General features: G+C 34.2%; 2 protein-coding genes across 2 annotated transcripts in view; one reads left to right on the top strand and one right to left on the bottom strand.

The window, feature by feature from the left end:
* Nucleotides 1-3,794: 3,794 nt before the first annotated feature.
* Nucleotides 3,795-52,842, top strand: LOC136025102 (ER membrane protein complex subunit 10-like). The gene is made up of 6 exons (XM_065700827.1): nucleotides 3,795-3,948; nucleotides 15,825-15,998; nucleotides 17,308-17,397; nucleotides 28,756-28,928; nucleotides 47,047-47,143; nucleotides 52,592-52,842. The coding sequence occupies exons 1-6, from the start codon at nucleotides 3,904-3,906 to the stop codon at nucleotides 52,667-52,669; spliced, it is 657 nt and encodes a 218-aa protein (XP_065556899.1). The 5' UTR covers nucleotides 3,795-3,903; the 3' UTR covers nucleotides 52,670-52,842.
* A 4,993-nt stretch (nucleotides 52,843-57,835) lies between these two features.
* Nucleotides 57,836-60,905, bottom strand: part of LOC136025101 (insulin-like peptide) — a 62,767-nt gene continuing 59,697 nt past the window's right edge. Inside the window, exons 3-4 of the mRNA XM_065700826.1 lie at nucleotides 59,834-60,042; nucleotides 57,836-58,114 (exon numbers count right to left, since the gene is read on the bottom strand). Of these exons, the coding sequence (XP_065556898.1) occupies nucleotides 57,962-58,114; nucleotides 59,834-60,042 (362 nt within the window). The 3' untranslated portion in view covers nucleotides 57,836-57,961. The remainder of the gene's footprint in view (nucleotides 58,115-59,833; nucleotides 60,043-60,905) is intronic.

Raw genomic sequence — 60,905 nt, 5'->3', positions numbered from 1 at the left:
TGAGTCAGGACCTGTTTCTGTTTCGGACTGAGTTAGGAGTTTGCTCGTTTTCAATTACTGATACATCGAGTCATGACTAAGTCTTTTTTCCACCCAATCCAGGCATACCTACCTGGATTTTACACCGAGTCAGGATGTGGCTCGTTTTTTTTCGCCGAGTCACCTTGAACGTATTCATTTTTTACCCTGTTAAGACTTAATTCGTTTTATACTAAGTAAATAGCAGATTTGCTTGTGTGTACATTCTGAGTCAGGACTTAGATTAAATTTAAAAAAAAACTATTTTTTTAAATGAAAGTAAGGAGCAACATTAAAACTTAAAAGGAACAGAAATTACTCCGTATATGAAAGGGGCTTTTCCTCCTCAACGGCCCGCTCTTTACACTAAAGTTTGACTCTTTCTCTTAACTCTATTTTTAAAACAGTAAGAAACTTTAGCGTAAAGAGCTGGCCGTTGAGGAGGAAAAGCCCCTTTCATATATGGAGTAATTTCTGTTCCTTTTAAGTTTTAATGTTGCTCCTTACTTTCATTTAAAAAAACTTGTTTTTTTATTTAATTTCTGGACGTTTTTAAATTAATTCATGTTTTGATCTTGGCTCTCCGCACATAAATAATTAAAACGAAATTTGCATATTAATTAATTGCAATTAATCGGAAGATTTTGAGAAAAAGGAGGGAGGGAGGAGTCCTAGTTGCCCTCCAATTTTTTGATTACTCAAAAAAGCAACTAGAATTTTTAATTTTTACAAACGTTTTCATTTGTAAAATATATACGTAACTTACGAATTAATTTACGTACCGAACTTCTATATTCGTATGTTTTTATTGCGTGCATGAGGGGGTTCAACCCTCGTCGATACCTCGCTCTTTACCCTAAAGCTTAAATTTTGTCCCAATTCCTTTAGAATGACCTCTGAATCACAAAGGCCGTAGAATAAATAATTGAAATTACTAAAAATACTTTAGCGTAAAGAGTGAGGTATAACGAGGAGGTAAACCCCTCATATGTGTAATAATTTTTTTTCGTTTTAAGTTTTAATGCTGCTCAAAAACTTTTATATTTATTTTTTCATTGTTTTTTTCAAATAATGCTAGAAAAACCTGCGCCCCTTCATTGAAATTCTCTTCCCCCATGACAAGTTTCTCCATGGAAATATCCTCCCACGTACCCCCCCCCCCCAAATCTCCCCCCTAAACAAAAAATTCCCCCTGAAACCGTCTGTACACTTCCCAGTAACCATTACTATATGTAAACACAGGTCAAAGTTTGTAACTTGCAGCCCCTCCCACGGGGACTGCGGGGGAGTAAGTCGTCCCTAAAGACATAGTTATTAGGTTTTTCAACTATGGTGAATAAAATGGCTATCTCAGAATTTTGATCTGGTGACTTTTGAGAAAAAATGAGCGTGGGAGGGGGCCTAGGTGCCCTCCAATTTTTTCGGTCACTTAAAAAGGGCACTAGAACTTTTAATTTCCGTTAAAATGAGCCCTCTTGTGACGTTCTAGGACCACTCAGTCGATACGATCACCCCTGGGAAAAAAAAAAATGAATAAACACGCAGCCGTGATCTGTCTTCTTGCAAAAAATGTGAAATTCCACATTTTTGTAGATAGGAGCTTGAAACTTCTACAATAAGGTTCTCTGATACGCTGAATCTGATGGTGTTATTTTCGTTAAAATTGTATGACTTTTAGGGGGTGTTTCCCCCTATTTTCTGAAATGAGGCAAATTTTCTCAGGCTCGTAACTTTTGATGGGTATAACTGATCTTGATGAAACTTATATGTTTAAAATCAGCATTAAAATGCGATTCTTTTGATGTAACTATTGGTATCAAAATTTCATGTTTTAGAGTTTCGGTTACTATTGAGCCGGGTCGTTCCTTACTACAGTTCGTTACCACGAACTGTTTGATTGTGGTTGTACCGATGCAATCTGTAGTTTAGTTTCTTTTTATTTTTGTGCCGGGTCAGAAACCTGGCTTTACACGGAGTCAAGACGGAGCTTGTATTTGCCTGAGCCAGGACTTAGCTCACATTTGCACTGAATGAATGCGTGATTCTTTTTTCTCCGAGTTGCTTTTTTTTAGGTTGCTTGATACCTAGCCAGCGTCCAGCTTGACTTAACTCCTTTTCTTACAAAGTTAGGACTTGGCTTGTTCCTGCGCCAGTAAGCAGTTTGGAATTTCTTTTATTTACTCTGAGTCAGGACTCAGCGTGTTTTTCTACCAAGCCATGACTTATCTTGTTTATGCACCGAGTAAGTCCGTAGCTCTCGATTAGCTTGTTTTACACGCATTGAGAAATATCTGTATTTTTAAACTAAGGCATAAATTAGATCGTCTTTGCTCTAGATTACGCCTTTGGTCGTTTTGTAACAAGTCAGTCCACAGCTCAAACTTAACCGATTTTTTACGGAGACTGCAAATTCTTTCTTAACCTTAGTTTCAACTAAATGAATATGTTGTTTTGTGAAAAATTGGCTTTTTACTAAAGCGTTTGCTGCTAAAATAAGGCTATCTGAGGGAGTAATTGGCCCAATATGCATATTCGATCATACTTATTGAAATTGGTTGTATGGCTTTGGTTTGAAAAAGTAATATATTTCTCACTGGTTCTTTTAAAAACACGTGTATGAATAACAGGCCATTTTTATCGTTCGCGGCCTTTGCCCTGGGACTCTGGTATTCATCCCCTACGCGGAGACGTCCTTTTGAACATTGAGATGCCCATTGAGTGAAATAACTATTTTAAAATTAGTGTTAAATACACTTTTGGGTTATATTGGTGCACAGTGACAAAAACAAAACGAGGATAGGCTATCCTCCGATCACTACCAACTAAGCTTAACGACAAACTAAGTTAACATTACTCTGATTGCTGATGTTTGATGATTATTGGAATTTAGTCCCATGGCTACTATTAATAACGGTGACAAATATTCTTCGTTTTTGGGCGCTAGCATGAGATATGCTAATAACTCCATTATTGAAAAATGTTCAAGTTTAACCCATTTTTTCCACTCACCGTCGCGTTTTTTTTGTCTCATAGATTAAAAAAAATCGACCATTTTTCATCCATTTACAAATGCTCAATAGCTTCCAAATTTGGTCAGTATATGTACTTCCGATGATAGTGTGAATATATAATATCACAATTCCCCCCTCTTGTATGCCCCACTTTCCAGTCCCCTTAAAATTTCTTATAGATCGTCTGCTGACTATAATTAGAGAATCTTGAGGGTTGAAAGCCTTGAGGATAGATAGAAGGGGTTTTAAAATGCACAATTAAACTTTTTTCAGACATGGTAATGAACCACAAATTGGAAACAGAAAAAATTGTGTAAAATAAAAACCACTATACAAGACCTAAAACACTGTAATTGGAAACTTGCCTGTACTTGTTTTAACTTAAGTTCGAATCTTAGATAAGATAAATTTTTGTCTTAGTGAAAAATAATAACTTTTGAATCTTGGAATCTTTAAAGTGATTGATTGGAATCTCAAATTTAGCTAGTGAGCTGGCTTTTGGGCAGAGGCGGTTTTTAATGGAGGGATGGAGGGAGCCCTTGCCCTAGGTGCTGGATTTTAGGGCGAAAGGTTTCAAATCAATAATTTAACATTTATAACCATTTCTGATTTTTTAAATACTATTTTTATTAAAAGAAATAAGCAGGCGCGGTTGACCGTAGTTATAAGTATATTAAAGCTGAAATTTTTTTAATGTTTCCCTTATCTTTTCCTTTATAAAGTGAGAACTGTCAGACAAATTTTGTTAAATTTGGCCTGGAAATTTTAGGAAGACAAAGAGAGGCGCTAATCAAGATTTTGTCACGGGCGCAAAAGAGGCCATGCGGCTTCGGACAACTGTGTTTTATGGCAAAATCTTTGAAAATTTTGAAACATGACTAACCTTGGATATCTGCTTCTAAGTTTGGTGGTAGTTAAAGTAAGTTGTAGCAACCACTGGATAAGTACAGAAGTAAATTAGACACAATTGTGACCTTTCTAAAGTTGATTGTTAATAATTATGGGGTCTAATCTCTCTTTGAGAGATTGGAGGATGTCATATAGAGAGATTAAAAGGAAATGGGATCTTTTTGGGAGAGGGAGGCTTTGAATAGATTAGGATGGAAGAAAAACGGGCGTAGCGGTGTTGGCCTCAGGTGGCTTGGTGCTTTGATGAGTTGTTAGTAGTTGTAGTAATCTATCTTTGATGAGTGACATAATCCTTGTAGGCTAGGCTACATTGTGCAAAATCTATTTAACCAGTTGAAAAAACCTTTCAAGAATAAATGTCCATCCCAAATTAGAAGAATCTTGCCAAATATCTCCCTTTTTAAATGGGTTAGCTAGGCCTACAGCAAAAAGAAAAATCCTGAGATAAAGTTCTTATTGGGATGCTTTGGTCTACCTAGGAAACTAATTGAAAGAGGGCATATCCACCATACAGCTAATATAAAATAGTCTAGTATAGTTTATATAAAGAACAAATCTTTAGCCAATCACTAGGCCCTACATAGCCTACAGATTTTTTTTGCCAACTAGGTGGCTTATATTTGATGAAACTGTATAGGAATCTTTAAATGTCCCAACTGCTTGCCTATTAGATCTCATCTCTGTATAAATTTCAGGCTGAATGAAGCAACTAGTCAGCTAATAATAGAATTATAAAGGTTATGCACTATTAAATTAGGCCTAGCTAACTAGTTGGCTTTGAATATCCAGGTAACTATTATAAATTGTAGTTTCAAATTGCCAACTAGTCAGCTATCAATAAAGTTTCTAATACACTTGTGAAGTTATCTAACTAGTTGGCTATTAAAATCCCAGGTATATATAAGCTTTAGTTTAAAATAGCAAAATAGCTATCTATGATGTTTTTACCACACAGTAGAACATTCAGCTCTCAATAAAATTTCCAATACACTTAGGGAATCAGCTAACCAGTTGGCTGTTAAGATCTCACCTATATATGCCTTTCATTCTGAAGTAACCAAATAGTTAGTTATCAATACAGTTTATAATAGCAAATTACAGCAAAATTAGCTAACAAGCTGGCTATCTCACTATTTATTCTTTGAGTTTTTGATAGTCCCACCAAATTATTACATATCTAAGATTTATTAGCTAACATTGTTTTTTGGCAATGTTTTGTTCAATAATTCTATTTCTACTATACTAGCAAAAACTATTACCTGGCTTTCTTAGCTTTAAAGTGGATGGCAGAAAAAAAGCAATGCCACTTTGAAGACCTAATGTAAGAGAAAGAAACTTTACCAATAATAAATTCATTTTGCTAAATGGGAGAAGACCAGCACAATATTTACTTCATTGCTCCCAAATGTGCTCTTTGTTTACAAGAATTTCAAGATATTGTTCATTCTTGTTTTGTTTGAGTAAAAAATGCATTATCTTTTTTCATTGAATTTTCTCTTTAAATTTTTCAGAGTATATATCTCAGCATGATGGATTTGAAGATGAATTATTGCTGAATTTATTGATTTAAGTTCTGGAAGGGGCTTATCAATGGGGATGCCACCAGATGCCCCCTTCTCTTCAAATTGAAAACTATTTCTAATTATACTTTCCCTTTATGGCAGGCGATCCTGGCTTGCTAATGCCCTTTAACAGCTTTCTTTCCCAAAACTAAATTCTGCTTCCTTGTTGACCCCCCATAAAGAAGACAGTTCAATTTTAATGGCACATGGTATTAACCAAGTGACATATAGCAATCACAAAGTCTGTCAGTCTGTCTGTCCTGGTTTTGCTACTTTAGGTACTTCCAGGTAAGCTAGGACAATGAAATTTGGTAGGCGTATAGGGACCAGACCAGATTAAATTAGAAATAGTCATTTTCGCGATTTGACCATCTGGGGAGGGGAGTGGAGGGTTGGTTAATTTGGAAAAAATAGAAAAAATGAAGTATTTTTAACTTACGAATGGGTGATGGGATCTTAAAGAAATTTGATGTTTGGAAGGATATTGTGTCTCAGAGCTCTTATTTTAAATCCCGACCAGATCCAGTGACATTTGGCAGAGTTGAGGAGAAGGAACCTAAAATTTTGGAAAACACTTAGAATGGAGGGATTGGGATGAAACTTGGTGGGAAAAATAAGCAGAAGTCCTAGATACATGATTGACATAACTGGAACGGATCTGCTCTGTTTGAGGGAGTTGGGGGGGGGGGTAATTTTGAAAATTAGAAAAAATGAGGTATTTTTAACTTACAAAGGAGTGATTGGATCTTAATGAAATTTGAAGTTTGGAAGAATATTGTGTCTCAGAGCTCTTATTTAAAATTCCGACTGGATCCGGTTACATTGGGGGGAATTGAGGGCAGGAACCTAAAATCTCAGAAAACACTTAGAGTTGAGGGATTGGGATGAAACTTGTTGGGAAAAATAAGCAAAAGTCCTTGATACGTGATTGATATAACCAGAAAAGATCCGCTCTTTTTGGGGAAGGGGAGGGTTAATTCTGAAAAATTAGAAAAAATGAGGTATTTTTAACTTACAAAGGAGTGATCAGATCTTAATGAAATTTGATTTTTGGAAGGATATCATGCCTCAGAACTCATATTTTAAATCCCGACCAGATCCAGTGACATTGGAGGGAGTTCAGGGAGGGGACCTAAAATCTTGGGAAATGCTTAGAGTGGAGGGATGGGGATGAAACTTGGTGGTAAAAATAATCATAAGTCCTCGATACCTGATTGAAATAACCAGAATGGATCCACTCTCTTTGGGGGGGGGGGGATGGTTAATTCTGAAAAATTAAAATAAATGAGGTATTATTAACTTACAAAGGAGTTATTGGATCTTAATGAAATTTGATGTTTAGAAGAATATCATGTCTCAGATTTCTTATCTTAAATCCTGATTGGACCTGGTGAAGGGGAAGTTGGGGGGGGGGGCAATACCCAAAATATTAGAAAACACTTAGAGACAAGGGGTCAGGATGAAACTTGGTGGGGAAAATGAGCACAAGTCCTAGGTACAGGATTGACATAACCGGAATGGAATATGATCTCTTTTTTTGGGGGGGGGGGGGTTAATTCTAAAATTTTAAAAAAATGATGTATTTTTGACTTACAAAAGAGTGATCATCTTAATGAAATCTCATATTTAGAAGGACCTTGAAACTCAGATCTCTTATTTTAAATCCTGACCAGATCCAGTGTCATTAGGAGGGGGGTGGAAATCTTGGAAAATGCTTAAAGCAGAGAGATCAGGATGAAACTTGGTGGAAAGAATAAGCCCAAGTCCAAGATAGGTGACTGACATAACCGGACCAGATCCACTCTCTTTGGTGGAGTTGGGGGGGGGGGAGTAATTCAGAAAAATTAGAAAAAATGAGGTATTTGTAACTTACAAATGGGTAATCAGATCTTAATGAAATTTGATATCTAGAAGGATCCTGTGCTTTAGAACTCTCATTTTAAATCTCGACCAGATCCAGTGACATTGAAGGGAGTTTGAGGGGGAAAGCAGAATTCTTGGAAAACTTGAAAATCGAGGTGTCTTATGAATGGGTGATTGGATCATAATGAAATTTGATATATAGAAGAATCTTATGTCTCAGATGCTCCATTTTCAATCCAAATCGGATCCAAGGACATAGAGGGTTGGAGGGGGGAAACAGACATCTTGGAAACCAGAAATCTTGGAAAACCCTTAGAGGGGAGAGATCAGGATTAAACATGATGGGAAGAATAAGCACAAGTTATAGATACAAGATTGACATAATTAGTATGGATCTGTTCTCTTTGAGGGAGCTGGGGGTTGTTAATTTGGAAAAATCAGAAAAATTGAGGTATTTTTAACTTAAGAATGGGTGACCAGATCTTAATGAAATTTGATATTTAGAAGGAACTTCTGTCTCAGAGCTCTTATTTCAAACACTGACCAGATCTTTTGACATTGGGGGAAGTTGGAGGGGGAAACCGGAAATCTTGGAAAACGCTTGTAAATTTCGTAGATACATGATTGACATAACCAGACTGGATCTGTGCTCTTTGGTGGGGTTCAGTGCTTTTGCGAGTTTGGTGCTTCTGGACGTGCTAGGATGATGAAAATTGGTAGGCTTGTCAGGGAGCTGCACAAATTGACTTGATAAAGTCGTTTTCCCCAAATTCGACCATCTGGGGGGCTGAAGGGAGAGGAAAAATTGAGGTATTTTTAACTTACAAGTGGGTGATTGGATCTCAATGAATTTTAATGTTTAGAAGGACCTTGTGACTCAGAGCTCTTATTTTACATCCTGACCGGCATTAAGCCTCTGATTTTCCTTTTAAAGCAACTATTGATTCTTAGAATTTTGCTAGAGCTCATACCATATGAGCTCTTGACTCTTCCAACCTTGTCACAAGTGCCATATGAGCTCTTAGCTCTTGTTTCTTTATTCATAAACTGCATTTTTTTTATACAGCTCTGTGGTGGATGTCTGTCATGATGTTAGCTGAATACTGTAAGTGTTATCTGGAGATGATAAAAAGAAATCAAGATATTCCATATCCCTGACCCCTCCTGCTCAATCATAGTAAAATGATGGAAAAGAGAAAATCTAATTTAATGGGTACTTCAAATCAATTATAATTTGCACTTTGCTGAAATAATCACATATTTTCTTAATCCTGGCCACCGCTTTTCTAATCCCCCTTTCCTTAACCCTTCTCTTACCCCTTTTCCCTGAATAAATCCTGTCAGCACTCTTGTTCCTACCCCTACCCCCTCTATATGAAAGAATATTAGTTCTAGGTGGTAGACAATCATACTTCACTAATTTATTTTTCTAAATATACATAGTCAATTCAGTTGTCAACTGATTCACAATTTTATATTCTTGTGTGTACTTCAACTGTTTTTCAATTGCTGACTGGTTGGCTGTCTTTGGGATGTTTATACATAAAGTGGTTTGATATAGGCCTAAGCCAAGTAGTCTAAATATCTTCTTGCAATAGTGGGAGGAAAGCAAAATATTCCATAATGACTGATGGTTTGCTATATTTAGGATGTTTATAGATAAAGTGGTTGGACATTAGCCAAGTAGTCTAAATATTATGTAGAGATGATTAACAGAAAGCAAGATATTACACATTCCCATCCCAATCCTTCCAGACCAGTTATAGTAAAGTGATGGGAAAGAAAAAAATCTAAATTAATTAGTACTGCAAATCAATTGTAATTTGTACTCTGCTAAAATGATAATATTTTTTGTTAATCCTTGTAGTCTCTTTTCTAAAGCCTATTTCCCTAACCCTATTCTTACCCCTTTTTTCCTCAGTAAAGTCAAGTCAAAACCGTTGTCCCTACCCCCTCCCCAATAAAAAATTGTATCCACTTATTGGCAGACAATCCTAGTTTGCTAATTACACAGACTTAATTCAGTAGCCAACTGCTTCCCTATTTTATATTTTTGTGCAAATTTAAATTGTTTTTCAATAGCCAACTGATTGGCTATATTCAGGACATAAAGTGCATAAAATGCATAAAGCAGTTTGATATTAGCCAAGTAGTCTAAATATCATGTAGAGATGATGAACAGAAAGCAAGATATTCCACATTCTCACCTCAGACCCCCCTCAGCTACTCATAGCAAAATGATGGGGAAGAGAAATTCCAAAATAATTGGCACTTCAAATCATATTGACTGTTGACTAGTATGCTATTTTAAACTAAAGTTCATATAATACATGGGATATTAATAGCCAACTAGTTAGCTAATTCTATGAATTATGTACAATTTTTTTAATGGCTAATTCATGCTGAAGTGTATATATATATATATATATATATATATATATATATATATATATATATATATATATATATATATATATATATATATATATATATATATATATATATATATATATGTGAGATCTAATAGCCAACTGGTTGGCTGATCTAAAAATGTGTATAGAGCTGAGACTTTAATAGCAAACTAGTTAGCTAATTCTGCTGTGTATTATAAACTTAATTGATTGCTGACTAGTTGGCTATTTTAACTAAAGTTTATATATACACAAGCATATTAATTGCCAACTAGTCAGTTAATTCTATAAAGTGTATACAGTTCTCTGATTAGCTGACTAATTGGCTAATCCTGGCTGAAGTGTATATATGGGTGAGATATAATAACCAACTGTTGGCTAATCTAAACATTTGTATATAGCTGAGACTTCAATAGCAAACTAGTTAGCTAGTTCCACTGTGTGTTAAAAACTTGATTGATAGCTGACTGGTTGGCTGTTTTAAAACTAAACCTTATATACACCTGGGATCTTAATAGCCAACTAGTTTCATTCAACAGTGTATATACAATATTAATATTAGCTTACTAGTTGGCTAATTAAGGCAGAAATGTATATATAGGTAAGATCTAATAGCCCACTGTTTGGCTAACTTAAAGATTGCATGTGTATACACTGGAATTCATATTAGCCACCTAATTGGCTTAAATTTTTCTTTCCATATATAATATTTGGCTAAGACTTAAGATTTTTTTCCATGTATAATATTTGGCTAAGGTTGTTTTTTTCTATATATAAACTGTACTATTTTCATTTAGCCACCTGGTGGTATCCCAGTTAAGACCATGGGTCCGTTTGAATGACTTAGCACAAGATCTAGGTTTTTCTTATGGGGGGCGTTGTAATTATACATTTTGCTCTCCCCCTCCCCCTTGCCATTCTGTCAATACTGTAAAAATTGCAATTGTCATTTAGAGTGAAAATTAAACGTATTTTTTGGAAAATAATGAGGCAACTTATAAGTCAGCTGTTTTCTTCAACCATTGAACTTCGCCATCAGTTCTGATCATTTTTGATTGTATCAAAACAGACAGTAGTAGACTTGAGGAAAGTGATCTTTGATTTGTGGTTGAGTTGCCCCAGGTATGATTTCAAGTTTAGGAAATTACTAAGTTTAGACTTTTATTGATCATTTAAGCTTAAGTGTCCCAGTCTTCATTTTTTTAAGGATCAGATTTAAAACCATTTGTTCAATTCACCAGGAGTGAACCATTGAATGTTTCTCTTGTGTAAAAATTCTTTGGCCATCAGTGCTTTGAAGGATATATTACTTTGGCTGTGATGTGAAAGGTTGCTAACAAAGATATTGACCATGGCTCTGTTTTTCTCTATTATTGTCTCTTATGGAAATTTTAATAAATTGTGGGGTATCAGGAATGAAAACCTGTCATTGATGTAATAAAATACTCCAGTTTTCATTTGTAGCTAAGCTATTACAATATCCAGTGTTGTACATGGGCACCCATAAGGGGAGGGGCAGGGGATACCAGCCCCTCCCAGGCTGGATTACACTGCCTTATATTTTTATATTTTTGTTTTAAGATTTCTATTATACAGCATTGGAAGTGTTGACTAGACCAGGTAAGCCCCCCCCCTAAAATTCAGCCTATAGACGCCCATGGTGCTACCTTAAATTGCAGCTTGGAGCAATCTAAGGATTTCTCCTTGTACTCCAGAGTTGACAATTTGAGTTGTATTCAGGATTCTTTAGTGACAAGGTGCACCAATGCTGATCCACGGCACCCCAGTTTGAGTTTACTCTCCCTGGAGGACCACTCATCATCCAGTATTTTTTGAAGATGTACACAGATTCAGCAGTTACAGTTTCTTCAGAGAGTTTAATTCCAACCATTGACATTTTTGAGGAAAAGAATTGGGTGTGGAGTTTGGATAGGATAGGCTGCTTAACAAGTTTCATCTGATGACCTCTAATTCTTGAGTTAGGACCAACAGTGGGTAATATTGCTGGGAGTGTATTAGCCCTCATTAACTTATAGGTTAAAATGGCATCACCTCTATTCCTTCTGTATACAAGAGTTGGGAGTTTCAGCTTTTCTAGTCTTGCTAGGTAAGAAAGTTCCCACGTGCTGGAGATCACTTTAGTGGCACATCTTCCAACAATTTTGTGTCTTTTTAAAATAAGGAGAGGCTAGAGACATTCTGACTTAAAGTTTAGGACACATGAATCCTGTGTACAGAAGACTGATGACTTTAGGGGAACAAGTGAAAAGAGTGTGCTAAATCAGCCCCATGATTGAACTAGCACCACCAGCAGATTTCTTAGCATGAGTGTTGAATTTTAGTGATTCCAAGATCTTGCTCAGTATTTACAGAGGTAAGTGGGTATCCTGATAGAAATAAGAGCAACAAGGGTTCATTTTGCCAAAGTGGATGACATGACACTTGACAACATTAAATTTAAGAAGCCAGGCTTCAGCCCATTGATCAAGCAGTCCAATATTATGTTGTAGAAGGACGTGATCTTCACAGGACAAGGCTGGTCCAATGAGCTTTAGGTCATCAGCATATAGCATTATTTTGCTGCTGATAGTGGATGGGGTATTGTTCATGGATATATTAAAAAGTGTAGGGTCCAAAACACTTCCCTGAGGAACTCTACTCAAAACATGCTTGGATGAAGAAAGAGTATGGCTACCAGAATCATGAAATAACTGAACACATTGAGATTGCATAAAAAAAAAAAAAAAAAAAAAAAAAAAAAAATCAAGGATCCAGAGCAGGGACTTCTTTTAAAGCTTGACAGCACATAATTTGATTGCAAGTCACTTGTGAAAAACTTTGTCAAAACCTTTAGAAAAGCCAAGCAGAATCATTTCAGTAGGCACCCCTGTATAAAGTAACTTAGTGATATGGTCATATGATTCAAGGAAACAGGTGTTATCAGATATTCCAGAGTGAAAACCATGCCATGAGCTGTGTAAGAGATTATTTGCTGCAAGTCATCTAATAACTGCAGAATGGATTATTCTTTCAAGAACCTTAACAACTGCTGATGTTATGCTAATAGGTCAGTAATTTTCAGCAAGTTCCTTTTTACCTTTCTTAAATATTTGAATGATATGGGTTGTTTTCTATTCCAGTAGTAGTCTGGAAAGATTTAATGATAACTTGAACACTAAGGAAAGAGGTTGAGACAAGGCTGTTTGACATTCATGGAGGATACAAGGATGAATGTAGTCTGAAATAGTAGATTTATTCATTTTGAGGTTCATAAGTTCCTTTAGAACTATTTTATCATTAATCAGAATATGTTCATATTATGCAGTACATCAATTTTTCTTGTTGCATTGACAATTTTTACTTCAAATGATTTTAATGGATTGTCTATTCTTTAATCAACTGATAACTCATCACAGAAGTGTCTGACAACTCACTTATGCTTATTCTCCATGTTACAAGTTATGTCCCATGATTAAGCCAAATGTTTAGAATCAGCAAGAAAGCTGGTAAAGTCCTCTCTTAAAACTTTTAACTCATCACAACCATGGCTTACAAACTGCCATGCTCTGCCAAGGTCTACAGTTGGCCTCTGTTGCGCATATGAAACTGTATTTATATACGGTAAAATCTTAGTTTCGAGGGACTGCAAAAATACATTCAAAACATTTCAGATTATTTCCAATTGCTAATACTCTTTCTATTAGGTCTCATATTTGAACATTTTTCTTTTTCAGTTCATAACATTTTAGATTCTTTGCAGAGCTGTCAAAGTTAGATTCTTTGCAGAGCTGTCTTCTTCAACAGCAGTGTTAAGTTCTTGTCATGTGGATAATCTTTAAAAAAAAAACACATACGTTTTCTGAATGCAAGTTTTCCATATTCTCTGAACTTTTTATTTCAGAAATATTTTTATACCAAATTATTATACGAAATTATACGCGAAATAAGATTGTAAATGAACATTGCCACTTTCAGGAACCTTAGTTTTTCAATATGTAATAATGGAAAAAAAATTAATATCAATATTGCCTTCACACCAGTTTTGGGCCTCAGCCATTTGGCTAAAAACCCAACATATAAACAATAGTTTATATCTAGATTACAAGAGTAACAGTGTTAAAACCTTTTACAAGGTTGGCCTATTGTAGTTTTCAAAGAACAATATCCCACGCTTAAAGATCACTTGGAAATGGGAACCTTTGGCTCACTTAACATTAATCACTTTTTACCTTGTTTGTCCTGTTTGCTTGGTTTTATAGAATGGAATATCTATCTGAAATTTTTACAGTTTGGACTGGAAGGGCCTGTTAAAATCATTCAATTTTAAGATTGTTCACAACTGCAATTGGTCCAAATTGAACTGAATTTCCTGGTCCAAGTATGTTTTTTTTTACTAGTGTGCATATTCAGTTCCTATCAGTAGTTCTTCTTGTTCATGTTGCAGTTGTTTATTTGTTTTTTATGATTATGCTGAATGAACTGTTTAAATGAGGTTTATTGTCACTATCACAATCAATTTCAAGTCTGATATTTTGTCTTTTTCATCAATTCCACTTGGCCTGGGTTTGGGTAGTTTGATGGTAAAAAAAAAAAAAAAAAAAACTGGACAAGCTCTGAAATTTTACTTTTAGATTCTTGTTGCTGATTTTATTTTCCTTTTCTTAGCACCAATTAAAAATTTTTCTCTCTTTCTGACTCTTCTCAAAATACAAAAAGTAAAACCAAAAGTTAATTCATCTAAAAGAAATAAACATCTATTTTGTAGCAATGTGATGATTTTAAAATGTTCCCTGATTCCAATTTCAATCCTGGTTATACCTTGACGTCTTGGTTTTGAAATAATCACAAGAGCGTCTGCGATTCTTTTTTGTCTTTTTTTTTTACACTGCTGATAATAATTGGAAGACTTTTAAGTTGCCACATTACCTAGTTGCTATTAGACATAATTCTGATGCAACAGTTGACTGTAATTTGTTTGCTTTTTTTGAATTTCAGGCTTAGAAACTAATAACCATAGAATATAGTCAAATGTCAATAATGTACCAGGGAGTCAAAGTTCATTTTCGTGATTGTGATAGTTCGGAAAACCATAGACCAATTACTGAACCACTCTAAAAAGATGGTGTTCTCGGAGTTAATTTTTCTCCAGTAATGCAGTTGTTTTTTATGCAGAATTATGCTGTGCCTGCTTGTTGTATCAACAATCTTTTCCTTTAATTTGAACTGACTCCAAATATAATTTGTTTATATCCTAGGCTTATGTAGAGTTACCAAAGTGAGTCAAACAATTCCTCTTCAAAGATGTAGAATTTTCAGAACAGTTAACAAAATCTTGTTTTCTATTCTTAAAGCTAGAAATTTGGAAACTTCTTTTGTACCAGTCGCTATTGATCCCTGGCTACCTCCTATTTTATACGAGATGTATGTTCACTGTAGATACAAACCAGTTCTGTTTTTGTGCCTTTATTTCTCCTAATTCTCCAAAGGTTGACTTGACCGGTCTTTTGGAGATTTCCCTACACTTGCGATTCCTCTCCAACAGTTGTCTTAAAATTCAGGAAGGATGGTTATCCCTGTCGTCTTAAGTATCGCAAGTGTGTGTGGATACATATAGTTCTTGATGATTTTTGAAAAATAAAAGTGTTTTGAAATCTTCGAGTGGTCCACTCAAAGAAACCCATTCCCTGACTTGGTCTTATTTAAACCAAATTAAAAATTACTCTTACCAAATAAATGAATAAATTTTTCAGCACTAAATAATGAAATGCTTCCGTTTTGCTTTATTTTCTATTCGTTAATTAAACAGACCCCCCCCAAAAAAAAGAAATTGTGCTAATGATATCTATCCAATCCCCAAAATATTTTGTTTAATTCTATCTTATCTTCAATTGTGATGGTTGCTTGCAAAAGAACCAGTATTTAAATTGTTGCTTGCAAAAGAACCAGTATAGCACAGTATTAAATAGAAACACTGTTGACTCAAATTTTTTTTATCCAATGCACATTATTGATATTTTTTATGGAAAACTTTTATTTTTCTCATCTTTCAGGCGGACTTTGACCAAAATTATGATACGTCAGTAGTCATCGTTTTAAATCATTCGTTTGGGAAGACAGCTGATGTTTTTAGTCCGAGAGAAAATATTACTGTAAAAAACGTGAAAGGAAACCATTTCGTACCAACTCAAAAACCCATAAGAGAAGAAGAGTTGAAGCAGATTAAGGTTTGTAAAAAAAAAAAAATAAAAATATCAAGCTGGGCTTAGAGCCCAGCTGATATTTTTCTGTGCCCAAAATTTGAGCAAATTCTTAACTAAATCGTTTTATTCTTATTTTTCAATTTATTAAGTCATGATACGTTATCCTAGAATCCTTGAAGCCATACCAGTTATAACCTTAGAAAGGGTATAACTAGGAACTGAAAAATATTTTCTTGGATCTTTATTCGGATCTTATAGGTTAATTTCTGAAATTGTTTTCCTCTTGCACAAGTTTTCAAAATTTGCACGAAGTTAGTCGTTTCCAGGACTTGAAACAATTATTTCATATAAGATCAATAAGAAAAAGCGGTTTGACACCCAAGGCCACAGATTCTCACGAATCTTGATAGATTTATTCATTTTCTTGATATAATGTACCATAAAAAAAATTCCATGCTTTTTTTAATCTCTTTGTAATTTGACAATTTTTTATCTATCATGAAAGACATATCCTAAAGTTGTGAAATTTTGAAAATAATTTATATTTAGTCTATTGACATTTCTAGAAGGCTAAAAACTCCTAATTAATAGATGTTATCTGTTGGTACAAAATGCTACTTTTATGGTAAGGAATCATCACAAAATGAAACTTTACACATAATTTCTTTTTTAAGGCTCAAATTCTTTTTTAGAACTTATTCTAGATTATGAGAGAATAAATTGGATGATTGAAAATAAATATTTGGTCATAATTTTTATTTATTCAGGTAAAAAGAGTATGTTCCATTGAAAAGCTCGTGGAAGGTATGTTTTGAGTATGCTATGGATCTATGTCTGGGACACACAGAGGAGCTGATGTTGGGTAGCTGTTTTTTTCCAAGTTTTTGTTTTCCATGGTGGGGGGTCCAAAAATCATCATTCTGCGTCCTTGCCTGATCCACTAGCCATGCTCAAATTAAATGTGATTGGCATAAACAAACACAACTTTGAAACAATAGGGAATTTTTTCAAGACAGTGGAATCCAATTCAATGAATATTTTGGTCCTATGTCCAAGGGCCGTCTTCAGCACATCACCAGAAAAGAATATATATATTTATATATATACACTAAAAAGTGAAAATTAAAACTAAAAATATTTTTAAAAGCTTTTTTAAAACAGCCCTCGCTGTTTACATGATTGGCTTAACCGAAGTATGTTACTTACCAAGGAGAATTTTATACACAGCCCACTTGTAGGATGTAAATCTCCTAAAAATAACTTCATTGCAATCCATCTTTCAAAAGTGTAAGATAAGTAGCCTAATGCATGATGTTAGTGTGTAATTTTTCAGGATAACTATGAGGACGGAACGTATTATTTGGAAGCAAGAGCTATAGTTGGAGACAAGGAATTTGGCCCATTTCGGACATCTTTACCAATTGTAAGTTAGTCTATGTTCAATGGTAGTGTGTATATCCAATTTGGTAGCATATCAAATAACTTTGGTGTTGCGATATAAGCAATCTGGGTGTCTATAAGAGATCTCAGGTATTTAAAAACCGGACCAAAATCAGTTTAAATGGGAATCCCAGACACTTTAGCACTGGATTAATAGGAGTCAAAACTAGCTGTACCAGCAACAGTGCAGTGTTATTCAACACAATTAGAATTGTTCAACCATGCTTAAGTTGACTTTAATTTTAAATTAAGATATAAAATTAAAGAGTGAAGTAAAGTAGAATTGAAAAAGCCAAAGTAGAAGAAATGGTTAAAATGTGCAAACAATCTAAATGCCCATTGTCCTATTTTGGCTAAAGTGAGCCTTTTATCTTCAGCCTTGTATTAAGTAAATATAAAAAGATATCATATTTTTATTTTGTGTTTAAGGAGTTAGCCAGATGAGTTTTGCTGGGTAACTGTAAATGTTGTTTACTTTTTTTTCTTGGACACAAACCTGATTTTCCTCTCTTATCTATTTTCCATGCTCGTTTGGGTGAGTGGTAGGCTACTGATATCTGCAACCCTTTCAGATCTATAGTGTTTTTTTAGGAATTGGAGTTAACAGTTTGTAGTTTTGCTGTTTCCTTTTAGCCTTGACTTTTCGAGTAGGAGTTAAAAAAAGCATTTTACATATTATTGTACCGAATTTTGATGCGTTGCAATATATATTCCTAAAAGTTTTTACTTATTTACCGATTACTTGTAACTCTTTACCCTGAGTTAAAATTTGAAAATTTAATTGAAATTAAAATTTAAACTATAATTAACTTAGTCCATAGTGTATAAGCGAGGACTGCAAAATTAAGTATTGGCATGACTATCCAAAACTGAAGAGAACTGGACAGCAACCTTAGGAGCTTCATATGAGGAAGTAAAGAGTAAAGCTTAGAATAGGATTTAGGTAGAGGAAAAGCGTATGCAACTCTATTGGTTTCAGAAGACTTGATGCTGCAAAGAGATGCCAGTAGTAGCAAAGATAATGTTGCTAGATACTAAAAAATAACTGACTAGATGGCGCTGGAGAACAGTTGTAAAATTTGATGAGCCTAGAGTGGTTTGTAGTTTACATTGGAAATAGACCACTTTGTTAAACTGAAATTGCCTGGAAATTTGTTGCTAAGGCTATAAATGAAGAAGAATAGATGTTATTTAACAAATTACATATTATTGGTTAGCTGCCAAAAATCATAAATCACAATAAAAACACACCCCTGATTTGTTTCGAATTGTCTTGTTTCATGTTTTTTCTTTATTCCTGGTTGAACTTCCTTGAATTGATGATTCTAACTAGTTCTATTTTAAAATTTTGACTTTAATAGTCACTTATTTTAATTTAAGTCTTACTTTATATTTACCTGTCCTTTTCTGATGACGGCTTTAAGATATAGAGCCGAAATATTTATTTCAAAATGTTTTATTATCGTAGAATAATGATTCTAGCTTGGTCTATTTTGAAATTTTGACTTTAATAGTCACTTATTTTAATTTAAGTTTCTGATGACGGCTCTTAGATATAGAGCCGAAATATTTATTTGAAATTTTTTTACTATCGTAGAATAATATCGGGGACAGGATTGTACATAATTGCATGTACTCATTGTTTGCTGACTGGAGAATAGTGCTTGCAGTGGATAATTTTCTGAAGAAGATGTCAAAGAGGTGAAAGGACTTGTTGTTAGTCCATATACCTCCCTACAATTTTTGGAACTGGAATAATACATAATTATTTTGTTGTTTGCATTATGGAAAGCCATGGTATCTTCGTCGTTATTTAGTTCATTTCTCGTGTTATCTATGTTCAATAGCGTTTCCAATATTTCTTTCTTAACGTCAAAGGGCGATCGTCAGTATTGATAAATTAGTTGGTGTCATTATTCGTCCATGTACATATTGGCCTATTCTCATGAAAATTATCAATTCAAGTAGTCACTTATTTTTTGTTACATTAAAAAAAAGCTTTTTTTGATGTCCTCTCCTTCAAGGCTCTTTTGCTGGGTAAAGCAGGTGATGAAAAACCACAATATTTGATCACCCATAAGATTAAATTGTATCCTTAACAACTCAAGCTTCAAAAAATCATTTCATTTTCTTTTCTGTTTTGCTTTTATTCTAAGTATTTGCAAATATTTTTTTTCTATACAAACTGTATACAGTAATTTTCTTCTATAGAAAGTTGTTTAGCAAGCCCAACTGACTGGCCAACTGAGACCTTACTATTTGTTTTTATTTACAAAATATTCCAAATTGACCAAATCTGTGATGAGGCTGTAGTACTAAAACAGCAAAAAGAGCAGAAACTGATGTGGCTTTGATGGTCTCTAGCAATAAAAAAGCCCGGCTATTGTCTGGTAAAAGTAAACAGTTTCACAAGATTTAAGCTTCAGAATAATAATTTTAGGCAAAGGAAGACCTTGCCATTTCTTTATCTCATACATTTCTCTCTTTCTCTCTTTCTCTTTCTCTCTCTCTCTCTCTCTCTCTCTCTCTCTCTCTCTCTCTTCTCTCTCTGCCGGGCAAAACATCCCTCTTTTGCAGGGTAAAATAGGAAGGCGTCAAGAAATAAATTCAACCCTTCGTTGATTTTTGAATTAAAATCGAATAGTTGTGGGCGTCAAGTCATGGCTAATTGTAGAAAAAGTCAATACAGATAGTCCAATTGAGTGGGAGGCAATTCTGGCATTAAACATCCCTTATTAGGACTGTATAAAAATGATGTTGGTTTGTTTTGTTTATAGATATGTCGATCTATTATCCGTCCATGTATCATTCCTAGGGCAGTAGAGCTAAGGTGGATAGTCATAGAGCTGAGATAGTCATAGTACCTATAGTTTACCAAGTGTATGGTTAAATGGCATGGGTAAACGGCGGTAGCAAGTATGCCCTCTTTTATTGGACCAAATACTGGTTTGTTATCTTTTGTTGACTAAGAATTTAAATTGACATAGGACTATTAGATTGCCTGGAATGAGAGGTAAACAGAGGTAAACGTCTACCTATGCTCTTAGGGAAGTGGAACCAAGAATGTAGAACTTATACAAGACCATTAATTTGCGTGGAATGACAGGCAAATAAGCGTTCAAAGTCAAATTGGGCCCATTTCCAATGAGTATCAGGCAAGGCGATTGATTTAATTTATAAATCTTAGACATTTGCACTAATAAAAACTTAATTTAATGTTTGTTGACCAACAAGTTGACTGGAATTGCAAGGGGAGTAAGCGTCCAAAGCCTAAAGGGGCATCCTGTCTGCCTAGAATGTTAGACCAGCTTATAACCCAATTTTAAGCTAAGACAGTTGGGCTAACAAAAAATGAATGAAATTCTGGTTGACCAATATTTAGTTGACTGTCTGTGTTTGTGTCTTGGGTTTGACTGTCTAGGCTTGTCACAAGCTCAGACAGTTTACCAACAAAAATGCCCAGATAGTCAATAAATGGTTTTACCCAGACTAGGCAGCTGAGGAAGAAAAAAATCTTATTTAATTAAAAATTTGCAACCGGAAACCTTGCCGATAATTCACAGACATTATATGAGGGGGTCACTATTGAAAAAAAAAACAATAGTGAAAAATGAAATTGGCTGAGAAGGCTGGACTTAGCTGAGGCAATGAATAGATACTATTTGAAAAGTAGTTGGAGACAGCGGGCACCCCCTCCGTGCCTATCCTGAAGATAGAAACTTGAATGCTATGCAGTGAACATGGGCTAGATGGGACCAGAAGTGACAGAAGGAATCTGTAAAGAAGGCCTATGGACAGGATTTAATGCCTGCCAGGTTTAACGAAGAATTTTTCAAAGGCTAAGAATACTTTTTTCAAAAATATAGAAAGTTAGCCTTGCAACACCAGGAGTTGAAAGTGCTTATTTAAACATCTGAAACACCGAAGTCAAACAGTACTTGCTGAAGTTGTAAAGGATTCCTAACCCTTCTAAGGTTATCTTTGTTTTCCAACTTTCGAGAAGAACAGGGGCCACGTCTTGGTTTAAAATAGTTGTCCTTCTTCATATAAGATTGTTAGGAGAGACACTACTTACCTCATGATTAACATTCTTTGTAGAGTCATAAAAGGAATTAAATACAGAACGAAAATTAGATTCATTTGTAAAGCATCCCCATGAGTTTTCTGCTAACTCTGTCCTTAGGAGTGTTTCTTAAGTCTCCCCAAATCTAAATAGATTGAAAAAGGAACTGAATTGTCCTGGTTTTGATATTTTAAAATTGAAACTGGAATAGGAGGAGAAATGATTGAAGGTATCAGTCGCTAGATGAGAATCCTGAGCTGAACTGAGAGCCCAAAAGGTTTTGTGAATCAAAATAAAGTTGATGAAAGGTGAAGTACAAGTCAGGCTACATACTTTAATAAACTACATGGAGCAAAATTAGTTAAGAGACAAAGTAAAGAGGCTGAGCTGGTTAGATCTATTAGGTTTGGGTTGAAATATCCCATTTTAATTACATTAGATGAAGATACATTAGATGGAATTGTGACCAGTTGTTTGTTTAGTATTTGAAGCTTAGGATTCTAGCTAAACATTAGGAAACATTTTAAGAAAAAAATCTTACTATGTTATTGTAATTGTAATTATTACTTACTAAGAATACTTAGTTATTACTATGATACAGAATAATCATAGTTAACATATTTTTCATAGGGAGAACCTTTGTCTTCACTTATTTCGTTGTTTTACACTTTTTTTAGATTGAAAAAAAGCATGCGTTCGATAAGCTTTTTTAAGTTTTCAAATTCGTACTGAAATAAATGAGATCTATAAAATTTGCTTATAGATGCCAGTATATACCAAATGCAGAGGTGATAATAATAAAAACGGCCAGAAACTTGACGTTCAATAGAAATAGCCAGGCTTGATGCCTTTTTAACCAGGATTGAAAACTTTTTAAGTTTTCAAATATGTACTGAAATAAATGAGATCTACAAAATTTGCTTACAGATGCCACTATATACAAAATGCAGTGGCGATGATACCAAAAGCGACCAGAAACTTGACGTTCAATAGAAATGGCCAGTATCGATGCCATCTATCTATATGTCTATGCAGATAGAATTTGTTGAAAACGTACAAAATGATATTGCTTCTCTGCCCTGTGACCAGATATACGCATATTCATTCGTGTAGACCAGAAGCGTGTCAAACAGCCCAATTGCAGCAGCTAGCATATTTTGAACCATTTGCCTTGAATGGTAGAGGAACAATAGGGATGGGACATCCCCGTAGACTTGCAGCATGTTTACCTTTAACTGTTGGAGATCCATTATTCCAACAATTTTTTCCACTTGGTGCACAAAATATTCGTAGTCTAGAAAGCTGCAATATTCATATTTGAAGTACCAAAATTATTACATCAGAAACTGAATATTCGTCAGAATTGTATTTTGCCATGAGTGTAAATTTGCAATACCTGTGACCCTATGTGGTTTATGTTTAACAGAATAAAAATGACAACATAAACTGGTCAAAAGCATCTGTCTAACTTTTTGTCTTAAGACTGGAATGAAATAGCCTAACTTCAGACTTTCGGCAACACATCTATATAATTAAAAACAGCTTTTGAAATAGTTTTTCGTATAAATTCTTAATTTGGTTTTGTTTAAATAGAAACTACCTCAATTATGCCTGTGATTGTTTTTAGAACTGCAAAATGCCTTGTAGAGTTACCCAGAGTCGCTGGAATTTGTGGTCTTTTCAAGGAAAATTTTGCTCGATTTCGAAATAATATTAATCTTAGTCGACCAAATTATGGCCAAAGTAGTATTTGGGACCGAAAAGTTTTGTGTGAACGTTTTTCATGACTGATTCGACTCTGTATTCTTACAGATTTGCTCGACAGGAGAAAGAGTTGGCTTATCAAGTTTCTCTTTTTTTTTGTATACTTAGTGACGTTTTTTCTTTTTATATTCTCATCATCGTGTCTCCGGCACAATTGTTCTTCTTGCTGTTTCTTCTTTTTTGTACAAAAGATGAAAAACAATTATACCCCATTCTTGCATATTTATTTCATTATTTCTTATTATTCAAAGCTCTTCTCTTGTTCTTTGTATGTGACCTCGAAGGCTTGCTTAAATAAACATATCTTTTGTCAATTCTTCTATGCCAATCTTTATGAAATAAACACAAGGAGAAGAGCTTAAGTAAAAATATTCGGAAATTTTTGTTTATCTTAAAAACATCCAACGATATTTATAGAAAACGTAATATAGTTTAAGTCTCAAAACTTAATTGTTTATTCATATTTTTGAAAGATTTTTGCATAAAAAGACTAATATGTGTCTCTGTAACCATCCTCTAAAGTTTAGAGTTCGTTTATTCAGCAATAGGTTTACAACAAAAATAATTTCAACATAATCTCCCCCATAAAGCTTCTTGGTAAGGAGCAATCAGAGAAGAAAAATATACCGACAAAGATCTGAAAAAAAGCAGAATCCACTTTCACCCCTCAAAAATTCTCAAAATAGTCAGTTAGGTAGAAGAGTAGCGCATATTTAAAATCTCTATCAGAGATTTTAGCATATTTAATATCCATCGGAAATATCAGTCATCTGTATTGAATTTTGCACCAAGGCTAACAATGAAACAATATTATTATCAAGCAAAGAAGCAGTTTTGTCAGTTATACGAGTTGGAATAGATGCAGAAGGTAATTTTACATGAGCAAACATAGCTGAAACGAAATCCAAAGGGAAGGATGACCACATGTCACACAGCCTAAGTTTTCGACGTGTCACATCTTATAGAGTACGCAAGATATTCAGAAATATAGACGACAAGGGCACCTTTAGCCGTCTTACATCGATTCAAGCATACCATTTTATAACCAGGGAGATGCAAAAGAGATTCAGTTTTTGAATACTAAATTATTGATCAAATATGAAGAACATTGATTGGGATATTTTGGAGTTGAAGAAGTCGTAACCTAAAGTAGTAACTAAACACAAACAAACTCAAGATAATTACGATTACATTGGCATCGTTATCTTAGTTTTCAGCATTTGTTATGCTTCTTGGTGACTATTTTCTTGCACTACCATATGTGCTTGCACTGAACAAAAACGTTTTATCAATTATTAGCTGCTTAAAAACTGTCAAATATTTTGTTTTTCTGCAGGACCCGTAACGAAGGCTTATGCTACTACTTGTCATTTATTTATTTTATACTTAAGAGCAACTCAATCTTATTATGTCTCCGAAGTGAGTTTACTATTAAACTTTAAAAAGAATATAGAAAACTTTAGTATATAATTATAATATGAGTTAGATAATGAACGGAAGCCACACGTAGTCGCTGTTACGGAAGTTTTACCGAAACATTTCACTGATCCATCTATTTTTTCTCAGCAGTTACAACGTTATAAGTTTAGTGTATAAGTTAAGTTTAGTGTTTAACAAATCACCTAAAAGGTGGCTCTGTGTTTACATTCATGAATCTATAAAGTTTTCTGCGGTAATTGATACATTAGTAGATTCAGTATCAGAATGGGTTTGGATTGATATCAAATTTCCTTCTCAAAGTAGCTTTATGCGTATTTCTGTTTTTATCGGAGTCCAACATCCAGTCTTACAAGCCCTATTAACAATGCTAATATTATTGTGTACCTTTCTCGTCTTGCAAAGTGTTGTTCCAAATTACTTATTTTGGGTGACTTTAGCTTACCGTGCATAGATTGGTGTGTCCATAGTACAATTCAGCCAAGTCTGTCTTACGAATCGCAGTTTTAAGATAGAGTGGACGACCTTTACTTGTACCAGCATATTGATATGCCAACTCGAGCAAGAAAGGATTCTGCGCCATCTATTTTAGACCTTGTTATTACTAATCTGTAGAGGATATTTTGAACGTTGTTCTTGAAATTTATATGAATACTAATGTTCAGAGAGAGGGAATAGGGTTTCTAAGCTTCTTAGAGCCAAGAGCAGGAGACGTGTATTATTCAATATGGTACTACATCACCAAAATTTTTTGGAAGTATTTAAATAGAATTAAACCAAATCTGGCACCCTCTATATCAATATCAACATTCACACATCCAATTACACAATTACCAATTGATAATGATTTTGAAAAGGCCCACATTTATAATGAGACTTTTGCTTCTGTTTTTGTTAAGCCAAAACCAATACCCTCATATTTTGAAATACCGATAGCGCCAACTGAAACTACTCCACCCTTTAATGATTCGGATTTTTCAATAACTGAGGTGTTCAATATTCTTGAAAAAATAAACACATCAAAATCACCAGATGTAGACGGATTTCCAAATGAAATGATTAAAAAAAAATAGGTGGGGAAATTACAGGGCCACTTACTTTCACATTTAATTTGTCTCTTGCACATGGGTTGTGTCCCTCTGGCTGGAAGAATGCCTTAGTAAAACCCCTTCATAAAAAGGGTTCCAAATCAGATTTTATAAATTATCGGCCAATTTCAATCACATCTATTTTCTGTCGAGTGATGGAAAAATTGACTGTAGAGTGAATTAAGAAGTTTTTCGATGTTAATAGTCTTTGGAGTCCTGCTCAAGATGGTTTTTGAAAACGAAGATCTTGTAACACCCAACTTCTTGAGGTTATTGCTGAATTCCAGGGCTTGCAGACCTAGGTACACCATTTGATTGTATTTATATTGACTTTTCAAAGGCCTTTGATAAGGTTTCGATGCCCTTACTTCTTTGTAAATGTGCTATGTATAACCTAAGACCAAGAACAGTTTCATTCATAGGTGATTATCTAAAGAAGCGTACTCAACGGTAGTTGTTGGGGAGGCAATATCATCTCCAATTGAAGTAATAAGTGGGGTGCCCCTGGACAGTTGCCTAGGACCTGTTATATTCTGTTTATTTATGAATGATTGACCCTCTTCTATCCATCACTCATTTTTAAAGTTGTTTGCCGACGAAGTAAAAGTCTACTGACCCATAAAAAATCTAACAGAGGTACAACTTATGCAAGAGAACCTGGAATCCCAGACTCAGTGGTGTAAGTCCAATTCCATATTTATAAATCCTTCTAAGTGTGTTGTATTACATTATGGTTGTAGGATACCTCCCAATTACACGTATCTTTTGTCTGGTACAAATACCCTTCTGCAGAAATGGTGCGAGACCTTGGTACCCATTTAAAATTTGATAAGCATGTTTCAGCAATCGTGAGAAATGCGAACTACCGTCTATTGTTTGTCTTCGAAGACAAGTTTCAGAAAATTCAATCTTTAATTTCCTTTTGCTTTACATGTCTCTTGTTCGCCCACTTCTCGAGTATTAACAGTTCCATCTGGTTTCTATTAAATGTAATGGATGAGCTTCACGTAGAAAAAGTACAAATGAGGCGTCAAGGATGATTCTTTACCTTCAGCATCTTCCCTAAAGAGCGACTCTCTAGGCTTGGTATTCTGTCATTAAATTTCAGACGGTGTTGTAGTGATTATATCAACGTATTCGGCATTATTAAGGGTATAGATGACCTAGATTTTTGATTCATTTTTCAAATACAGTCACTATCACATAACCTGCCAACACCATTACAAACTGTACACTCCAAAATCAAATAAGAAAACAGGGCAATGGTCATTTTCTAGTAGGGTCGTTTCACCTTGGAATAGTCTACCCGTTACAGTCGTGGAAGCTGGGAATGTGCAGATATTTAAACGTCCTTTAGTGGAGACACCTTTCTATTTGGGAGTTTTTGATGTTTAGTTATAAGTGGATCTTTTGGGTATGAGTTTTGTTTGAGTTTATGAGTTTTGAGTTTTGGATATAAATTTTTTTTCTAGTATATCTTCTTTTAATATTATAGATGTTGCTAATTAGCTTATTTCTTGTTTCGTGTCTATAGCGACAAGCATTATTGCTTACCGTTTGATGTACTAATAAATAAATAAATAAGGGAACTTCTTTGCGTATCTTCATTTGACACGAGAAAGGGAAATTAGATTTGTGGCAAATTGCCGTTCCCATTTTTGTTTTTTTTTTCGTGCGTTTAATTTCTGTGGACTGTCATTTTCACATTATTTGTTTTTTCTTATTGTTGAATTTATATACTAAGCGTATAATGTTTTTATAACAGTATAGAATTTTTTTTGTTCCGAATTTGGTTTAGGTTTCTCGACTCAGTATTCACTATTAGACTTACCATGGGAAAGGGAGATGTAGCAGTTTTGCATTCAGTTTAAATGCAATTGTAACAAAAGAAAAAGTAATTTACATGTTTATATGCACTTGTAGAAAGAGTTGTAAAAGAAAAGACGTACTTTGGGCTTTTCCAGTATAATTGTCTTAAGTGCCATGTCTTATGGCAACCACGAAAGGGATATGTTGGTATATAGTCTTAAAGGCATTTTTCTTTCCAATGTTTCCGAATTTGATTGTATTTTTCTGAACATGTTTCTGGGAAAATTCTAAAGGAGAACACCTGCACTATTGTATAAAGAGTGAATCTACATAGAACTGAACTAAGCTCTGAGAAATCTCGAGGAATATTATGAATAGAATTAGAGGATACTTAGTAACCAGTTTTAGTGGAGTATCATTACTTTATAATGTTTTAAATATTTGTTAAAAAGCTCCAAATGTCTTTACTGATTGCCAAGATTAATGCTTTGTTTCATAAAAATAAACCATGTATAACTGTTTCAAGTCGAAAAATATTTTGAAATATTTTTAATCTAATCCTTTATCCCTCTTCTTTTTAAAGGTGAAACTTTCAATACCCTCCTCCCTCGAAAAGGGAAGAGAAGAACATCCCAAGTCCAGTCTTCCCAAAGGAGAAAAATTCACAAAAATACAATTTTTCTTACTTTTGCCACCCGTACCCCCTTTACTCTATTTAGTGCCACCCTCCTAAGACTCAGACCTGTTTTCTCCCATGTAAAACACCCGTCGCCCTCCGAGAAAAGAGGTGCATCCATCTATGCACATGGAGTGTCAAAAATGTATAAACAATATGCTAGATTGTGCTTTTTGCGATCCATCTGAAACCAAATGAAGAGGATTTCTTCTCTGATTAGGGTTGTAAGAGGTCACAAGAAAGGAATTAAAAAAATTTGGAACTTCATGGAGATATAGAGTGTAGATTTCAGTTGGTCAGAGTGGAGTAGGAGCTTGCGCAGCCGTGTTGGTTTCAGGCGATTTTGTTGGCAAGATTTATATTCTCTGTCATTATTTGACAATTTGATTCTATGTAGACTGCAGAACACCTATATAGACAACATTTGATTTGGTTCTAAGTGTTTCTATGTTGTAGAATTTGCATTTACGAATAAGTTAAAAGTGAGCATAATTTTTCTTATAGTGTCTGCTCTATGATTCCAACCTCTCACATAAGTTGAAAGTTCACTGGAGTCTTTCGAGTGTGGTTGGTATAACGATTCACGCTGAGGAATGCATTTGTTCGGAATTTCAAGAGAGAACCTTAGCCCATTTTAAGACGAAAATTGAGCACACATTTTCAGACAGTTCAATACAGTAAGTGCCAGGATTTTGATTTCCTTGAATTTTAAATAAAACTAATGCTTCTAATTTTCTACGCATAACGGATGAGAATGGTTGACAAGGGAATGGCTCTCATAGGGTCAGGAAAAGACAAGCAGAAAATCAGTTTAAGTTTTTCATCACAGAAGTTGTCCATGGATCTTCTGGGGGCCTGATCAACCAAGGTTCTTGTCGGTCCTGTTTACATGATTATCAGTGTACCATTCTAAGCTGCCGGGTCTGCAAACCGATTTTTTCTGATTTAAAATCTTACGATGTTTCTTCGTTGTATTTTGTTTATGTTTGTGTTTGGATTATATAAAATCTCAAAAATAAAAATGAATAATGAAATATTTCTGTAAAGATTTGAAAATTTGTTTTATGGATTTTGGCTGCATTGCCAACAAAATGTTGCTTCATATGTTGTCTCCTCTGCAAGGCAGATTGAATTTTTGACAGTAAGCTAGTAAGAACAAATAATACTCGTAATTGGATATGCATATGTAAAAAGTATGCAGCTCATAAAAAAAGCGTAAATTTTGTCTAGTACCGATTTGTATTTTTACGGAAAATGTCTAACACAAAATTAGTTGGAAACTTAAAAAAAAAAAAAAAAAAAAAAAAAATCAAATGCCAGCTGGCAACTATCAGCTTGGCTGTAATGTTGCCAACACTTTCTCTTAAAAATTTTCATTATTATACTTCTATATAGCACTACTGTTATAAATTTGTTCCTTATTTACTTTTTTTTAGTCCAACTCGGTAACGTTACACCATCTATGATGTCAGTAGCTTTTAATTCTTTTTACGGGTTATGTTAAAGCACCAAGCGAGATTTGAAAATCCCAAGATAGGTGTTTCCCAATCAGTTTTTAACTTGCATTTAGTCAGTATCAAGAGAACCTAAGTAAAGAGAAAATTTCTGAAAAAAAGATATCGACCCATAACGTCAGGAAACAGACCAAGTATTTTGTCCTTCCTATGGTCTATCACCTGACAAATATAATGCGTATATGTTCAGATTTTACTTGTTCTTGAAATATGCTTTAGATTAGCTTTGCTTAAATAAAAGCTATAAATTTCCTTATTTCTGAAAGAACAACATAAGTTCATGATGCAGTAATTTCAATTTGCTTACACTGCAAAACTGAACTTATTCCTGACTCTCAGTCTTAATTATCAAAAAACAATACTGTAAGGACCTGATATAGAATTTTGTTTAAGAAGGTAAGTGCAACTTGCAGTCCAACGGCTTTTAGGCAAAATCTTGACCGGTAAACATCATTAGTAGTTTAAAATTGAACTTCCAAGCCGTTCCTAATGAACAAAGCAATGGGACAAGGTGACTGAAGAACATTTATGTAATTAGTTTGGTTACATCTGGGTCGTGGTTTTCTGTTATTTTTAGAGGGGCTAAGTTGTGGAATTCGGTAAATGATAATATTAAAAGTAGTGCTTTGAGTGTATTCAAAAGGCTGTTGAAGAATGCATTATTTTGTAAATATCATTTTTATGATCAATTTAATTGGGTGCATAATCGATATAATAAAATGATTTTAAATCATTAAAATTAATATTTTATTTTGATTAATGTGTGTTAAGGTAGGAATTGAGTGTTGAGTGTTAAGTTAGTGATAGCAGGGTACATGATAATTAACTTTAACTCTTCTGAATTAAAGTTAATTATTATTTTTTGCTTTTTGTTAATTTATTTGATTATCCTTCCTCCATATCATGCTTTGGTATTAGGACGGGATGTATTTGTTTTAAGTTTTTTGTTAATTATTAATATTAAGGTAAATAAAAAAAAGAATCACCATACGCTATTTTCTTAGCCTGATTACGGACACTCTCTTTTGAGAGACCCAAGGGGAAAGGGCTCAGAATTAAGGAAATTGCCTACCGCCCACAAATAGATTTTGTATTAGAAATGATGGTGATCATGATTATGAAGACAAACTTTAAACTAGAGTAGTAAAATTCAAGAACAAACGTTATAAAAACAGAAATTCTTTCAATCAAAGTACCGCATATGAAGAAAAACGTAATAACCTATCTAAAATTTACATAATGCAAAAATCCTTTTAATAGAAATATCTCTTAGGAAGAAAATCTTAACAAATTCACCGATCCAACTTAACGGTTTTGCACTATAAGCTTCAGTAGAACTTAGCACCTATTCAAGACAACGTAGAAAAGTAAATAAAAAGACACTTTTTGTTCTCAGGTTGCCAAAATAGGGTATTTTTAATTTACTGGAAATGGATTGGGGGCGATCCAGTTGAAGCTTTCAGATAGTTTTTGGGCAAATTAGACCTCAATTTTCAAATGGCTTGAGGGGGTGTATGGGTGGGGGTGGCTAACAATAGTAGTAAGAGTTCAATCTATTTAAAAGATGCCCTATCCCTTCAAATTCCGGTGCGGACACTTTTTAGAAAAATTTTCAAAACGCAGGTGCATATTACGTAATAGGTAATATTTTCTAAGAGAGCAGATGCATGTTACATAATAGGGAATTATTCTAAGCGACACACGTGTTAATTACCTAATAGTTTCTTTGATTATTTAAAAACCCGGGAGGGCCAGAAAAACTTTCATGGCTCCCCACCAAATCATAGTTTCTTTTATTGTTTAAAAACCCGCAAGGGCCAAGAAAAAACCATCAGGGCCCCCTCAATGTAAGGATATGCCCCTAATTTTTGATCACCCAACATTTTTATACTAAAAGAGTTTTTTACTTTATACTTTAAAGAGTTTTTTACACTCTTTTATACTAAAGAGTGTTGGGAAAAACCTTCAGGGCCCCGCGAACTCAGGATTTCTTTGGTTGTTACTTAATGGGGTTTGGATTTTATGTAATAGGGTATGTTTTCTTTGGGTGTTACATAATAAAGAGTGTTTTTTCTTTGATTACTCAAAAACCCACGAGGACCACGAAAAAAACCTTCAAGACCCGCTAGTGGGGAATCTTCAAGACGCCGGGCCCTAGAATCGGATTCCAAGGGGGGCCCGAGTATCCAATCCCACCAGGGTCCCTAGAGAGTAATTCCACTGGGGCCCTAGCAACCAATTCCGACTCCACCGGAGGCCCCTAGCGAGCAATTTCACTGGGGTCTCTAGCATTCAATCCCACCGGGCTCCTAGCATTCATACCCACTGGGGGCCATAGCGAGCAATTCCACCCAGCAAGTGCTTGTTACGTAATAGGTTTTGTTTACTTGTGGTTGTTATGTAATAGTACTTGTTAGAATCCGTTAGTCAAGCGACAATCCCCGGTTGTAACTGAGGGTGACACACGTGGGTGCAATGTAATGACGATTAACACGTGGGATGTGACGCAATCTTGTGTGAATTGATAGATTTATTGGGGGTGACGTAATCTTACGTGATTTGCTAGATTTATTGTGAATGACAATAAGAACCAGTGGTAGCACATACATGTGGTGCTACGTAATGACGGTATACATATGGGTGGTGCATAATACTTTAAGAGATTTTCTTCTTCCTGATTTCATTTTTCTTTCAAGTTGTATTTTTTCTTCAATCAGGGTGTTTTTTTTTCTTCGGGGTTTCATTTTCCTTCAAGGTGATTTTTTTATTTCAAGCTTTTTTTTGCGATTTCATTTTCTTTCGTGACTTTTTTTCAGGAATCTTTATAATCTAAAAATTTTTCCGCTTTAGGATTCGAATATCAAACCAGAGATTTCCCCACAAGGGCCTTAACTATCAAGGCCAGCAAACTATTCATAGTATTTTGATTCGAGGAATACTTCCTACATGATATCCAATTTCACGCTCAGGGAATTCCCTACCCGCCTTCTAGAACTATTAAGTGGTTCGCATGTTTTCAACCCTTTCCACGCGAGATTGCAGAAGCATCAAAATACTATTGATTTTTCCTGTTAGATACTTGCATGTTACAGCATTATTAATTTTCTGACGTGACCTAAACAAGTTAAGTTACATAGCAGATGTTACATAGCATTGGCGGTAGATATTTTATAGCGTGAATGATTACGCATTGAAATTTTATGCTGGAACAAGAAATCTAAAAGATACAAACTGTTATTGTACATACAACTTTATTAGTAAAAAAATTTTTACAAGCACTGTTAAAACACAGAAAAAGCAATTAAAACACATCAAACGAAAAAAAACGTGGAAACAGCTTTTAAAGGATAAAATGTAAGCAAAAAGAACGATAAATTAAAGAAAGGTGGGAACCCTATGAATCAATTCCAGAGGAAAGGGTTGATATTAGAGATAATTAAGAGGGATTTCGGAGAGGTGTTAATGAAAATGCATCGTTTCTATTGCTCTATTAGACGTACCTTCAAGAAAAAGAGACAAATTTTTGCATTCCGTTATTTCTGAGGGGTTTTAACGAAAATACTACGTATCTTTGAGCCAAGACTATGCATATTTAGCGCCACCGTGACAATACGTGGCTGGCCCTCCCCTAGCTAGCAATTCCAAAGGGAGGAGGTTGTTATTAGAGGTAAAATATTATTTTCGCTTTAGTTCGCGTTTTACAAAGCTCCTATAAGCGAAAATAAAGAATTTTGCATATTTCGCTTGAAGTAAGATTACGGAGGCGTTTATTCTGTGGGATAGTATTTTCGGCTAAAATAAATGTCTCTGTTAGCCATTTGTTTTGTACGACTACCTGACCTTTTAAAAACGAATGCGCCACCGTACGGCTTTACTGCCTCTGAAGCTCGCGGCTCAATATGCATATAGCGTTTTGATAATTCAAAATCAATTGACTGTCTTAGAATTATCATACAATACCGTTTTCGACCTTTTTTGACTAGAGTTATTGTTTTGCCCCACAAAAGGGCTGAAAACATCGCTTTGCTGTGGGGGAGTCTTTTAGGCTAAAATAAATGTCTATGCTAGCTGTTTATTTTGTAGGAGTGCCTACACCTTCTAAACGAATGCTCTACTGTACGGCATTACTGCCTCTGAAACTCAAGGTGCGATATGTGTATAGTTTTTTGATGATTTTTAATCAATGGATTATCTCAGAATTTTGTAGAACTAGCTGGACCTTTAGAAACGAAAACGTTACCGTACGGAATGTCTGTCACTGAAACTCGAGGTTCAATATTTGTATGGATTTTCGATAATTTTAAATTAATTAACGATCTAAGAATTTTCACACATAGCTTTTTGACCTTCTTTTGGCTAGAATTCTTGTTTTTACCACAAAACGGCCCGAAATCGCCACTTTGCTTTGTTAGTCTTTTTGCCAAAAATAAATGTTTGTGTTAGCTGTTTGTTTTACAGGCCTATTTGCACCTTTAGAAACAAATGTGCTACCGTACGGCATTACTACCTCTGAAACTCGAAGCTCAATATTCGTATAGGTTTTCGACAATTCTAAATCAATTGACTATCTCAGAATTTTCACACTATGGCATTTTGGACATCTTTTGGTTAGAATTGTGGTTTTGCATCACAAAATGGGTGAAAACAGCGCTTTGTTGTGGGACAATATTTTTGTCTAAAATAAATGTCTGTGTTAACTGTTATTTTCTAGGACTATCTGCACCTTTAGAAACGAATTCGCTACTGTACAGCATTACTGCCTGTGTAACTCAAGACTCATTATGCGTTTAGTTTTTAGAAAATTCTAAATTAATTAACTCTCTCACAATTGTCATATAATAGCTTTTTGGCCTTTCTTACTAGTATTTTTGTTTTGCATCACAAAATGGATGAAAATGCCGCTTTGGCGTGGACAGTCTTTTTGGCTTAAATAAATGTCTGTGCTAACTGTTTATTTTGTAGGACTACCTACATCTTTAGAAACGAATGACCCACCGTAAAGCAGTACTGCCTCTGAAACAGAAGGCTCAATATGCGGATAGTTTTTCGAATCAATTGACTATCTCAGAATTTTAAAACAATGCCAATGTATGTCGATTTTTTTCTTCGTGAAACTTATTGTAAGTTAATTTTTCTTAATGAAACTTGTTGTGTTTTTATTTCATCTTCATGAAAGTTTTTTATGTTGATTTTTTCTTCTTGGAAAATGTTGCTAATTTTCTCATTCTTCGTGAAATTTGTTCTACGTTATTTTTTCTCTTCGTTAAACTAGTTCCACGTGGTTTTTACTTCTCATGAAACATGTATGTTGATTCTTTCTTCTTTAAACCCATTGCATGGTAATTTTTTCATCGTGAAACTTGTTTTACTTTTAGTTTTTCTTCATGAAACGTGTTGTACGCTGATTTTTTCTTTCATGAAGCTGATTTTGTCTTGCTATTTTTCTTCGTTGCATGTTGCATTTGGTTTTTTATTGTTCTTGAAACTTGTCGCATGCTGATTTATTTTTCGTGAAACATAATGTATGTTGATTTTTTCCTCGTGAAATTGGTTGCATGCTCATTATTTGAAACTTGTTGCATATTATTTTTTTCTTCGCGAAACATTATGCATGTTGATTTTCGTTCGTGAAAATATGTTGCATGTGAATTATTTCTTCAGGGAACTACATGTATCTGGATTTATATCTTCAAAAAAATTTTTATGCTTTCATTTCTTCTCAACATGCAGCAATTTTCATGAAGAGGAAATAAAAATATAATATGTTTCTCGAAGACATAAAACAAGATACATTAAGTTTCTTGAAGAAACAATTCACATGCAACAAGTTTCACGAATAGAACTCAGCGTGTATCATGTTTCACGTAGAAAAAAGAAACAAGCAACAAGGTTCATGAAGGAAAATATCATGATAAATTAAGTTTCACGAAAGAATAAATCAGCATGCGACAAGTTTTACGAAGAAAGATATTAAGATAAATTGAGTTTCAAGAACAAAAACCGGCTCGCAACAAGTTCCACGAACAAAACCGGTATCACGAGGAGAAAAATCAATTTCCAAGTTTCACGAAGAGAAAAATCAACGAGCAACAAGTTTTCTGAAAAAGAAATGAAAATATAACAGGTTTCTCGAAGACATAAATCAAGATACATTAACTTTCTTGAAGAAATAATCCACATGCAATAAGTTCCACGAACAAAAATCACCATGCATCATTTATCACGAAGAAAAAACCAACATGCAACGTTGCTTGTTCATGTTCAAAAACCAACAAGTTTCACGAAAGAATAAATCAACACACAATAAGTTTCACGAAGAAAAACATCAAGATAGATTACGTTTCACTAACAAAAATCAGCACGCAACAAGTTCCACGAATAAAACCGGTTTTATGACGAGAAAATTCAATGTTTAAGTATCATGAAGAGAAAAAAAATATTACAAGTTTCTCGAAGACATAAATCGAGTTGTATTAAGTTTCCTGAAAAAATAATCCAACTGTTACATTTTTTCACGAACAAAAATCAACTTGTATCATGTTTCACGAAGAAAAAAAAACAATATGCAACAAGTTTCAAATATATTTGCATGCATGCTAGCTTCAAATTAACTCTAAAACTATGCGCACATTGAGCCTCCTTTTTCAGAGGCAGTAATACTTTACGGTGGGACATTCGTTTCTAAAGGTGCAGGTAGTGTTGTGAAACAAACGGTTAAGATAGAGATTTATTTTAGCCAAAAAGAATTTCCCGTAGCAAAGTGGCGTTTTCACCCGTTTTGTGGCGCAAAACAACAATGGTAGTCTAAAAGAAGGTCAAAAATCTATTTTGTGAAAATTCTGAGATATTTAATTGGTTTAGAAATATCGAAAATCTATACGCATATAGAGCCTTGAGTTTCAGAAACAGTAATGCTCTATGATAACGCATTCGTTTGTAAAGGTGCAGGGAGTCCAAGCGGTGTTCCCCATTTTGTTGTTCAAACAACAATTCTAGCCTAAAAGAAGTCTAAAATGCTATTGTGAAAAAGTCCTGAGATTTTTTTTTGATTTTAGAATATTGATTTTAGAATTGATTTAGGATTATCGAAGAACTATTCGCATTTTTAGAGTCGAGTTTCAGAGGTAGCAATGCCTTACGGTAGAGCAGTCATTTTTAAGGATGCAGGTAGTCCTACAAAATAAACGGCTAACATAGACTTTTATTTTAGCGAAAAAGACTGTCCTACAGCAAAGTCGCATTTTCAGCCATTTTGTGGTGCAAAACAAGAATTTTAGCCATAAGAAGGTCAAAAAGTTACTGTTTGGAAATTCTGAGATAGTCAATTGTTTAGAATTATCGAAAAACATACGCATATTGAGCCTCAAGTCTCAGAGGCAGTAGTGCTGTACGGTAGTGCTGTACGGTAGTGCTGTACGGTAGTGCAGTCATTTTTAAAGGTGCAGGTAGTCCCTCAAAACAAATGGCTAACATACACATATGTTTTAGCCAAAAAGACTGTCCCACAGTACAGCGGGGTTTTGAGCCATTTTGTGGTGCAAAACAACAATTCCAGCCAAAAGAATTTGATAATGCTATTGTTTGAAAAATTCTTTGATAGTCAATTGATTTAGAATTATTGAAGAATTATACGCATATTGAGCCTCGATGAACAATTGGGGGCATATCCTTACTTGAGGGGGCATTGGAGGTTTGTTCCTGGCCCTTGCGGGTTTTTGAGCGATTTAAGAAACTTTGATTTGATGGGGGGCCATGAAGGTTTTTTTCCTGGCCCTCGAGGAGTTTTAAATAATCGAAGATTTAGTAGGTAATCAACATGTGCATCGTTTAGAAAAATTCCTATTATGTAACATGCACCTGTGTCTCTTCGAAAACATTTCCTATTACATAACATATACCTTCGTCTTGAAGAAGTCTCTAAGAAAAGTGTCTGGACCGGGATTCGAAGGGATAGGGCACCCTTAAATAGATTGAACCCTCACTACTAGCAATTTTTTAATGGAACTTAGAAATTGTGCACGACGAAGGAGCCAGGTAGGTTGAAAAACACTAGTATTTGCACTTTGTTTGACAAAAAAAAAAAAAAAACGTATCAGCGATGTCTCGAGAACAGCTTTGGGAGATCAATTCAAAATTTTCTGGGAGTTTTGGGAGAGTGATACTAGAGAACCTGATATTTTTTTCTTGAAGAGGGCAGGAGTGGGGGCTAAATTTTTTTGCCTATAGTTTGCTTAAAACATTTTTTATTGTAGCCCCTTGGCCTAGAATGTATTTCAGGTGAAGTAACGGTATAAATTTGGAAGCGCTTTGTGTACTTATGCTATCAAAACAACCAATGGTTTGAAGGATAGAGTTGGAGCTTTCAGCGGTGACGGGGGGGGGGTTCGACTGAACCCCAAATTTCGACCTTGGGGGTGGGTGCGGTGTTAAATCAAAGCACTATATGCATCCAGATTATCAAAATGAGATATTTGCACTATCTCAGAACGGCTTGGGGGATCGACTTAAAATTTTGGCGGGAAAGGGTAAAAGGGGACTTTGAATAAATGGAGGAGATGAAGGGGCCAAAAATTTGTATCTCCAATATGGCTGAAAGTTTTTGTACTATTAGCCCTAGTGGAACCTAAGATATATTCACGGTGAAGCAGTGAGATAAATCAAAAGATAGTATGTCTACCCAAACATTAAAACATGATATCAGCAATATTTCAGGAACGACTTGTGGGATTGATTTGAAATTTTCAGTTTTATGGCAGAAAACTACAGTTGATCGAATGTTATTTTGACTGAATGTTCAAATTTTACCCAAAAGTCAAACTATTTTCAAACATTTTAGTTCTTAAGAAGAAAAAACTGAAAAATCTTGAAAAAGTATTCTAATAATGAACCAGCACTAAAAGTATCTCAATTAAAAAGAATAGAAATTAACTAAAAAGAGTTTTTTTCCAAAATAGAGTTTTAATTAACAGTATAGAGCTATATTAAAAATTGAAACTAGCAGACATAAAATTATGTAATGATTCAAACTTAAGATAAGCAGAATTTACAATGAATAATCATGTAAACTTTACTCTCTTCTTTGTAAATCTGTATCCTTTAAAAGAATTCAAACCGACACTTAAATCATTTATTGATTCGTCAGTTTATAGTACGGTTTCGACAAACTAAACAGATTGAATGAAAGCTTACACATGTTCATTTCAAAAGTTTTACTTAGGTATCAATTATCTATATGTTTGAATGAATTATGAATTCAAATTATATTAATAAAGTTTCCTTTTAAAATAGTAAAATTAAATACAAAGTCCTCAATGTAATTATTCTATGATTTTTTTCTTTCCTCCAATTATGATTATTATTGTCATTTTGTTTTGTCTTGTTGTTGAAGGGTTTGACAAATAAAAACTGCAGCATCTGAAATGCGTTTTGTTTTTCGGTAGAGCTCAAATGTTCTGCCCTTTCGATTTTTTTTGGGGGGGAGAGGGGGGACTTTCATACTCTCGTTTGGGGCATTTTCCGTTGGTTTTGACCTGTCTCAATTTTGCACCGAACCAAGATAATGATTTTTTATCTTCCTATATAAACCTTGTATGCCTTGTTTATCATGCTTTTTTTGTACTTAAGTAAGATTTGGCTTGTTTTTGCGCCATTATCTGAAAAAAAAGTTACGTTTACTGCAACATTAAGTTTCAGTCATTTGAAAGTTTTAGAATGGTAAAGCTCATAAACGTGTTTTTGTGCGAAAACTGATAACATACATTTCTAACATCTCTTCATAGACTAAATACCAGCATTATATATATATATATATATATATATATATATATATATATATATATATATATATATATATATATATATATATATATATATATATATATATATATATCGTAGATTGAAAGTTGGATTTCTCGTCGTGGGCTGACCTTCTGATATCTCTGCTATGAAAAGAGCTAATTATATACCAAAAAATCTGCCTCAACCGCAAAAGCAGAAAATGAAATCAAACTAAAACGGTTTGTAAAAGTAGTTGGGAGCAATTTAGGATCGTTGAGAAAATATTCTTCCTTGTGACATACACTATAAAATTCTACGTTAAATCACACATTTTAGGCTCTAGTTCAAAGACAAGCTCAGACTACCCTTTTTGGCTCTAATCTGAAAGTGTGTGAAAAGTGTCACATACCTTAAAAAGTGTCAAAATGACACCATAAGTACCACCTTGGGAACCTTAGTAATAACATTGTTGTCGTGCATGTTTGCGGATAATCAGCCAAACAGATAATCTTTTCGGAAAAAAATGTGAGGGTGCTGTATGCAAGGGATCTTAACCTAAACTATAATGGGAATAATGTTCATCTAAATTGGGCATCAACGTGGTCCGTTTAAAAAACATGTGCTAAGACCGTGTAAAAAATAATCTAGAATATTTCAAATGCCTGCTTCTGTGTACCTGTTGCCCAGTGTTTCCACTTTCTCATTTTCTAAATCCCTAATAAAAAACTTAAAAATCCCTAGTAATCCCCATCTTCAGTTCCAAAATCCCTAAAAATCTCCCATTTTCTAATTACTTCCTGAACCACTTCTCCCTATCTCATTTTGTCCGTACCATTGAAAGGTAACATATTTTGGCTTCTTAGATTGAAGTATAGCTATCACTACCATAATAGAATGTCTTGTCATGCCGTTTAAAGTGCTTTTTAATCATCAGCTAAATACAAATAACTTCAAATAATATTAAGCAAATAGAAAAGACAATGTAATACTGTAATGTAGATTACAGTACAAGATGTTTAATACTGCTCAATCGTAACTTGTAAAACGTAATCAGACCTTATCTTCCTCTAATGTGTCTTCAACATTTTTTGTATGGTGGCTGAAGCTTTCACCGTTCTCATGTGGTGAAGTAACTGATCATGTTCACATTCCACACTTTCTTGAGCCCTTTTCATTCTATAATTTGTTTTTAGAATCCCCTGCCAAAGTTTATGTTTTCAATTTATTCTGACGGTCGGTTTTTACTACTTTTACAGCCCTGAAAAACCTCTCGACATTTACATTTTAAAATGGAACAGTGTAAAATAAATAATACTGCTGGTTTTAGGTTAGGATACAAATTCTGTTCTGGAAGCATTTTTTTTCACCAGTACCAAACACCAGTAGGTCCCGGTATCCATTGTTTTGACGTTTTCAATATCAATGAGGCTCTGCCTCCTCCACTCCTGCTCGGTTTTGGTTCCGTCCCATGGGATCTGTCCATACTTCCTAACAAAAGGTAGCAGAGAGGCAAGCTGAAGTGATTGGGCTGACACTGGGTCAACCATTTCAGTATATTTGTAAATGTCGTCTTCGAAATGGAACCTTTTCTGTATCTGGCCTACTGCTTTGATATGGAACGCCTGTGCAGTTTGAGAACTACTTCGATTGAATCAGGGGGGACGGCGGTATCTGACTTTAACGTACAGAGGGAATCTTGTCCGTTCGGACCCGAGTAAACGCTTTCAAGGGGAAGTTAAAACTTCCGATTGTTCACATCAATTTCTAAAGCACTAGTTGATTCCACATTGTCCTTCTGCAGGAAGATCAATGCTGAGACCAATGTTTTAAGCTTTGTTTATACCCCAAAACTAGAAATATTTTGATTTCAAGAGCTCAAATTGTGCTTAAATTTGAATTTGAGACAGAAGTGATTGTTATATTTGTAAAGAACATAAAAAAGGATATCGAGTGGTATGTTCACTTTATTTGTAAGTCAAAAATATGAAAAACAAAAAAATTTACCAATTATAGTATAGAGGTTCATGATTTTCCCCTGGGTTGATTTCCCCTTGCCAAAAAACACACAATCCATACAAAAATCGTAAACATCATACAAGTACTGTGGAGAAAAAGAATCGTACATGCAATGCTTGTCAAAAAAATTTATTACAGTAAGAATAACTACGTACCTATAAAACTATCAAAATATATTATAACTTTATTTATCTGACCTGTAAAAAAATGACATGCTATCTACCAAATAATCTTATGAAAAAACAACCCAAAAATGACAAACCATATGACTTCATTAATCGAGACCAGTCCAAGCTGAATTCTTTGTTGCTAGTTTGTTGTTTAGGACTCCTGTACATCTCAAAATCTGTGTGATGTCAAAATTTTTTAAGCAACTGAAGAAGTTCTTCTCTGTAATTCCAAGTTCAATTTGCAAGGAAACAGATCCTAAATCAAATTATCCTGCTTCTCTGATCAAGAAAATGATGATGATGAACAAATTAAAGGAAAACCCCTAAAATTTCCCTAAAAGTCCATGGGAGAGGAGAAATCCCTAGAAAATCCCCAAATCCCTAAAAAAAACTCTCGCCCCTAAAAGACTTAAAATATCCCCATTTTAGGGGGGAAATCCCCATAGTGGAAACACTGCTGTTGCCCATTATACAATAAATTAGTTTCTGGATATTTGTTATTGATGTTAGATGTCCAAAAGTTTTGCCACTTTTCTGTTAGGTATTGATGTATCGATCTATTTTATATTAGGTGTTGTTTTCAGTGCATTTTCAATGTTGTTGTAGTGATAAGTCCCCTCCAAGCTCAGCTTTTGCGGTTGCAATATCGGCCGTATATGCTCTCTCTTTCGTTTTACTCTTTTTTGTATATCGTTCTATTAGAGTTAGATTTTAGAGTATTTAAAAATGAAATGAAATGAAGAATTCAAATAAGCTGCGGACACCCATCATTTTTTTTTTTTTCATTTTTACATTTATACGTGTATCTTACACAGATGTTGAAAGATAACTATTAGAAACTTGACTCCAATTTTTTATTCCAGCTTCTCAAAACTGTTTTAAATTAATGCTTTTTGTTATTTATTTTTTTCACGGCATAAAATGAGGCCCAGGTCCCCTATTATATCCCTTTTTCTTTGGAAGTTATTTATCCAGGATACTATTTTTCCAGGATTGTTCTTATTTCACAGCTGAGCCACTCTGAGATTTTTCATAAAAAAGAACAGCTGGACATTTCCCCCTGGGATTAATATAATGTCTCATTTAAGGATAAACCGCGCTCGACCTTGCATGAAAATCTCACTGGAATTCAAACCTACTCAGACAAGAACACCATTTATCTAGTTTGCCCTAACGCCCATTAAAAAGAAGAGAAAAGTCATGTTTTTCTTAAAAAGAAAGAAATTAGTATTAATTTGTCTAACTTGCTTTGTTTTCTCTCTAGTTCTCTTCGTTGTAGGTTTTCTCATACGATTTATTTCTTGATCCAAATTGGACAGACAGGAGGGGATAATGCACAAAATGTCATTGGGATTGCATAAAATGTAACCGAAATTACCATTCTTGTCGCCCGGATTTTTCTTGTGGCCCCGAGTTTCAACTATTCTGGCTCAGAATGGCAACTATGGATATGAGATTTTCATTAAAAAAAGGAAAAAAAAAGAAAGCGAGGTTGATTAAATCGATGTTGCTACAGTCATCGAGAATGAACAGAAAGGAGCTGGAGATTCTAAGGAAAGTAGCCAAGATTCTCAGTAAAAAAAAAAAAAAGAGAGAAAGAAGTACAAAAAAGTGGTACCAAAATTACAAGAAATGGAGCAAAACGCAAAATTATTACCAAAACTTGTAGAGATATCACCGTAAATACACAAAATAGAATCAAGATTACAAGAAAATTAGCCGAAGTCCCTAAATATTCGTACAGAACAGGGGGTGTTGAGAGCTTAAAAAATAGAGCCGTGGATGCAGGGATTAGATTCCTTTTGTCATCCTTATTACTCCTCTTGTTACTTTATTGCTCTATGTTGAATTTCAAATTTTAAATCGCATGTTTGTATCTTAAAGTTTCTATCACTATTCCATCTTAAAGAGAAAGAACTGAAAAAATCCCTTTAAGATTTTGTGACTGAATAAGTATCAGTCCTTTTTTGAGATTTTAATTGGATTTTACATCGACTATTCAAAGAAGATTTGAGAACACCCATTAGGAGCCAAACAACGCGGCGATTGCCGAACGGTCATGGTGTAAGTTTGTTACCAAGGACACGGAAATATCCTAGATTTTACTATCAGTTGACGACTACCATTTGGAAAATTTGTTTCCTTTGAATTTTTCAATTATCTTAGTAAAACTATAAAGCAAGCAATACTGCAACCAACAGTTACTCCAAATAATTTAGGTCAACAAATACAATGGCAGATCCAGGGGAGGGTGAAGGAGAAGTCTCTTTTTTTCCCTAAATCGGCTGGACCGTACGATAACTTAAAACTCAGTCCTAGTCTCATCTATTCTAAAAGGTTGTACCTACCATAAAACTCAAACCGCCTTTCTCGGGGACAATTCTTGCTATCTTGGCTCCAATTTATGCAATCGTGGCCACGGCAATAATTATATGTGTGTCCTATTTTTACAAAAATCTTGACTCGAAAGTTATTACTCTTGACTTCAAATAATGGAATCATGGGGAAAAAGGGTTGACAAAAGCCGCATTCACATTTGTATTTTATGCAATCTCGGAGACATTTTGTTCATTCTTGGATCCTTTTTGTCCTATTTTGACCCAAATCTATTATTATATCTGTTTCATGTTCTCGGTTTTGTACTATCGAGTTCTTAACGCTTAGAAATTTGAAAATTTTTTGTAAATCTTTGCTGTCTTTTAGGATTCATAACAATTAAGGATTGTCAACATTGTGGACTGATTCATAAAACTCAATCTAGGATCCGACCACCAAGTTCCGTTGCCTTTACACTCCTCTCTCTCTTCAAAAAATGTAGCCCCAATAGCTGTTGGGCTATTGGTGCTTCCCCGAGTATGGTATTTTGAAATAAAGCTTGCCTAGACCTTTTTTCCCCCTTTTCAGAAGAGCCGTCCTTGATAATGTCAAAGTGTCCATCAGTGTTTTTCGCTATCCCTTGAGCCCCCATCCGCCTGCATAGAGCCGACATGGGTTAGCAACAGTGGTCCCTCAAAAGAGATCTGTGACAGGTGACGCTTGATCCTCAGAATCAGCTCAATGAAAAAACATCCCTTTTCCACCTTGGATTGCTCCTCAAGTGATATGTTCTTTCTTCACGGCTGGCACCTTATGTGTCCAAGGGATTACTTTCCATCCTGTATCGTCACTGGACAGGATAGCCAGTGGCTGGACATTGCTTGAACTTAGCTCTATTAGGCCCCTGTTTGTTGCTATCAATCACAAGTCTACTACAAGAAGGCTGTCATCACTGCTTCCATTCTAGGTTATAGCCGAATTTTGTTTCAATTGTTATTACGATTGTTGAGAACAGTGGAAACACTCTTAGCCTGGAATAATTATACAAAACACGGAGACCAATTTTATTTTGAACCGGTTTGAAGTTTGTTTTGAACCGGTTTCACGCAGAGTTTCAACTTTAGAGACTTCCCTCTTAAAATTGAGATGCATGAGGTCTTTTAGGGGTATCGGGAGCGTGCTTTATTTGAATGGTCGTCTTTGCTAGGAGGCAGCTCGGTTCAAACCTAATTCACATAAAAGTCAAGAGCATTGGGTCAAAATTCTTATACTTGATTTATAACTTGATTAAACATGTTTGTTCTCGGGGATCTCAAAGTCGTAAGCCTAACCTAGGCGTAGTCAGTTTGGTTAATTCACCAAACAATTAAGACTAAATTTCAGCCAATGACAGCAAAGTGCGCTTGTCAAGGAACTTCAGATGTGAAGAATACTAAGTTCAAACTAAAAATCAAATGATTTTTAAAAATCAAAACGCTGATAATAGAACGTAAAGGTGAAAGACCAAGAAAGCTGGGTTCCTTTGAGAGTAAGTATTGTGGAGAGTTGAAGGTTTTGTATGGGTGAATCGATTTTTTTTTCTTTGTTTTTGGTGGCTAGAAAGAGTTTATCAAAAATGACCATTGTATAATTGGAATAGTGTGTATGATTCTAGCAGTCAATATGTATGAAACCACCATCAGTGTTCAGAATTTTTTTCAGTTTGAATTTTGTGTTAGAATGTCTAGCTCTGGGTGATTCAATCCTGTTTCTTTACACAATGCTCCGTGTGTACGAAGAATTAGCTAATATTTGAGACACTACCCTAAGCTTCCTTTTAATCACAACTGATTTATCAGTTGAAGTTCGGGTGTTGTCATCCCTAACTTGCATCCTAGTGTTCTTATTATTTAGACGACTGAAAATATCTTAAGTATCCTAGCATCCTAGCTTGGCCATCCAACATTCACAACGAAGGTACTTGATGAATTTTTATTCTATTTTCTGGTAAAAAGAAAAATTATTTTTGCTCTGTGTAATTCATGGATACCATTTACTTTTGATAGCCGTTGAACTTTGACATGTAATAGTACTTTAATATGCTTCTAAACAGTTTTTTCTTTTTTGTATATTTTTCAACCAATCTTGATTTAGATGGCCTAATTTTAGTATAGGTTACTGTTTCAACTATCTGGTGTAACACAGGATTTAAATGTTCTTGCGATGTTTTTGAAACAACAACCTGTATTTAAAAAGCCGTGTGTACAAATGAGGTTTGTGTTTGCTATTATTGTAACGGATACAGTTCCTTTAATACATCCCATCATAGATTTCTCTATTAGTATGATTTCCAGGTATGCACATCAACGTTTTTTTTACAAGCTGGCAAGGTTACTGATAACAGTTTTTTTTTTTATTCAACAGCTTTAACATGAAAATTGCGTGTGTAAACTGGAATGTGTAGCTGAATAACGAGGCTCTGATTTCGTATTTATTGCACCAAATTGGTATACCGAGTGTTCTTTGAACTAGAGATTCTAAAACCATTTGTTATTTCAATCTGAATCAAATCTCTCTCATGAATCAAACAAATACGCTTTGAAAAAGTAATCAATCGGCGAAGAAACATTAATAGAATCATTTCAAAAAAATCGAATCATCAATCCAAGCTCATAAAAAAGAAGAATTCTTTCTCTTTCATTTTGGGGACTAGGATGTTTTCATTATTGCTCACTGTGAATCATCTTTACTGATAACTAAAGCTCCTCGGTTCCCTCTTTATAAGAGGCAGGTGTCTCATTTTCAGATAAGGATTCTGAAACTCGTGAATATTATATGTGAATACATCCTATCTTGGAAATTTCCTATTGGTCCCTAATCTGATTTTCCATATTAAATCTTAATTTCCTTTGCTTATTCTTGTGAGTTGGATCAAGTCAGATCTCCAAACTTGGAGGCAATAGGTTTTAGGCTTTCTTAAATGATTGCCCAGCGTCATTAATGCATGAATTCATTTCTTATAGACCGGACACATCATCGTTTATTCAACGGATGGAACAGGAAAAGATTGCCAAGCAGCAAGGAGAAGGAAAAGATAACCGTGGATTTTTTGCTAAATATGTAAGTTAGGACAAACGTAGATGTCGTAAATTGTTATTATTGTATGCTTAATGAATCAGGCTGTTCTTCAGAGTTAAATTTAGGGATTTAGCAGGAAAAGATCAACACTATAAAGATGAAATAATAAAAAGAGATATTAACATTTAATTCTTAACAATGAGAATGAGAGAAAAAGTATTGACTAGCAAGTCTCAGAAGCGACAGTTGCCAATATCGAGTTGGCTCAGGAAATGAACTAGAACACGAAACTACCTGTAACTTTACTAATTCTAGTCATATAAAATTAAAAAAGACACATTTCAGCAACATCAACTGAATACCGTCCATCTACTTTACTTGTATTTATAATTTTGTCATAAATGATATGCCGCAAAAAAACTATTAGAGCTTTAGCCATCAGAAAAAAACGTAGCTTGTGGCTATACTATACTGCTCATATAAGTGTCTTTTTTTCACTTCGTATATTAGTGATTTTTCTTTTTAGAAATAATAGAAGATCTATTCTAGATTATGAACTTCAAAACTAAAACATGGACTTAGCACCATTTCTTTCCAAAATTGTTTCAAAAGGGCTTTTTCAATTTTTAATTCACTGTGACTGCTCAATTATGAAACAACGTTTTAATTTCGAGGCTGATGATTTGATTTGCCGTCGTATGGAGTCAGAAGAAATTTGACTGCGTCAACCGATCTCTTATAAAGTATACATAAAAATGTGTCAATGACAGCTTTGCTTTAAAAAATGTTAATTAGATATTGCTTGTGTAATTAGGAAATGTCTAGTTAAAGACGAAGTACCCGTGTTTAAGTTATAACTCTCGGTGTAAAATTTTAGGAAAATATTCCATTTTTTGCAATGCTTTGAGAGACATAAAAAGTAGTCACTATGCTGTATATTAACTTAGATACAGAGAATAAGATTAATGGAAAGAAACTCGACTGTTTTTATTCTGTGTTTCGAATAACATCTCAGGGAATCAGACATTTATGCTTCAACTTGCACCTTATAAGGCTTAAACTTTCTTTAGTTATTAACTATAAACAACTCGGACATTTATTGTTTCATGCGAAACTCTAAAACTTCCTTTTTAAAAAGAAAAACAATTCAAAAATTTTTCAAAATCATTCTTCATTGACCAAAGATTACCTCCCCAAAGCTTAACTTAGTCAACTATTCATCTGAAATAAACTTTGAATGACGGCCAATTTGTGTTCTAAGATGAGAAGCTAACGGAATTCTCAGGTAGTTAGACAGAGAAAAGTACTATCGGCGTTTACTTCCGTTAGGCAACTGAGCAAAGTGAGTTGAGTACTCCGACAAATAACCTGCGCGGATTGTTCAATGCATTTGATGCTAGTTTTTTAGATATTTGCTTGTTGTTTATATTTTTTTATTGATGTTTTTTTTTTTTACATTAGTTGGAACTTTCTCAAATAGTAAAAAGTATATGATTTGGATGGGTTGTTACTCAAAGGGGTATCGCCCCTGGGTTTAGTAGCCCAGATACATACCATTCGAAACGTTCCCAAGAGGGGCATCAGAAGCTGGTCAATTCCTCTACAAAATACCTTCAGCAGTTGTTGGTCCTTTGTTGTGCTACTACCTTACCTTCTAGACCGGTTCTAGATCATTTGTAGTAGTGCAAGCCAAGTTTGGGAACCCTAATATAGCGTAGATAGCCGTAATCTACAATCGATCTTTGTTGTAACTTGGTCTAAAAATTTCCTAAATCCTAACTCAGTGCAAAAATAAAGTGTATAAACGAACTTCAGTGAAGCTTTGGACTGATTTGACCCAAAAGTACGTCCTTGTTCGGCTCGAAAACAAATTGAGACAAGCCGTATGATCATGGTGGTGCGAGACAAAAATTAGCTGAATCCAGGCTGTGGACTGACTTTGTGCAGAACAAGCCACGCCCTTATTCTGTGCAAAAAGGAGCATATGATTTAGTGTGAAAAATGATTTGTCCCGATTCGATGTACAAAAGAGCGTATTTTTCATAGTAGTACACAATTACGACAAAAGGGTCGTCAAAATAATACAATTCATAAATCAACTCAAAAAATTAGATTTCCGCATGTGAGATTGACTTATGCAGAATTTTTTTTCTTTGGTTCTCAGAGAGATAAGCTGATGTTCTGCAAGAGTACGACATAGTATTGTTCCAAAAGGCTTTTGTCCCAGCTTGAATATTTTGTTTTGACATATGCAGAATTTTTTTTCTTTGGTTCTCAGATTGGTGCTCCGCCACACCATTAATTCAAAGAACGTTTTAACTCAAAGAAATACTTTCCAAGGAAAAGTAAAGAAAACATGAAAGTATATATAAAAAGTATGTATGAAAACCAAAAACGAATGGAGATTAATAAGAAATGAATAACTCCAACATGACAAACTTCAGTGCGACAGATAGTAGCCTACTACATATGAATAAATGAAAGGTAAATGAACAAAAATTGGAATGTATGATAAAGTTAAACTAAAAAGGTGCAGAAAGTACCACAAATGAGGGTAGGAATACATCCCCCTTAAATCCTCCTAAGAGCTTGAATTTTATTTGTTCTTATTTGAAAACAAAATATATTTTAAAACGATTTGTCTTTCACCATGATTACATTGAAAAATCAAAAATTGCTCAAACATCCATGAACTATTTTTTTTAATATGTGCTGTAAATTTTCATCAGTACTTACATCCTTCGATAAAATTTCTTTCAAATTTATAGAAAGTTAGCTGGAGAATTATATGTTTATTTGCTGTCCACACTGTTTAATTAATTGGTATCTAAAGACAAAGTGTTGGCAAAAATCTATCGTTTTAAAAAAGGGAAATCAAATTGAAAGTTACAAACGAAATTATTCTAAGTAATATTGTTTTCTTTTCAATAACCTTGACTATTATTGTTCTTTACTTCGTTTTTTTGTTGTCGATGTTTTGACAAAGAATAATAATAGTAAAAAAAAAAAAAAATCCAAGACATACCGTTTTTAGGAGTATTCAATGGAATTTAGCCTTTTAGAGGGTCTTTCGCGAGTAGTCCTGTTCTTTCTTTTTGTAGCTCTAAATTCTAAACCTTGATTAGTATTGTGATATCCTTTTTTAGTCGCCGTTGATTTTATGACAAATAGAAATAAAAAAACTGTTCGAAATACAAATCATTTTCAGTGAAGCGCAAATGAGGCCTTTCTTTCTTTTGTGGTAATTTCTTTTTGTCTTAAGTTTGGCTCAATTATTCATTTTTATTTTTTCCATTTTTTTTTTGAAAAGCATTTTTTCTACTAATAGAAATAAAAGCCTCGATCCTTATCTGTACAATAAAAGTTTACTAAAACGCTGGTTTTCAAAAAGAAACTGGGTTTTATTTTTAGCTAATAAAGACAGGTCGATGTAACTAAGTTCAAGTTTAGGACTGTGAACTTCGAGCATTTGAAAAATACGCATAAAGATGTAATTCATTTAAAGGAATGTTCTAAAGTATTCTTTACTATTGTAAATTGTATTATTCATTTAGTGGGTTTTCATAAATAATAATAATAAAAAAAAAAATCAAAAATCGTATTTTGATACGTCCAAGGAGGATAGTTTTTGTGTAGTATAACTTATACAGTCGAGTTGTTTTAGGCTTTTTGTTCTTACTTTGTATGGCTACTGTACAATATAAGCATTGTTAAGTTTAATATTTCTTTTTGCTCTGTCTATGTTAACTGAAAACGGTTGCTGTGTATTGTAATTGATTCAGGTATTTGAACTTTTTTCTCCGAGCATTTTAATATACTGTCTTGAGAAAATCTTCTCTCTCTCCTTGTTTTAAGACGCTTAATCTGAATAGCTGGGAAATGATTAAATCCTTTATGCATCTAGACGAAGTTCTGGATTTCTGAGTAATTTCCGCAGGTTGAGATCATTCAGAAAGTTTTGTTAAGGGAAATTTGTTGAATTTAACAAGTGAAACGTTGCAGAGAGAGGACAAAAGAGTTCTGGTTGGATTTTAAAACAAATTTAATATAGATGTTGATTAGGGATTATACCTATTTGCTGCATAGATGATATAGCTTTGTTTTCGCTTTTGACGTATGAACTAAAGCGAAGAGTAGTTTGCTAGATTCCTAAGAAATTGTCTCTATGAGTCTCCATTTTCATTGTTGAGGCACTCATTCAGACTAGTTTACTTAGAAAACTAAACTACTATTAAAGTCTTTCCAGAAAATTAAACTAATGCAAAACATTTTTGTAAGGGAATCTTTGCTAAACTCTACATTTTGGTTGTGATTACTCAAAAGGCAATATAATACAACGCGTGAATTTTACAGGAGAGCAGACAAACTAATAAGTGCATTTCGTAAGGGGGGGGGGTATCGTCAAATAACTTATTTTGTTCTTTCTTATATCTGTATTTATTTATTTTATCTCTATATTGTCATTTTATCTCAATGGAATAAAAGGCAATTATTTCATTCCGTTTATGGTCATACGGACGATAAGTGATGTAAAGTAAAAAAAAAAATAAGAAAAAAACCAAATTTTAAACTTATTAGGAGGAGAAATTAACTAGAATAAAAAACCCTAATATAAGCAGAAAGTAGATTGAATAATGAAGACAAACTAAAAAGTGTATTTCGAGTTGTATTTTATGTTGTTGAGAACCAGTTTCTACAGGAAGCCTTCTTTAGGCATCTAAGTGAGAGAGAAAACTAAGTTTTGATAAGAATAGGTGAATTTCCCTAATATTTTGATAACCACCCAAATTGTTAATAAGATTGATTCAATAGCTGCTAATTGATGTTTTCTACTAGGTTCAGCATACGTTTAGCCATGCTATTTTCTTTGATATTATTACTATTCCTTTTAATTTTTTATGAATTGATATCTTTAATGTATACTTTTTTCTGGGTCGATAGTGGGTATAAATGTAAGTTTTTATCTTGTTTTTTTTCTTCTTGGAAAGGTTTTAGCCAACCAAATTTTACTTTTGGTGGTTGGATATGTTTTGTTAATTCTTCTTTTTATTTACTAAAAAAAGCTTCTTTCAAAACCATTTTTTCGTAACATTATCTTTACAGCCTTTCTCTCACAGTGACACTAATTTCTGAAAATGTTGAGAAATTCATTTTTCAAAATCTAGGGTGGGGGCATTTTGCTTCTTTTGATATTTGTCAATGAAAATACCAAAAAGGGATGTTTCTTAAAAGAAGGTATGTTTTGAAACGTACGGAACAACAGAAAAATCTGGGAAGGGGGGGGGCCTTCCCTAAATTGGCGCCACTTTTCTCAGGCCTGAAAAACTTTGATGGTTGAACTGACTTTCTAGTTTGAAACACATATTTGTCTTTTGTGTTATTATATGCTCAGTCTCATAACTTCAGCTCTTTTAATAAGCAAAAAGTCAATAAGATTTATTTGTTTTATGGATATACCAATGCATTCCTCACAATTCTTTTTTCTTCCAGTGGATGTATATTATACCTGTCGTCGTCTTTTTCATGATAAGTGGAGCTGGACAAGAAGCTCAAGCTAGCAGTTCTTAACCTCACTTCATGTGCTAGGTCGAAATGTAATAACTGGTAAAAGGCATTGACCAATCAACCAGTGCATTTTTTTTTTACTTATAGGAGTGTTTCGTTGTCTTTAGAAATTTTGTTTCTTGATCTCTAAATACTGTTTCTACAGTTGGTTTATTGATTAAATGCAGTCCTCCAGATTTATATCTTTTTTCTTTCTTTTTAAAATTCAGGTCAGTTTTTTTTTACTATCTAAACTTTTTGGTTTTAAAGTAAGGTGACTGGAATAAGAAGTATATTTTGGGCTGTTGTCTTTTCGACCGTGGAAAACGAAGAAGAAAAAAATATTCTCAGTAATTTTTCTAATAATTATAAAATCTCAGGATTGTTTTGGATCCAATATTTGTTTATTTGAACTGCATTCCAAGATTATCTTCATTTGCAATTTATCAGTCGGGTTAGGGGTAAAAGAAAAAAAAAACGAGCTGTGCTTGGCTTTTGTCTCTGAAACAAACTTGGAACTAAATCGTTTTCACGACAAGGATTGTCTCAATAATATAGCTTGCTTTTATTTTGCTAGCCTGACTCAGATTTTTCCGAAGAGAAAGTTAGCTATTAAACTGTTCATGGTAACGAAAAATAAGTAAAGCGACCCTTGTATGGAGAAAAAATTCATTGGCACGAAATATTTTATTTTCGTGAAGATTATATCGTTGATTTTAGTGCGCTTGAGACACTCTGGGAAGGAAGTCTCAGTCCTCTGTCTGAGAAGAATATTGAAGGACATCTTTTTTGCCCGAATTTTTCGTCACGATGATCGCAAGGAAACGGTGTTTTGTAAAAAATTGGAAGAGGGCTTCTTGGAACGGAAACGTTGATCTCTTGCAGCATTTTGCGTCCCAAGAGATTGCTGATCGCGACCACTTCTTTCAATAGGCCTTAAGTAAGCCTCCCAGCTCCTGAAAGTAAGGTATCGCATGGTGGTGTGCCAAGAAATTAGTCATTCATACTAACAATACTGTAATTTGAATCTTTCATCTGAATGCCTTAATTCATTTAAGATAAGCATATAGTTTGTAAAGCAATTTTTAAACGTCCGATCCGAGGGCAATTTGGTACGAGGGGGAAGGAGTATTTACATTGTTTAAAAGCCAAATTTGTAAGGCCAAATTTTCCAGGTTATTGTGAGAGTTCAGTTCAATCTAGAGGGTTTAAAGATTTATGCCATAACCTCTGGTCTTTTGAATCAGTTTATTTATATTGAATGGTGAGAAGTGGTATTAAGGAGTTATGGCCCGCCCTTATTGTTGAAAGTTGATGAGAGTAAAACAAAACTTCATATTTATTTACTTACTGGCATAGGGAAGTAGGGAGCACTCGTCCAGATATCAAGGTCTTGTTAAAAGAAGTTACACCTCTAGAAACTGCCGATACCTCCCAATTTTCCCCAAATAGGCTCATATACTATCAGACAAAAACCGGGAGATCGGCGTTAGTTTAAAGTATTAGAAAGCCTTGTAGTCGAAAAGCCTACTTATTTCCTAGGGCACAATAACGCGATGGCGTTTCGTTCTAACCCACATTAGTATACCCTTCAAAATTAGCTCGCTGAAAATTTTGTAACGCATTGTGTATTAAGTGTGTTTCACATGAAAGTAAAGAGGGTCGTTAAAAATTAAAATGAACAGAAAATACTGTATACGCTTTGGGGCCAGTCGTTTCCGGCAGCCCTTTACTGTTTAGCCTAAAGTTTAACTTGTACTTTCCTGAGAACTTATTAGAATGCAACAAATGTAGTCTGTTAAAACTGTGATTATTTTAATCATCAATTGTCTTAGCGGAGCAGATTTATCCACGAAAAACGAATAACACATTTTATAGTGTTTATTGTCATCGTTAAAACGCAAGTTGAGCCTTAGCTTAAAGAAAAACTACCCCCCCCTCCTTAGTATTTAAAATAAGAACTAGTACATCTTTTTGTTTTAATTTAAACCAGAGAAAAGAAAATTAATTAAAATCAAAGATAATGAGTCCAGAACGTGTATTCTTTTTTGAGAAATAAAACTTCTTCTTGATTTTAACATATAAGCAATGTTCATAAAGAAAGACTTCGGGAACTAAGCTCTCAAACATTTAGGTTTTATTTATTCTTTTTTTTTCAAGGTTAAAAGGAAAGGCTATCTGAAAATCAGGATGGTCATGCATCTTCTTTGAGCCACTTAGCCGGAATTATTCGTTTTCTATAGCTTCTGAGGTACGCTTACACTTCCATAAAGAAGCATATTGAGTAAAAATTTGACATACGTAGCTGTATATTTTCTTCTGTATGGCTTAATAATTTGGTCATTTTGCTTAGTTACAGCAGTAGCTGCAACCTAGTAAAGAGCGAACTAAGGCCCATTGTAAGCAAAGTCAAAGCACGTTTTCTAAGGAACTGTCAAGGGAGACAAATTGTTCATTGGACGTTGACTCAGAAATACTAGTTATTATTCATATTTAACAGTATACTTATTTGTAATAAACGCAACACATTTTTAAGAATTTCAAAAAGAACCAAACCCCTTGAAAATAACGTCAAATCGAAGCAAGAAATGCACCATTAACCTTGCCATTATAAAAAAAAACCTAAACTGGAAACCTACTGTACCCCACCTTAAACCCAAAGGAAAATAGCATTTTTCCACTGGTTAGTAATAATGTGTCTCCTTTTGTTTTTTTTTTCATTGATGATCGTATTGAAACAGAGGAATTATGGATGAATAATCATTTGATCGGAAATCTGAATATCCAGTGCTCTTTTTGAGGAAAAAAGGGCTCTGCAGCACAGTGCCGTGTTTTGTTATTTCGTGCCAAAGAAAATCATTTTCTCTCAAGGAGGACCAAATGCTGAGAAATGTATATTGTAAGGTAGCCCCCCCCCCCATTAAAATTCCTAGCTGAAGGGCCATGAAACGGAGATCAGCATCACCGGTAGGGACAGTAAAATCCAGTCCGTATTATTTAACCTTTTTTTTACGAGTTGGTCTGTCAAGGTTTGAAACCCTTAACTAGAAGTTCACAGTTAAATATCTTGAAAGTCGGGGAAAATTGCATTTTAGCCCTCTTTTTTGGCAATTGTGCTAAATCGAAGGTCATAGGTAATCACTTGAATAGACTTCAACAGTCCTAGTGCCTTTTTTCAGTCAAGAAAAGAGACCAAAGCAAAGTGTCATTTTCTACCACAAAACTACAATTGTGGCCAAATACGGCCCAAATGCTAGTTAGTGATAATTCTGAGATAGTCAACTGACTGAAAACTATTTAAAAGATGAATATAAAATCCAGCCTCCTTTAAATCCTGCCTCCTTCCAAAATTTCAAGCTTCTTTTATGAATTGTTCTATAGTTTGTCCTTCTATGCGCGCGCCAGGTAGTACACTTCAAGCCGCGTTTTGGTGCTGCGGAGAATATGTCTCCACCTCTTCTTCCTTCAAAGGACATCGAACATGTGGGAACTTTAAAAAGCTTCGTGTTTTACATAAGGACAGGTGCCGTACGTTTAGAACCCATTTTTTATTTCTTCGCTGTTTTTAACCATGTATGTATTTTACCACTTTTACAACTTTCCTCTCATCGGCCTCCATGTGTATTATATTTGATATAGGACTTACCTTGTAGCCCCAAGAGCAAAATTCAACCTTCTGTGTAAGGAATGCAGCCATACATATAAGCGGTGCTTCTTGAGCAAATTTCCCTCATACAAAAAAAGTGAGTAAACATCACAAGGCCGTATGCAGGTAGGGGATAGGGGGTTTTCTCCCCTCTAAATGTTGGTCAAACTTGTAAAAACATGCCAAAAATGTATATAAACAAACTTTTGATGTGTTTTTTTAAAGATTCTTTGTGTTACTCCTCCCCCCCGAAAAAATCACTCTCCCCCCGCCCCCGGGAACAACCTGGATACGGCTTTGGAACCCTATATATTGCATACAAATATTACTCTAGGACAAGGTGTCATAAATATTCGAAATTCTTGTCTGCAACTTCTCAAATACACCCATGCTAATATTTACTTTGGAACTGTTGTCTATGTGACAAACTTCCACATATTTCGGCGAAAAGTATAGGCTTAATTTAAACCTGTTTTTAATACCTTGTATGAACAAAAATTCATCTTTAATTTTATGGACAATGTGTCATAAATGTTCGAAGTTCTTATCTGCAACTTCTCAAATATACCCACGATAATATTTACTTTGGAACTGTTGTCTATGTGACAAACTTCCACATATTTCCGCGAATAGTATAAAAGAGGTTTAATTTAAAACCCATTTTTAATGCCCTGTTTGAACAAAAATTTACCTTGAATTTTATAGTTTTATTGCCTTAGTTAGAAAAAGATCCTTTTATAAGGTTTATTGCGTATATGTGAAAAAAACTAAAATCGACGAAAAATTCATTTTAAAAAAGTAAGTTTTTCTTGAAGTAAAAATCGAATGAAAACTACTGCTACAAATTAGGAAATAAGGCCCAACACGAACAAAAATAACAATGAACAATTTAAACGACATGGATTGCAACAAATAATAGAGGTTTGTCTGCTCTTCTTCACTGTCATTGTCCATCCTCCCAAACCGAAAAAACCCCAAGGAACACGATATGAAATATTTAGTTAAGGATTTGAAATGAAAATATTTAGAAGCTTGGTTTTCGAATTTTTATTTATATTAGATTATATTCTATATGTTTAATCCAAAGTTAGATAGCTCTAATGGGAAAAAATTCTGCGTCTGTCTATTCTGAAAATGTATAATAGTAATTTAGTAGTGCTCGAAATTTTTTGTTGAGTCGATCCGGTTTGTAGATGGTTTCTTCCGATTTTGCGAAGGAAAATTCAATAACCTAAAAAGGTCATTAATGTTCATAATGTCCAAAAACTCATAATGATTCTTAATTGGATTGTAATTTCAAAATTCTGACAAAATTCGGTTTAGCATTGTTCTCACTTCCAGTGACAATGATGTCAAAAATCCTTAGTGTTACTATATAGGATAAACTGAATTCGTATGTGTCTTCTTTTGATCGAATAGCGTTAAATTGTTTTTTAAATTAGGTTTATATAAAGCTTAGAATACTCAGTACAAATACTAAGGATAAATTTGCATGAATTTGAAGCAGCATGAGGATAAAGCACTGAAACATGAAAACTTCCAACTTAAAAAGAATTCCATTTTTAGGAATGGTGCTTGTTTAATGATAGTACATACAATGCGTTACATTTTAGTTCATGGCGCATAAATAACGACAATTTTTTTTTTCTTGAAGAAAATCGTGTATTCACTTAGTCGTGCAACCAATCGGGTGTATCTTTGAAAAGTATTTGTCCTCCAAACTGCCAGTTAAGGAAGGAATTTGTGTGATTCACATGTTGCATTTCTACATGGACATCGCCAGATTTTACATTTTTTGTTGTTGTTTCCGTTGTTGCTAGTGCCTATAAACAAAATAACGAATAAATAGTATATGGATTCTGTCCATATATAGAGTAGGCCTACTTTTCATGCTTAAAATTTGCCTTCAAACTAACTGACTATTATATCTACCCTAAGAGAGGCTATATTCTATTCAGAAAAAATAAATGCTCAAAGATACACATGAACTGCCCCTCTCACCAAAATCTGTCTTCAAAAAAAAGCCCAGGTGGGAAATCACCTTTGGAATTTTTCCTTGCATCAATAAATGGTACAATTGAGCATCGTGTCAATTCAGTCTGTGTAGCAGTTCATGCTTGGTTTAGAACACTTGATTTTAGATTTATGCAGAGTAGCTAATATATAATGGCTTTTGAAAGCGAATTGTTAAGATTTGGTCTGATAGATCCAGATGTTGCTGTCCCTATGAGAGTAATTAATTGTCAAAATAAGTTCAAGACTCTACATCACCCTCGGGTGAATCTTCAGAGTATGTTTTAAATTAGAAATTTTTTTTAATAGTTGAATTTTATGTGTATAAAATCTGTTGTATATATTTGAGTTAATCTATATTTTGCTGCCTTTTTCTTTTTTGTTCTTTTCTTATTTAACAGTTGAATTTTGAGTTATTTAATGTGTTGTATATTTTTGTGTTAAACTGTATTTTGCTACCTTTTTCTTTTCTTTTTTTTATTCGTACTCTGCCCCCTACTGTATTTGTACAGTTTTGGCAATATCTAATAATTATATCATATCATAATGCCAATATCGAACAATTTCTAAAATTTGCAGAAAGTTTTTCTAGAAGTAAAACTTAGCGGTAGTATTTAAATATGAAAAATTACAAGAAAACAATCTAAAGAAGGGAGTAAAATCGTTGCAGCTTTATATTCTCATTTATTTTTAGTGATAATAGTAATCTGGTGCTAGAAAGTTCAATATACTTCGTAACTAAAATAAATCTATCAGTACCATAAGGATTAATCTGCCAATCCTTCTATCAGTGAGAATACAACAAAATGTATTGACAAAGTAATTTTATATGCAGTATTTTAGAAGAGACAGAACACTTAGAATTGCCTAACGTACCTTAGCAAAGAGCCATGTTCCCCCAATGTTTTATTAAACATTCTCTTTCTTCCATACTTTGCATGAAATGTGTTGCCATAGATACTTGGAAGGAGGCTCATTCAATGGAAAGTTGAAAGTTTTAGTGCCCTATTATCTCCTTTTTTGCCTCTGGGCACCCTTGGTCCTCCTCTAGTGAAGCCAGATAAAATGTCTGAAGCAGTCATTGAACTAGTCAAAAGGTCTAATAAGTGTGCTTCATGAGTCAACAGGATCCCCGCGGCCCTAGGAGCCAACGACCATAAATTGTTTAAGTTGCACGGTGTTTGTAGATAGTTCTTGTACTCACAGATAGGTTCGGACAACTAAGAAACTCAGTCCAATGTAATGATTTTTGAAATGCTAAAAAAGTTGAATCTGCTGAATTTTTGCTGAAACTTATGACCTAAACGTAAAATACTTATTGAACAACTGTTTTAAACGAAATAATATCGTTAGAAACTAGTTTGAAATTGAAAATGTTAAATTTTCTTATGAACGAATTTGAAAATAATTTTCCAAATTTGAAGTTATTGCGTCAAATCATTAATCGATAGATTTTAGAATTAAACATCTTGACTACCGAGTTGTGATCCATTGACGCGGACAACTGAATAGTTATTCAGGAGACTTACATTTGAATAGGACGCTGTGGACGTTGTCGAATTAGTAAAACCTAGTTTTTCCTGTATTTCCTTTGCATCCAAAAGATCAGGAGACTCCCTGCAGTATTGAGCCAGAGTTTTATAATCACAGGGTCTTAGGCAGCATTCGCTGGAAGCTCCGTACTTTTTGATAGACAGTGCCCGGTCAATCAGTACCTCATCTCTTTTTTCCATCTTTCCTGCAAGATAAAAAGGTGCCCATATCTTGCGTTATTGTAAAAAGAAGAATACTGGAGTCTAGAATTTCATCGCTATTAAAAGAGAAGGTTATAACTGACATTTCCAGAATAGGGTGAACAGACATACATTTCAACTTTCAAGCACTTTTTTTCAAATCAATCCAGGTTAAAATTACAATATTTAAATGAAATTACAGACATCCCTAAAATAAAAACTTACAGACGCTTGATATGGCGTCTATCTTTGGGCTTCTCGAATAGCCCTTTATGGTAAGGTGTGAATATTTGGCAAGGTCACCATGAATGAAATTAGGATAGGCCATGTTCAAAAACATGTCAAGATTCAAAATGAGTAATTCATTTACAAACGGAATTCTTTCTAAAAAATCACTTATTATTATAATTTTCTTATATGTCTTAGAAGAGATTTCTGTCTTATAAGTAATTATGGGGTAAAAGATACTACAACTGCACCCCCTCAAAGCATTCTCCAAGACGCACAGGTGACTGTTTCGTTTTACTGCACACAGTTTAGCATGTGTTATATATTGAAGTCAATGAGCTGTTAAATAAGCATCGTTGCACCAAGAAATTTAATATATCAGATGACCTTGTCAGTGACGTATGTTTTCACAAATTTAAATGTAGATGAAGTATGTTTTCTTTTGCAAATTTACATCTCTAATACTCAAATTGGTTTTGAAGGTTAATGATATTTGTTGCTGACCCGTTTTGGGTCCAAAGAACCTTGTAGTACTGCAGCAGCCCAACTTCTTTTGCACTAGGAGTCAAAGATTTTTTTTTCTTCAAGACAGTTTTCAAAACGTTTCAAGATGTTTTCCACAATTATTTTCTTCGGGATG

Source organism: Artemia franciscana, chromosome 3, assembly GCF_032884065.1.
Source record: "Artemia franciscana chromosome 3, ASM3288406v1, whole genome shotgun sequence".
In the NCBI taxonomy this organism is placed as follows: domain Eukaryota; kingdom Metazoa; phylum Arthropoda; class Branchiopoda; order Anostraca; family Artemiidae; genus Artemia; species Artemia franciscana.
Note: the sequence above shows the minus strand (reverse complement) of the source record. Positions and strands in the feature narration are given on the sequence as shown.

Coding starts and splice junctions, on each gene's coding strand:
- LOC136025102 (XM_065700827.1), top strand. CDS start 3,904: ATGACTAACCTTGGATATCTGCTTCTAAGTTTGGTGGTAGTTAAA. Junction 17,398..28,755: donor TTCGGACATCTTTACCAATT/GTAAGTTAGTCT, acceptor TTTTTCTTATAG/TGTCTGCTCTATGATTCCAA. Junction 28,929..47,046: donor TTTTCAGACAGTTCAATACA/GTAAGTGCCAGG, acceptor CATTTCTTATAG/ACCGGACACATCATCGTTTA.